At 44.9% G+C, this 65,223-nt stretch overlaps 3 protein-coding genes and 1 non-coding gene across 6 annotated transcripts in view; 1 reads left to right on the top strand and 3 right to left on the bottom strand.

Moving 5' to 3' along the window:
- The window catches only part of CLEC18C (C-type lectin domain family 18 member C), a 15,181-nt gene extending 12,124 nt beyond the window's left edge, over positions 1-3,057 (top strand). For all 3 annotated transcript variants that reach the window (XM_060185196.1, XM_016189806.2, XM_060185197.1), the window contains exons 9-12: positions 364-493; positions 744-840; positions 2,150-2,241; positions 2,501-3,057. In XM_060185196.1, the coding sequence (XP_060041179.1) occupies positions 364-493; positions 744-840; positions 2,150-2,241; positions 2,501-2,538 (357 nt within the window). In that variant the 3' untranslated portion in view covers positions 2,539-3,057. The remainder of the gene's footprint in view (positions 1-363; positions 494-743; positions 841-2,149; positions 2,242-2,500) is intronic.
- Positions 3,058-27,667: 24,610 nt separating this feature from the next.
- On the bottom strand, positions 27,668-27,738 carry TRNAG-GCC (transfer RNA glycine (anticodon GCC)). The gene has a single exon. It is a non-coding gene; the product is annotated as a tRNA-Gly (tRNA).
- A 5,094-nt stretch (positions 27,739-32,832) lies between these two features.
- EXOSC6 (exosome component 6) lies at positions 32,833-34,531 on the bottom strand. Its single transcript, XM_007526673.3, has one exon. It carries the CDS (start codon positions 34,471-34,473, stop codon positions 33,655-33,657), a length of 819 nt encoding a protein of 272 aa, XP_007526735.1. The 5' UTR covers positions 34,474-34,531; the 3' UTR covers positions 32,833-33,654.
- A 935-nt stretch (positions 34,532-35,466) lies between these two features.
- Positions 35,467-60,612, bottom strand: AARS1 (alanyl-tRNA synthetase 1). Its single transcript, XM_060185183.1, has 19 exons — positions 60,422-60,612; positions 58,690-58,835; positions 55,245-55,436; positions 53,462-53,606; positions 52,962-53,107; positions 52,243-52,351; positions 50,673-50,823; positions 48,210-48,334; positions 47,207-47,351; positions 46,116-46,294; positions 43,849-43,962; positions 42,476-42,682; positions 41,785-41,969; positions 39,784-39,892; positions 38,155-38,268; positions 37,472-37,591; positions 37,250-37,336; positions 36,763-36,876; positions 35,467-36,366 (listed from the first exon to the last, which is right to left on the bottom strand). The coding sequence occupies exons 1-19, from the start codon at positions 60,566-60,568 to the stop codon at positions 36,181-36,183; spliced, it is 2,721 nt and encodes a 906-aa protein (XP_060041166.1). The 5' UTR covers positions 60,569-60,612; the 3' UTR covers positions 35,467-36,180.
- Between the last annotated feature and the right edge of the window lie 4,611 nt (positions 60,613-65,223).

Here is a 65,223-nt window from a genome sequence, read left to right on the forward strand (position 1 = left end):
TTTCATGTCTGAGGCTCCAAGGTTCTAGGTTCAGTCCCCAGCACCACCATAAGCCAGAGCTGAACAGTGTTCTGGTGAAAAGGTAAATAAATAAAAGAATGTATTTGTGACATTGTGCAGGTAAAATACAGCCTGGCCAAGGGCAGGACCTGCCAGTCTGGGCCCTGTACATGGAAAGAGGAGATGTGGGCAGGAGAGGGTAAGGGGATCCCTACTCTGAGAGGTAGAAGGCTCAGTGAGGGACAACAGGTACCCAGTATACACAGCTGGCATTGGTAGCCACAGCAATAACCCAGAATGGCCAGGAAAGGTTGCTCTGAGCTTGGAGGGTCTGCCAAGTGACCTGGAGTGGGGGGGTTACAGGAAAAAGGAGGAGTGCTGGTCCAGATCGAGAGCCAGAAAGTGCAGGACATCTTGGCCTTCTACCTGGACCACCTGGAGACCACCAATGAGGTGACCAACAGTGACTTTGAGACTAGGAACTTCTGGATCGGTGAGTGCCTGGCTGGTTGGGGGGTGCCCCATTCTAGTCCCTAGAATCTGGGATGTGGAAACCCAGAGGCTTCCATAGCAGACAGTAAAGGCACGATGAGGTCTGGGATCCCCTTTCCTGGGGAGAAAACTGAAGGCCAAAAGGGCTAGCAGCCCTGGGGCTGGGCAGGCAACAGGCTCTGGGGACCCTGGACCCTGAGTGAGGATCAGGGGTCTGAGGTAATAGGACCAACCGTGGCTGCTATGGCCAGGACTCACCTACAAGACTGCTAAGGACTCCTTCCGTTGGACCACCGGAGAGCATCAGTCCTTCACCAGTTTTGCCTTTGGGCAGCCTGACAACCAGGGGTGAGTCTAGGATCTACTTCCTCTATGTTCCTTTTCTCACCCATACCTGCTGGCTGAGCTTTCACATGCCATTGAAGAAGCCCCAATCCAGAGCCTGCTGACGGTCTGGGCCTTACTAGGTGCCCAGAGAAGTCTAGGGTGGCAGATGCTAGCACAGAGACAAGATGAGCTGCAAAGGAGAAAGTACATCCTGGCTTCCAGGGGTTCATTTAGCATAGCCAATCTGGCCAGAGAAAGAGCTAGTGGTAGGATGTGTGCTTCAGATAGATAAGGTCCAGTGTTCTGTCTCCAGCACCAAAAAAACAAAAAACATAGAATCCAAGAAGGCTTCATCCACCCTCCCTTCCCATATTCCCATCCTTCCATCCATTAATTTAATCTTTCCCCTCCCCCACTGTATGACCTCCCTCCCTGCATGCCTGAATCAATATACTGATCCCTGAAATACATACACACACACACCCCTGCCTGTGTGCACACACACACATGCATGTATTCCAGAGCACTGCTCAGTTCTGGTTTATGGCAGTGCTGGGCACTAAACCTGAGACCTCAGACCCTCAGGCATGAAGTCTTTTGCATAACCATTATGCTATCTCTCTGACCCCTAAATTCTTTAGCCTTCCACTCACCCGCATCCTGCATCTAGTCACACAGATGCATACCGGCCAGCAGTCAACCTATCCCAAGGGTATTCTGCTGAGCCTTTCAAAATCCAGGAGTGCCCAAGGCAGGGGTGGCAGGAGTGGGGGAGGATATGTGAGCACCATAACTCCAAATATATATTTTTAATTTACTTATTATTAGATAGAGACAGCCAGAAATCGAGAGGGGAGAGGGAGATAGAGAGGGAGAGATACAGAGAGACACCTGTAGCCCTGCTTCACCACTTGTGAAGCTTTCCCCCTGCAGATGAGGACCAGGGGCTTGAACCTGCATCCTTGCACACTGTAATGTGAGCCCTTAACCAGGTGCACTACCACCTGGTGCCGATTTCAAATATCTTGTACCTAGAACACATCAACCTGGTTGGGCTCCCAGGGCCACCTTCTCTTCCACTTGGAGGAACAATGTGGGCCTGTCAGTTTGGGGTCCCCTGCCCACAGCCCCACTGACTGCTGTAATTAAGCACTGGCAGTATAATTGTCATTCCAGGTCCATGGGGTGTTTCCCTGATAGGGGCAAAGATGGAAGGAAAGCCTGGATGTAGATCTGGCCACCATCTGACCCCTGTGGTGGAGGGCTTCAGCCTCTCCCAGATTCTTATCTTTATTCCTTCATCTGAGCACACATCACCTTGGCTTGGCAGGTTTGGTAACTGCGTGGAGTTGCAGGCATCTGCTGCCTTTAACTGGAATGACCAACGCTGTAAAACCCGAAATCGTTACATCTGCCAGTTTGGTAAGGCCCTTTGAAGGCTCCCCCACCTTTGTCCTCTGGACCCTGGGTTACCAGCTGACCCACTCCAGGTGGCTGGGATTTTTAGGTCACAGTCCAGAGTGTGTGTGAGAACACACAGCCCTGACCAGGGCTTTGCTGTAACTGTGGGCATGTGAGACCTGGAGGCAGGGAGAAGGGTTCTGATCAAGTACAGCAAGGCTTCCCTCCCAGCACCACCTGGGTTGCCACTGACCCTGGCTCTCTTCTGCTTCTTTTCCAGCTCAGGAGCACATTTTGAGGTGGAACTCTGGGCCCTGAAACACGGGCCAGGCCAGGACCACAAACCTGACATCTGAAGAGGTCTCTGACTGCAGGGAGTGGGGCAGGGAGTAAAAGTTAGACTAATGGGGAGCCTGGCACAGGGGGAGAGGAGCTGCACATCTCTCAACCTGCTCTGGATTGAAAAGATAAGCTCAAGGAGGTTTCAAAACAGGAGCTAAGTCAGTGGTCAAAAGAGATTGCCCTCCTTACTCTGGGCTGGACCCTCTGGGGCAGATGAAGGTTCCTGATATCCTGGGATGCAAACCATAGAGGATTAAATTAAGTTTTGAATTACCTGAACTTATGAAAGCTCATTTTGAAGGTGTATTCAGACAACTAGAATCATCCTAGGGAAACCAGAGTGTGTCTGATGCTTTGCCACTTGCTGGCTGCCTCCTGCATACCCTCTTGACACCCCCTGGAAGTTCTTTCTCTTTTGTTTTCTAAAAAAGATGTATTTGTACAAATTATTGTATTTACTGTTGAATGTAAAACATTAATTCCCCAATAAATAAATTTTAAAAAAAAAGATGTATTTGGTGGCCCAGGAGGTGTCGCAGTGGATAAAGTGTTGAATTCTCAAGCAATGAGTCCCTAGTTCAATCCCCGGTAGCACATGTACCTGAGGGATGTCTGATTCTTTCTCTCTCTCCTCCTATTCCTCTCATTAATTAATTAATTAATTAATTATTTAAAAAGATGTATTTGTTTGTTTATGAGAGAATCAGAGAATTACTCTGGCATACTCCCCTTAATTTCTCTCTGTCCTATCTAATAAAATAGAGGGGAAAAAAGAAAAGAAAAGAAAAACTGGGCATCTGTTAATTCCTTTTTTTTTTTTTTTTCTTTCACCAGAGCACTGCTCAGCTCTGGCTTATGATGGTGTGGGGGATTTAACCTGAAGCTTTGGAGCCTCAAGCATGAGAGTCTCTTTGAATAACCATTATGCTATCTACTCCCACCCATAGGCAAGGGATCTCATACTTTCAAGTCTGTTGCTCTGCCTGTTCTTTTGGCTACAATGCTACAGTTCATTCCCCTTCCAGTCCTGAAGCCATTTGGGGCCCCTAATTAGTTCTTTGGGGTACTTGTCAAAGTTTCCCGGAATCCCAATGTTGTCATATTCTCTGAACATGGCCCTCTTCTCATTTCACCCATCAACCACTTTGAGGGGTAGGAGGGTGATCCTCACACAGGATAGTCCAGGGACACCCAGAGATAAACTTCTACAGGCTACAGGCACCCAGCCCCACAAGCCTCTGTCTGTTCCCTCTCCCTAAAGAGGTTCTCTGTCATGGCTCTTGTCTTTCTCTACAGTCAAACACCACTAGAGCACAAGAGTATGGATGGCCTTCAATAAGAAGACAAGAGGGGGCAGGATAATGGTTAAGCAAACAGACTCATTTCCTGAGGTTCCTAATTCCCAGGTTCAATCCCCCATACCACCATAAGCCAGAGTTGAGCAGTACTTGTGTTTCCCTGTGTGTGTATGTGTGTCTCTCTCTGTATCTCTCTCAAAAATAAAAAAATATAAAATTTTTAAAAAAGTTTAAAAGGGGGGTTGGTCGGTAGCGCGGCGTGTTAAGTGCAGGTGGCACAAAGTTCAAGGACAGGTGTAAGGATTCCAGTTTGAGTCCAACACTTTATCCACTGTGTCACCTACTGGACCACTTTATTTACGTATTTATGAAAGCGAGAGATAACCAGAGAGAGCATCACTCTGGCATATGTGCTGCCAGGAAGTGAACTCAGGATCTCATACTTGAGAATCCAACACCCTACTCACTGCACCACCTCCTGGGCCACAAGTCAGAAAGCATTCTTTTTAAAACACATATTTTTTTATTGGAGTAGGTTGGTGGTGCATCTGGTTAAGTGCACATATTACCAAGCGCAAGGACCTGCAGGGGGTCCACTTCATGAGTGGTGAAACAAGTCTACAAGTGTCTATCTTTCTCTCTCTCTCTCTCTCTTTTTTACCAGCACATTGTTGATCTCTGGCTTATGGTGGTGCAGGGGATTGAACCTGGGACTTTGGAGTGTGAGGTATGAGAGTCTGTTTGCGTAACTATTATGCTATCAGGGGAGCTGGGCAGTAGTGCAGTGGGTTAAGCCCATGTGGTGCAAAACGTTAATGGACCTGTGTAAGGATCCTGGTTCGAGGCCTGGCTCCCCACCTACAGCGGAGTCACTTCACAGGCGGTGAAGCAGGTCTGCAGGTGTCTATCTTTCTCTTCACCTCTCTGTCTTCCCCTCCTCTCTCCATTTCTCTCTGTCCTATCCAACAACGACGACAACAACAATAATAACTACAATAATAAAACAACAAGGGCAACAAAAGGGAATAAATGAATAAAATAAATATTTAAAAAAAAAAAAAAAAAAAAACCTCTAGCCTTGGGAGTCGAGTCGGGCGGTAGCACAGCAGGTTAAGCGCACGTGGCGCAAAGTGCAAGGACCGGCATAAGGATCCGGGTTTGAGCCCCCAGCTCCCCACCTGCAGGGGAGTCACTTCACAAGTGGTGAAGCAGGTCTACAGGTGTCTATCTTTCTCTCCCCTTCTCTGTCTTCCCTTCCTCTCTCCGTTTCTCTCTGTCCTATCCAACAACGATGACATCAATAACAACAATAATAATAACTACAACAATAGGACAACAAAAAAGGTAATAAATAAATATTTTTTAAAAAAATCTCTAGCCTTGAGGGGAGTCGGGCAGTAGCACAGTGGGTTAAACACACATGGCGCAAAGCCCAAGGACCGGCTTAAGGATTCCGGTTGGAGCCCTGGCTCCCCACCTGCAGGGGAGCCGCTTTACAAGCAGTGAAACAGGTCTGAAGGTGTCTATCAATAACTACAACAATAAAACAACAATGGCAACAAAAGGGAATAGAATAAAATAAAACCTGTGGTCTGGGAGGTGTTGCAGTGGATAAAGCATCGGACTCTCAAGCATGAGATCCTGAGTTCAATCCCCGGCAGCACATGTACCAGAGTGATGTCTGGCTCTTTCTCTCTCCTCCTTTGTTTCTCATTAAAAAGTAAATTAAAAAAAAAAAAAGGACATTCCCCCAGGTAGCTGGGGAGGCAGTATAATGGTTATGCAAAAGAAAAGGATTAAAAACAAAAACACAACTTCTAGCCTTGGGAGTTAGGTGGTAGGTAGCACAGCAAGTTAGGAGCAGATGGCACAAAGTGCAAGGACTGGCATAAGGATTTCGGTTTGAACCCCCAGCTCCCCACCTGCAGGGGAGTCACTTCACAAGCAGTGAAGCAGGTCTGCAGGTGTCTGCCTTTCTCTCCCCCTCTCTGTCTTCCTCTTCTCACTCAATTTCTCTCTGTCCTATCCAACAATGACAACAATAATAACTGTTCTCCTCTCCTCTCCTGGATCAACTAGGAATACCAAAGGAGACCACCCGGACCGAAACAAGACAGGACTAGAATGACCACAGAAACCCAGTAAATCACCCGTGAGTACAAACACGCGTGGCTGGAGACAGAGAGGAGAGAGGGGCCTAAGGAGAGATTAAGTGATTGCTAACAGTTTGACAGTTTGTCAGTGGAGACACCACCTCCAGTCTGCTCCACCAACAAGGGGACAGCTGAAGGGAGGAAAGGACTCCCCAGAGACTCACCAAGTGCAACTCTGAGTCTCCATTGCTACTACCCTCAGAATCTGGAGCAGCAACAGGGAGGGACACCAGGGTACAGAGATCTAACCGGGAAACTCAGGAGAAGACCTATACCTCGGTGGCATAGCTGAGGGGCTGTGAAAGTCTCTTTGCATAACCACTGGATTATCTCTGCCACACCCTGCTTTATCTCTTGGTCAGGAGTCAGTGATTAAGCCAAGAAGCCTATTGATAGTTTAAAAGCCCTCAGGCTACCATAGCCTACAGGGGAAAAAAAAAAAGGCTTTTACACCACTGAACTCCAACTCAGGGATTGAAAAAACTGTTAACTTATATAAAATGGTTAAAACAACAAGAAAAAATAATGGAGACTCGAACCAGGACAAGAGTCCAGCTAAAAGTCCTCCAGAGGGCGAAGCACAAAACAACGAGTTCAACATCCAAACATTAGCTAAGGAAATAATAACAGGAGTGAGTAAAGAATTTGAAAAAATTGTAATCAGAACTGCAGGAACAACAAATGAGAATATGGAAGAAAATTCTAATAATCTCATGGTTATTAGAGAGCTGAAAGCTGAAATTGCTGAGCTAAGAAGGCAACTAGCTGAACAAGCTAAAACAGTATCAGAGCAGGGCAACAAAATAGATGAACTCCAGAAAGCAGTAGAGGGCAGAGAGAATAGAATCTATGAGGCTGAAGACAGAATTAGCAAGATTGAGGATGAATTAGAGACAACTAAAAAAGAAGTAAGAGATCTCAAAAAGAGATTAAGAGATGCTGAAAACAACAACAGAGTCCTATGGGATGACTTCAAAAGAAACAATATACGCATTATTGGCTTACCAGAGAAAGAAAGAGAAGGGGAGGAAGAAAGCGTTCTCCAGGCCATAATAGCTGAAAATTTCTCTAGTCTAGACAACACCAAAGACATAAAGATTCAAGAAGCCCAGAGGGTCCCAAACAGAATTAACCCAGACCTAAAGACACCAAGACATGTCATACTTAGATTGGAAAGGAATAAGGATAAAGAAAGGATCCTCAAGGCTGCAAGAGAAAAACAAAGAGTCACCTACAAAGGAAAACCCATAAGATTAGCAGCAGACTTCTCCATACAAACACTACAGGCCAGAAGAGAATGGCAAGATATCTATAGAGTGCTCAATGAGAAAGGCTTTCAGCCAAGAATACTATATCCTGCTAGACTGTCATTCAGACTAGATGGAAGCATCAAAACCTTCTCAGACAAGCAACAGTTGAAGGAAGCAACCATCACCAAGCCTGCCTTGAAAGAAGTTCTGAAAGGTTTCCTATAAACAACCAGACCACCACAAATAAAACATATATCAAAACACTCTAAAACTCTACAAGAATGGCGTTAAAATATCTTCAATCTTTGATATCAATAAATGTGAATGGCCTGAATTCACCTATTAAAAGACACAGAGTAGGAAGATGGATCAGAAAACACAACCCAACAATATGTTGTCTACAGGAAACTCACCTAACGCAACAAGACAAACACAGACTTAAAGTGAAAGGATGGAAAACTATCATTCAAGCCAATGGCCCACAAAAAAGGGCAGGAACAGCTATTCTCATATCTGACATGATAGACTTTAAAATAGATAAGATTAAAAAAGATAGGAATGGACACTACTTAATGCTCAGAGGATCAGTCAATCAAGAGGACTTAACAATTATTAATATCTATGCACCCAATGAGAAGCCATCTAAATACATCAAACTTCTACTGAAAGAGCTACAGCAATATATTAACAGTAACACAATCATAGTAGGGGACTTCAACACCCCACTCTCTCAACTTGACAGATCATCCAGGAAGAAAATCAGTAAAGACATAAGGGAGCTAAATGAAGAGATAGATAAACTAGAACTATTGGACATTTTCAGAGTCATTCATCCCAAGAAACTGGAATACACATTTTACTCAAATCCACATGGATCATTCTCAAGAATAGACCATATGTTAGGCCACAAAGACAGCATCAGCCTATTCAAGAGCACTGAAATCATCCCAAGCAACTTCTCAGACCACAGTGGAATTAACTAACACTTAACAATCAACAAAAGAATAGTAACAGTACCAAAATGTGGAAGCTCAACAGTACACTTCTTAACAACTTCTGGGTCAAAGAGGAAATCAAGGAAGAAATCAAAATGTTTCGAGAATTCAATGAAAATGAAGACACAAGCTATCAAAATATTTGGGACACAGCTAAAGCAGTCCTAAGAGGGAAGTTCATAGCTATACAAGCACACATTAGGAAATAAGAAAAGGCACAAATAAACAGCCTGATTGCACATCTTAAAGACCTAGAAGAAGAACAACAAAGGAACCCTAAAGCACCCAGAAGGACAGAAATTACTAAAGTTAGGGCAGAAATAAATAACATTGAGAATAGGAAAACCATACAAAAGATCAATGAAAGTAAATGTTAGTTCTTCGAAAGAGTAAACAAAATCGACAAACCTTTAGCCAGACTCACAAAACAAAAAAGGGAGAAGACCCAAATAAATCGGATAGTAAATGAAAGAGGAGATATCACAACAGACACCGCAGAAATTCAACATATCATGCGAGGCTTCTATGAACAACTATATGCCACCAAGTTAGAGAACCTGGAAGAAATGAATGATTTCCTAGATACCTACCAACTTCCAAAACTAAGTAAAGAGGAAGTGGATAACATGAACAGGCCCATCACAGCTAATGAAATTGAAACAGTTATCAAAAATCTTCCCAAAAATAAAAGTCCTGGACCAGATGGTTTTACAAATGAATTCTACAAAACTTTCAAAGAAGAACTAATACCTCTACTTTTCAAAGTCTTCCAGAAGATTGAAGACACTGGAATACTCCCTGCCAGCTTCTATGAAGCCAACATCACCCTGATACCAAAAGCAGACAGGGACACAACCAAAAAAGAAAACTACAGACCAATATCTCTGATGAACATAGATGCGAAAATATTGAACAAAATTCTAGCCAACCGGATACAGCAGTATATCAAAAAAATTGTTCATCATGACCAAGTGGGGTTTATCCCAGGCATGCAAGGTTGGTTTAATATACGTAAGTCAATCAATGTGATCCACCACATCAACAAAAGCAAGACCAAAAACCACATGGTCATATCAATAGATGCAGAGAAAGCCTTTGACAAAATACAACATCCCTTTATGATCAAAACACTACAAAAAATAGGAATAGATGGAAAATTCCTGAAGATAGTGGAGTCTATATATAGCAAACCTACAGCCAACATCATACTCAATGGTGAAAAACTGGAAGCATTTCCCCTCAGATCAGGTACTAGACAGGGCTGCCCACTATCACCATTACTATTCAACATAGTGTTGGAAGTTCTTGCCATAGCAATCAGGCAGGAGCAAGGAATTAAAGGAATACAGATTGGAAGAGAAGAAGTCAAACTGTCCTTATTTGCAGATGACATGATAGTATACATGGAAAAACCTAAGGAATCTAGCAAGAAGCTTTTGGAAATCATCAGGCAATACAGTAATGTGTCAGGCTATAAAATTAACATTCAAAAGTCAGTGGCATTCCTCTATGCAAACACTAAGTTAGAAGAAATTGAAATCCAGAAATCAGTTCCTTTTTCTATAGCAACAAAAACAATAAAATATCTAGGAATAAACCTAACCAAAGAAGTGAAAGACTTGTATACTGAAAATTATGAGTCACTACTCAAAGAAATTGAAAAAGACACAAAGAAGTGGAAAGATATTCCATGTTCATGGGTTAGAAGAATTAACATCATCAAAATGAATATATTACCCAGAGCCATCTACAAATTTAATGCTATCCCCATCAAGATCCCAAGCACATTTTTTAGGAGAATAGAACAAATGCTACAAATGTTTATCTGGAACCAGAAAAGACCTAGAATTGCCAAAACAATCTTGAGAAAAAAGAACAGAACTGGAGGCATCGCACTGCCAGATCTCAAACTATATTATAGGGCCATTGTCATCAAAACTGCTTGGTACTGGAACAAGAACAGACACACTGACCAGTGGAATAGAACTGAGAGCCCAGAAATGAGGCCCCACACCTATGGACATCTAATCTTTGACAAAGGGGCCCAGACTATTATATGGGAGAAGCAGAGTCTCTTCAACAAATGGTGTTGGAAACAATGGGTTGAAACATGCAGAAGAATGAAACTGAATCACTGTATTTCACCAAATACAAAAGTAAATTCCAAGTGGATCAAGGACTTGGATGTTAGACCAGAAACTATCAGATACTTAGAGGAAAATATTGGAAGAACTTTTTTCCGCATAAATTTTAAAGACATTTTCAATGAAACGAATCCAATCACAAGGAAGACTAAGGCAAGTATAAACCTATGGGACTACATCAAATTAAAAAGCTTCTTCACAGCAAAAGAAACCACTACCCAAATCAAGAGACCCCTCACAGAATGGGAGAAGATCTTTACATGCCATACATCAGATAAGAGTTTAATAACCAACATATATAAAGAGCTTACCAGACTCAACAACAAGACAACAAATAACCCCATCCAAAAGTGGGGGGAGGAATTGGACAGAATATTCACCACAGAAGAGATCCAAAAGGCCGAGAAACACATGAAAAAATGCTCCGAGTCTCTGATTGTCAGAGAAATGCAAATCAAGACAACAATGAGATATCACTTCACTCCTGTGAGAATGTCACACATCAGAAAAGGTAACAGCAGCAAATGCTGGAGAGGGTGTGGGGTCAAAGGAACCCTCCTGCACTGCTGGTGGGAATGTCAATTGGTCCAACCTCTGTGGAGAACAGTCTGGAGAACTCTCCGAAGGCTAGAAATGGACCTACCCTATGACCCTGCAATTCCCCTCCTGGGGATATATCCTAAGGAACCCAACACATCCATCCAAAAAGATCTGTGTACACATATGTTCTTGGCAGCACAATTTGTAATAGCCAAAACCTGGAAGCAACCCAGGTGTCCAACAGCAGATGAGTGGCTGAGCAAGTTGTGGTATATATACACAATGGAATACTACTCAGCTGTAAAAAATGGTGACTTCACCGTTTTCAGCCGATCTTGGATGGACCTTGAAAAAATCATGTTGAGTGAAATAAGTCAGAAACAGAAGGATGAATATGGGATGATCTCACTCTCAGGCCGAAGTTGAAAAACAAGATTAGAAAAGAAAACACAAGTCGAACCTGAAATGGAATTGGAGTATTACACCAAAGTAAAAGACTCTGGGGTGGGTGGGTGGGTGGAGAGAATACAGGTCCATGAAAAATGATGAATGAAATAGTGGGGGTTGTATTGCTAAATGGGAATCTGGGGAATGTTATGCATGTAAAAAAAAAAAAAAAAAGAAGTAGAAACGCAAAGCAGAAATTGACTGAGTTTGGAGTATGGCACCAAAGTAAGAAAGCAGAAGTATACTAGAGTTTGCAGTGAGTACCTCCCTAATACTTCCTCTCCACTTTTCCAAGCTTTGGGACCAGGATTGCTCAACAATTTTTTTGGCTTTGTATGTTAACTCTCTTTTCAGTCACCAGGTTCCAGGTGTCATCAGGATGCCGACCAGACTTCCCTGGATTGAAGACCCCACCAATGTGTCCTGGAGCTCAGCTTCCCCAGAGACCCATCCTACTAGGGAAAGAGAGAGGCAGACTGGGAGTATGGACCGACCAGTCAACGCCCATGTTCAGCGAGGAAGCAATTACAGAAGCCAGACCTTCTACCTTCTGCAACCCACAATGACCCTGGGTCCATGCTCCCAGAGGGATAGAGAATGGGAAAGCTATCGGGGGAGGGGGTGGGATATGGAGATTGGGCGGTGGGAATTGTGTGGAGTTGTACCCCTCCTACCCTATGGTTTTGTTAATTAATCCTTTCTTTAATAAAAAAAAAAAAAAGAAAAAAAACAATAATAACTGTAACAATAAAACAACAAGGGCAACAAAAGGGAATAAATAAATATTAAAAATAAAGAGGGAGTGAGAAAGAGAAACACCTGCAGCCCTGCTTCACCACTCAAAAAGCTTTCCCCCTACAGGTGGGGACTGGGGGCTCTAACCAGGGTCCTTGTACATTGTAACATGTGCACTCAATCAAGGGCACCACCACCTAGCTCTTACACCATTCTTTTTATAGAGGGTAAGAGGCAGAGAGATAGAGAATGAGAGATAAAAAGTAGACAGTAAAGACACTTGTGGCATGGCTCCACTGTTCATGAACTTCTTCCTTTCAGGTGGGATCTGGTGACTTGAACCCAGGTCCTCATATATGGTAATGTGTTGTTCTACCAAGCGAACCACCACTCAGCCCCCTGACAGTGTTATTTTCTTTAAGATTTTAAAAAAATATTTATTTATTCCCTTTTGTTGCCCTTGTTTTATTGTTGTGGTTATTATTATTGTTGTTATTGATGTCATCGTTGTTGGATAGGAGAGAAATGGAGAGAGGAGGGGAAGACATAGAGGGGAAGAGAAAGATAGACACCTGCAGACCTGCTTCACCGCTTGTGAAGTGACTCCCCTGCAGGTGGGGAGCCGGGGGCTCGAACTGGGTTTCGTATACTGGCCCTTGCACTTTGCGCCACGTGCACTTAACCCGCTCAAAGGAACTTTTTAAATATTTCTATTTATTGTATTGTTGGATAGAAACGGAGAGAAATTGAGAGGGGAGGGGAGGGGAGGGGAGGTAGTGAGGGGAAGAGACAGAGAGAAACCTGCAGCTGCTTCACTACTTATGAAGCTTACCTATCCTTTCAGGTGGGGATCAGTGACTTGAACCTGGGTCCTTGTGCATTGTAATGTGAGCACTTAACCAGAAGTGCCACCACCTGGTCTCCTGTTCAAAAAAATTTTTTAATGGGGCTGGGGTAGATAGCATAATGGTTATGTAAACAGACTGTTATGCCTGAGGCTTCGAAGTCCCAGGTTCAATCCACTGCATTCATAAACCAGAGCTGATCTGTGCTCTGGATATATATATGATTAAAAAAATGACACTCATAAACTTTGGGCAGGGAAAGAATTCACTATAGATTGTCAGACTTAGGACCAGGTAGTGGTGTACCTATTTGAGCGGATATGTTACAAAACGTAAGGACCTAGATTAAAGCCCTCAGTCCCCACCTACAGAGGGGAAGTTTTGCGAGTAGTGAAGCAGTGTTCTAGATGACTCTCTGTTTTTCTCCCTCTCCATCACCCCCTTCCCTCTCGATTTCTCTATCCAATAAATATGGATAATACAAAAAAGAAATAGTCAGAATTGCATTCCTTAGGTTCCCAGCTCAAGCCCTGGTGTCACATATATCAGAGTGGTTCTCTGGCTTCTGTCTTTCTCTCTCAGATTAAAATTTCACACACACTCTCTCTCTCTCATATGCAATAAATAAAATAAATCTTTAAATTTATTATTTTATTTGACTGGGCAGAGAGAAGTTGAGAAAGAAGATATGGAGAGAGAGAGAGAAAGAGAGGGAGACAGGGAGAATATAGAGAGAAAAAGGGAGACCCGCAGCCCTGCTTCACTGCTCTTGAAGCTTACCTCCTGAGGCTTGAACCTCAGTTCTTGTGCTAAGATAAATAATTTTCTCTCTTTTATTTGATAGGATAGAGAGAAGTTGAAAGGGGAGGGAGATGTAGAAAGGGGGGGGCTGAGTGACACAGCATAATGGTTATGCAAAAAGACTTTCATACCTGAAGCACCAAAGGTCCCAGGTTCAATCCCCAGCACCACTATGAGCCAGTGCTGAGCAGTGCTCTGGTAAAAAGGAAAAAAAAAAAAAGGGGGGGGACAAAGAGAGACACACCTGCCAACCTGCTTCACTATTTGTGAACCCCTCCCCTGCAGGTGGAGGTCAGGGGGTTTGAACTAAAACAAATCTTTGTTTATTTATTTATTTTCCCTTTTGTTGCCCTCTAAAATAAATCTTTAAAGTGGTTTAGGAGGTAGTGCAGTAGATAAAGCATGAGATTTGCAAGCATGGGGTACTGAGTTTGATCCATACATCTCTTATGCCAGAGTAATTTTCTGGTTCTCTCTCTCCTCATTAACAAGAAAATAAACCATTTAAAAAAAATAAAAGAACATCTGCTGGGAGTAGCAGAATTGCATAGGCATAAAGTCCTAGCACCGATAGTAACAACAAAATTTCTGGCTGGCAAGAAAGTTCAACTGGGAGGACACCTACTTTCCTACTTTGCACAGAAGCCAGGTTAGAGCACAAGTTACACCATGTGGGATAACTACCACACTGAAGGAAGCTTTGAAGCTATAGTGTTATTCCCTCTCCCTCTTTCTTTTTATCAGAGCACTGCTCAGCTCTGGCTTATGGTGGTGCAGGGGATTGAACCTGAGACTTTGAAGCCTTAGGCATGAGAGTCTGTTTGCATAACTGTTATGCTAACTACCCCTGCCCCCCTCCCTCTTTCTATCTGAAAAAAATCAGCCTGGGTCAATAAAACTCAGAGATTTGGTGCATTTAGGACCCAGGGCTTGAACCAAGTAGATGAATCTAGAGTTTATCTTTCTTTCCTTTTTTTTATATTTATTTATTTTCCCTTTTGTTGCCCTTGGTTTTTTTTATTGTTGTAGTTATTATTGTTGTTTTTGATGTCATCGTTGTTGGATAGGACAGAGAGAAATGGAGAGAGGAGGGAAAGACAGAGGGGGAGAGAAAGATAGACACCTGCAGACCTGCTTCACCGCCTGTGAAGCGACTCCCCTGCAGGTGGGGAAGCGGGGGCTTGAACCGGGATCCTTACGCCAGTCCTTGTACTTTGCACCACATGCACTTAACCCACTGCGCCACTGCCCGACTCCCATCTTTCTTTCCTTTACACTGTGTGGTACCCTTAGCATAACACCTTGCCCCGAAGTCCTTGACTTCAGGGTTATCTTTACATTTTTCCATGACAGGAGCTAGCAAGTCCCCAAAGCCTTGCCTTTTATACAAATTTTGTTCTGGGAAAGCACAGGATTAACTGTCTCAGGATGACCTACTAAGGGCTATTGGTGTTCTGGGCCTTAGTATTAGCTGGATTTCCACTGTCCTCTGATCTCTTTATTAGCCAGAGATTGTCCCCATTCTCCTTGGGATTGCCTGCTCCATCTACCTTTTGTCCTACTTAAAAAAAAAACAAAAAAACAAACCTTTTCATCCAGGGTTATCGCTGGGGCTCAGTACCTGCACTATAATCCACTGCTCCTGGAGGCTATATTTTCCTTTTTGTGCCCTTGTTTATTGTTGTTGTTATTATAATTGTTGTTATTGCTGTCATTGTTGTTGGATAAGACAGAGAAAATGAGAGAGGAGGGGAAGACAGAGAGGAGAGAAAGACCACTTGTGAAGTGACCCTCTGCAGGTGAGAACCCAGATCCTTACTCAGGTCCTTGTGCTTCAAGGTATGGACTGGTCGGCCCCTAAAACTTTTTTTTTCCTTTTTTGCCTCCAGGGTTATTGTTGGGGCTTGGTACCTACATTATGAATCCACTGCTCCTGGAGACCAGTTTTTCCATTTTGTTGCTCTTTTTATTGTTACTGGATAGAACAGAAAGAAATCGAGAGAGGAGGGGAAGACAAAGATAGATACCTGCAAACCAGCTTCGTCGCCTGTGAAGCAACCCCCTTGCAGGTGGGGAGCCAGGGGCTCAAACCCGGATCCTAAGGCCGGTCCTTGCGCTTCGTGCCATGTGCACTTAAGCCGCTGTGCTACTACCCACCCCCTAAACCCTTTTTTTTTTATTGATATTACATTGCTTTACAAAATTGTAAGATTTCAGGGGCATAGTTTTATGCTTACAGATGTATATGTAAACTCACTGCATCTGACTCTAGTCCTATTTTTGTATTAATTATGGATGCATTGCCTCTTGATATATAATTTTGTTGCTCCAAAGTCACTTTTTCATTGAGACAGAGACAGAGAGGGGAGGGATTCCTTTGGTGCCATGGCACCTCCCATGTAGTGCTAAAGTTTGAACCTGGACCTTACACATGGCAAGACATGTACTTGTATTCTACCCAGTGAGCTTCATCCATGGCTCCTAGTTTTTGTCCGTTTGTTTGTTTTTTGTAAACAGAGCACTACTTCGCTCTGGTTTATGGTAGAGCTGGGGATTGAATCTGGGATCTTTACTGTCTCAAGCATAGAAGTCTTTTGTACACCCATTATGCTATCTCCCCAGGCCCCTATTTATTTGTTTAGATTTATTTATTTATTTACCCTGCTTTCTGTTTTGTTTTGTCAATCAAGATTATTAGCTTTAAACAACAAAAACCAATTCTAGCAACTGAGCAGACAAGGGATTTGTCACAGGCACTGGTTAGTTCCTGGGAAATTTGGAAGATCAAAGAATCAGATCTGGAAGGGACCCCATGGTGTCTGTTGGGCAGATTCCACAATGGCACCACTAATGCAGGAAGTACTTCTTTTGAAAACAGGGCATCTCTGTTGCTTCTGCCCCCATCAACTGCTGAGATATGCTTCTTCACAATGGCTTTAATTCAAAGTTGTGGGGCTGAGTGGAGCAGCAAGTCAGGTGCCTAGCCCCCCCCCCCCCCAAGGGGGGACTGGGGAAGTGAGAAAGAAACCAGTCTTTCAACTTCTTTTAATGGAAAAAAGGCTTTGTCTCAAAGTCAGTTGGGAATTAACTTTACACAATGAGGGGTTCACTCATGTGCGTGGTGCAGTCAAAAGAATGACCTGTCTCTGGGCTGAGTTAACTTGCCTGGTAGAGCACAAGTCTTGCTGCACATGAGGTGCTGGGTTGAACCCTAGCACCACATGGGAGCACTGTGAACAGCACCAGGAGAGAGCTCCCCTGAATGATAAGACTAGCCCTCTCCTCTGTCGAGAAGAAGGAGAAGGAGAAGGAGGAGGAGGAGGAGGAGGAGGAGGAGGAGAAGGAGAAGGAGAAGGAGAAGGAGAAGGAGGAGAAGGGGGGTCGGGCGAGTGTGTGGGACTATGTGATAGCTTGGTAGAGCATAGGGGAGCTCTCCCATCCTTGGATGGAGGTCAGGATAGACACCCAGCTTGTAAGTCTCTCTCATCATAGAGGTGAGCCAAGAGGGAAAAAGTCTCCCAGACTAAGCTTGCCATGTTAGTCTCTCAAGCTCACAGAGACCTCAATATTTCTCTCCATTAACTGTAGGCCACATGGCCGCCTACTTTAAGATTCACTTATTCAAAGTTCACAGAGGAGAACACACCTTATCACACACTCCTGGCAGTGCCCTTTGATGTCCTTAATTTGCTTATCTTCTCTCTATCTTGCCTTAACTGGTTCAACTCCTCCCCTCCCCTCAAACGCCTTTGGGTAATTAAATGCCTGCATCAGGAGACTAATTATCTTGACCTTTATGTATCTGCATCAATTCTTGTCATACCAGCCCCCTACCATAAGGGCAAGCTGACCTTTAAGAAACCTGTAATTTCTGACATATTTGAATAATGTTCCTTGTTTGCTTTTCTATTTAAACCTTTGCCCACCTGCTAATTAATGAGACCTGAGATCTGAGATCTGAGCACGCTGCAGATCTCCCCGGTGTCTTTACTTCGTGTCTCTTGGGCGAGCAAGAAAGAACCGGTCCGTTACCTTTCTCCTGGAGATCACCCCGCCAGAAAGCCAACAGTAGTTCAGCGGGTTAAGCGCATGTGGCTCAAAGCACAAGGACTGGCTCAAGAATCCAGGTTCGAGCTCCTGGCTCCCCACCTGCAGGGGAGTCGCTTCACAGGCGGTGAAGCAGGTCTGCAGGTGTCTGCCTTTCTCTCCCCCTCTCTGTCTTCCCTCCTCTCTCTGTCCTATCCGACAACGAAAGACATCAACAATAACAATAATAACCACAAGGAGACTACAACAACAAGGGCAACAAAAGGGGGGGAAGGCCTTTAGGAGCAGTGGATTCGTGGTGCAGGCACTGAGCCCCTGCAATAACCCTGGAGTCAAAAAAAAAAAAAAAAGGAGGAGGAGTAAAAGAAGAATTAAACTAGAGTCTGATACAATAGCTTGCTTGGATAGTATGCTGCTTTGCCATGTGCACAATCCAGGTCTGAGGCCAGCACTCACCATATTAAAGGAGGTTTTGGTGCTGTGTTCTCATTGACTTTCTGCCTCTATCTAAAAATAAATAAATAAGTAAAAGTGGGTTGGGAAATCCCCTCAGAAGTATCATGCATACATACTCAGTCCCCAGTCCTGCATTAAAAATAAACAAATAAAACACAGTAACAATGCATCTGGGACCTGGTGAGGTGCTGTGGCAGCCACTGGGTATGTGCTGTAGGAAACCTGTGACTGGTGTCCTTGTGAGAGATGAAGATGGAGCAAAGATCTCCACCCCACTTCCTGATACTTGGCCCTGTGATGGTCAATTTATTTCATTTGTAACATTTTTAATTTTATTTATTTGTTATTGAATAGAGACAGAGAAATTGAGAGGTGAGAGGGAGATAGGGAAAGAAACAGAAAGATACCTGCAGCTTTACTTTCACCACCTGTGAAGCTTTTCCCCTGTAGGGGGAGGGCCAGGGGCTTGAACGTGGGTCTTTGTGCACTGTAGTGTGTGTACTTAACCAGGTGCACCACCACCTGGTCCCATCATTTGTCAAATTAAGTAGGTCATGAGGTGCCCAGAAATTTTCCAAACACTCTGGGTGAGTCTTATTTATTTGTTTATTTATTGAGAGAGAAGGAGGAAATAGAAAGGCAAAGAGACAAAGAGACACCTGCATCCCTGCTTCACAACTAATGAAGCTTTCCCCCTGCAGGTAGGAACCCAGGTCTTGAACCCAGATCTTTGTGCACTATAACGTGTGTACTTAGCCAGGTGCACCACCACCCAGTCCCCTGGGTGAGTCTTTAAGGATGTTTTTGGAGGAGGTTAATACATGAATCAGAAGACTGAGTAAAGTAGACTGTTCTCCCCAGTGTAGGTGGGTTTCATCTAATTGCATGAAGATCTAAAGGGAAGGGAAAGGCTGGCCCTCTCAAAGCTATATGGAACTCTTCCTGTCTGACAGCTGGGACATGGATTCCTTTCTGAGTTCATACTCAAACTGAAATTTGAGGTTTTTTTTCTAGGATTTGAGCCTGCAGGTCCTAGTTTGGACTACACACAAGTTTTCTTAGAACTCTACCTTGTGAACAGCAAATCTTGGAACTTGTCAGTTTACAAAACTACAGGAGTCAATTGCTTACAATAGATTCCCTTATTTCCTTCCTATTTCCTTTTTCTTTTCTTTTATTTCTTTTCTTTTCTTTCCTCTTCTTTTCTTTTCCTTCAGGGTTATCACTGGAGCTCAGTGACTGCACTATGAATCCACCTCTTCCGGAGTGGGAGAGAGAGAGGGGAGAGAAAAACACCTACACACGTGCTTCACCTCTCATGAAGGGTCCCTGCCGCAGGTGGGGAGTGGGGGATCAAACTTGAGTCTTTGCACATGGTACCAGGTGAGTCATCATCTGACCCCTTTCCTTCTTTTTGCTGCTATTATCACTAGGGCTTGGTACCTATATGACTCCACTGTCGTATGCTTTACATTGGTTTGTTCTAGCCCCCCCCCCCCCCCGCCAAGAGAATTGGATCAGTCCTGTTAATTTCGCGGGCCTGCTTGGCCCCGCCCCAAGGAACCCCGAGAGAGGGTTCCTGAGTCCGAGAGTTTCAGAGTTACAGAGTAAGAGAGAGTTCCACAGTGGAAGAGTTTCAGAGGGTTCCCCAGTACGAGAGTTCCAGAGTTCCAGAGTTGGAGAGTTCCCGAGTTACAGAAAAGGAAAGAGTGCTTGCGCCGCTGCAAAGAGACAGCAGAGTTCTGTTTAGTGATTAGTTTGTCTTAGTTTGTGAATCGTTGTTCCTGAATAAAGAAATACAGCTTCCCTGCCCAGCCGTTGTCTCCACGTCTCTGTTACCTGCCCGTGAAGCAAGCCAGCCTGGCAAGAGCCTCCGAAATTTTAACAACAAATGGCGCCCACGTGGACCTGACCTGCACATCTCTCGGATAAGTAAAGACAATTTGGCTACCTATGCACTATGGCCTTCTCTTCTGCTTGTGAAGAGATCTCCAAAGGCCTCTGCTCTTTCTTCACGAGACTGTTTTGCTGTTTCTGGAACATTTATCTCTGGACCACTCTGTGGTTCCCACTCGCTCGGGCGAACTCAGAACAGCCAGCAGGAATAGCCAGCGGGCGGGAGGCAAGGAGCGGAGCTGCTGTTTCCACCTGGTTAAACAGCCAGCCAGCCGGCTGCGCCCAGACAACCCCGCGCACCGCGCCCGCAGCCCCACAGCCCGCAGGAGGCTGACGCCAGCCCGCAGGAGCCCGATGCCACCATGCAAGAGCCCGATGCCAGTACGCTAGAGCCCGATGCCAACACACTAGAGCCCAATGCCAACACGCTAGAGCCCGATGCCACCACGCAAGAGCCCGAGGCCAGCCCACAGGAGCCGGCTCTCCACTGGACGTGTGATCCCTCCACGCTGCTCGGCCACTGGGAGCAGGGCAGCAGACATGACAGGGCCATGGGGCAGGGCCGCGGCAGCCTATCATGGCCGCCACCCCTGGGCACCTAGGCCCACGCCTTCTACAAAGATGGCCTGCCTGCCCTCTTTCTATGAATTCTGGAACCATCCCGGGCCTCCCGGACCCCCGGGCTCCCTGCCGAAACTGGACACGCGAGATCTCCAGCCGCTGGTCTGGTCTGAAGACAGACAAGCTGGAGTACGCAGAGATTTGTGCAGAGATCGCAACCTGCAATTCCTAAAAGTGAAGCTGCGTGGGAAGCCACCTCCGAATGGTGACCCCCCCAACCACTAAGACAGAACAGATTTAAATTCGTGTTTAAAATGACATGTCTTCATAACAAAGGTTTCTCTCCTTGTGTATTAATGACCATGTTTATGTGTATGTTTAAAGTTTGATAAACAGTAGCTTTAAGGCTAAATTCTTACTAGTCAAAGTTAAATGAAAAAGGTTTTCAATGTAATTCTCATAAAGATAAAATTAACTTACATTTAAAGTCTAAGGTAAAAATTAGTTAACAATCAATATATTTTAACTAAGTTAGTCTAAACAAAAGGTTAAATAGACTTGTTGATATGTAAAACTCTCCATTACCTTCTCTATTAGAAATGGTAGATCGCACAATGGCTATGCTAATTATTCTCATGCCTGAGGTTTCCTCTCCGGCCCACACCTAGGGTGTGTCTCCATCTTGAATGGGTGTAACAAAAGGTTAAAAGACGTTGTTGATATGTAAAAGTCTCAAATTCCTTCTCTATTAGAAACGTTGGATCATGCATTAGATATGCTAATAACAAGTTTTGTTTCATAGTAAGTAAGTTGCAGCCAGCTGCCTGTGGGACTCTAGGCCGTTCCCGCCCCCATGCAATTGCCCGTCGAGGCAAGTAGCCCCCCAGAGGCAAGAAATGTTTTTTTTTTTCAGATATGGCCCCCTCAGGCCTTCCCTTGGCAACATGCTGGTTTTTGTTATATATGTTTCTGTTCACCCCACACCCTTGATACTATAGTCATTTAGTTAAAAAGAAAAGGGGGAATTGTCGTATGCTTTACATTGGTTTGTTCTAGCCCTCCCCCGCCAAGAGAATTGGATCAGTCCTGTTAATTTCGCGGGCCTGCTTGGCCCCGCCCCAAGGAACCCCGAGAGAGGGTTCCTGAGTTCCTGAGTTCGAGAGTTTCAGAGTTACAGAGTAAGAGAGAGTTCCACAGTGGAAGAATTTCAGAGGGTTCCCCAGTACGAGAGTTCCAGAGTTGGAGAGTTCCTGGGTTCCTGAGTTCCAGAGTAAGAGTAAGAGGGAGTGCTTGTGCCGCCGCAAAGAGACAGCAGAGTTCTGTTTGGTGATTAGTTTGTCTTAGTTTATGAATCGTTGTTCCTGAATAAAGAAATACAGCTTCCCTGCCCAGCCGTTGTCTCCACGTCTCTGTTACCCGCCCGTGAAGCAAGACCAGCCAGCAAGAGCCTCCAAATTTTAACAACACTCCACCACACCTAGTGGCCATTTATTCCTCTTTCCTCTAGACAGAGTGAGAGACATATGGGGTAGAAAGGTGTTGTATGCTTCATTGTGTTATGGCCCTTGCTAGTTTCGCGGGAGCCCTTCTCCCCACCCCCGGGGAACCCCTACAGACTTCGAGAGTTCTGGCCCCAGCCTCTGGAGGAGAAGGATGCAGGACAGATCTGTGTGGTGGTTGGTTTGGGTTAGTTTTTGAATCATTGTTCGTGAATAAAGAAATACAACTTTTCTGCCCAGCCATGTGTGTCCTCGAGTCTCTGTCTGCCGCCGCCGCGAAGCTAGCCCGGCCTGCTGGAGCCCCAAATTTTAACGGCAGAAAGGAAGAGGGAAAGAGGGAAAAGGAAAGACAACACAGCACTGCTCCACCACTTCGGGAAACTTTTCCACTGCAGGCATCTTATATGATGACTAAGGGCTCAAACTCAAGGTTTTGCATATGGTATTGTGCGCACTCTACCAGGTTGGCCACCTCCTGGCTCCTGGCAGGCCACAGATCTTTACGCCCATCCTTGCGCTTTGCGCCACATGTGCTTAACCCGCTGTGCCACCGCCCAACTCCACCATTTATAAAATTTATAGATGACATCAATAACAACAACAATCATAACTACAACAATAAAACAACAAAGGCAACAAAAGGGAATAAATAAATATTTTTTTAATTATAAAAGCCCAATGTAGGGAGTTGGGTAGTGCAGTGGGTTAAGCACACGTGGCACAAAATGCAAGGACTGGCATAAGAATCCCGGTTGGAGCCCAGGCTCCCCACCTACAGGGGAGTCGCTTTACAGGCGGTGAAGCAGGGCTGCAGGTGTCTTTCTCTCCCCCTCTTTGTCTTCCCCTCCTCTCTCCACTTCTCTCTGTTCCTATTCAATAACAGCGACATCAATAACTACAACAATAAAAACAAGAGCAACAAAAGGGGGTAAATATCTAAAAAAAAAAAACAAACTTAAAAAAGCCCAATGTAGCCTTTACCTCAGGGTTAAGACTTCGTCTCTTGTTGCTGCCCCTCTTCTTCCTTTGAAGAGTATAAGCCTTTTTTTTTTTCTTAGAGAAAGAGAGAGAGCCACAGCACCGAAACTTCCTCCAGTGTGGTGGGGTTGGGTTTGAAACTGGGTTGCACACATGGCAAATAAACTTTTTATCTACCATTAGCCTCCTGTTTCTCTTTCTTGTGCTGCCCAACTCATCAATATCTACCAACCCCTATCATTTACCTTGGAGCACAAATCTTTGTTTACTGTATACTTGAGTGGATGAATCAGGATCACAAATGGAAGAGGAGGACTGAGAGCAGCGATGCAGAATCATCAAATTTCCTCCCAATTAAACACTTGATTTAGAATGTCATGGAGCACTTCAAGGACATTGTCCTTGTCCCTCAATACCAGCTGCAACCAGGTACTGGATTAATGGCTTTTAGTGGTTGTGTTGCAGAAAGTCTTGAGGATAGAAAAAAGAAGACTGAGGGAGTCAGGCAGTAGCACAGCGGATTAAGCGCACGTGGCGCAAAGCACAAGGATCCGCGTAAGGATCCCAGTTCGAGCCCCCAGCTCCCCACCTGCAGGGGAGCCCCTTGACAGGGGGTGAAGCAGGTGTGTAGGTGTCTATCTTTCTCTCCCCCTCTCTGTCTTCCCCTCCTCTCTCCATTTCTCTCTGTCCTATCCAACAATGACAACATCAATAATAACTACAACAATAAAACAATAAGGACAGCAAAAGGGAATAAGTAAATAAATATTAAAATATTTTTTTAAAAAGAAGACTGAGATGGGGGTAGAGAGCATAATGGTTATGCAAAGAGATTCTCATGTCTGAGGCTTCAAAGTCCTAGGTTCAATCCCTCACCACCATAAAACAGAGCTGAACAGTGATCTGGTTGGTAAACAAAAAGAAAGAAAGAAGGAAAGAAAAAAAAGGAAGGAAGAGAGAAAGGAAGAAAGTAAGAACCCACATTAATTACTTGTTTTGGCCATGGATGTTAATCATGGATTCATAAACTCAGAAGTGGGCTCCAAGAGGGACCCAGAAGTCTCCAGTGAGACTCTGGGCTCTCAGTAAAACCTATAAACAAAAACTAGAATCAAACTGATCAGGAGGTGGCACAAAGCTTACAGGGCAGTACTTCCATGTGTGAGGTCCTAAGTGAGTACTTGAGCTCTCTCTCAATAAATAAATCTTTTTTAAAAATTGGAACTGATAGGGAGTCGGGGGGTAGCACAGCGGGTAAAGCGCAGGTGGCACAAAGCGCAAGGACCAGTGTAAGGATCCCAGTTCAAGCCCCTGGCTCCCCACCTGCAGGGAAGTTGCTTCACAAGCGGTGAAGCAGGTCTGTAAGTGTCTATCTTTCTCTCCTCCTCTCTGTCTTCCCCTCCTCTCTCCATTTCTCTCTGTCCTATCCAACAATGACGACAACAATAATAACTACAACAATAAAACAACAAGGGCAACAAAAGGAAATAAATAAATATCTTTAAAAAAAATGGAACTGATTTGGGACCAGTTGGTGGCGCATCTGGTGGCGCATCTGGTTGAGCACACATGTTACAATGCACAAGGACCCAGGTTCAAGCCCCTGGTTTCCATCTGTAGGAGGAAAGCTTCATAAGTGGTGAAGCTGTGCTGCCGGTGTCTCTCTGTCTTTCTCCCTCTCTATCTCCCCCATCCTCTTAATTTCCAGCTATCTCTATCCAATAAATAAAGATAATTTTAAAAAATTGGAACTTATTTAAAGGAGTTCCATTCCTTTAGCAGGCATCAGCTGAGTGAGGGCTGGGGACATAGCAGTGCCCAATAGGTATAGAGCTATTCTCCTGAGTGGTGGACATTGAAGGAGACAGTGTAACAAACTCAGAAATGTGACAAACTGTGGCTGGAGAACAAAGAGTTGTGCTGCTTAACTATTTAACCCTCCCCTGAATTGGGTCCAGCTGACTCTTGAGTTCTCCTTCCTCTGCAGGGAGAGAGGGCAGCAGGGTGATTATGCCTCTGGCCATTCCAGACACAGTCAGCCTAGAGGCAGCTGTGGGGTGTGCAGCCAAGTCAGTGGGCATAGCAATGGCAGCATAACACCCCAGAATGAACCCCAACCAGAAACGAGTGTCTCCTCAGAGGACACAAGGATCCCAGACATTGCCTCTCCTGCCTCTTAATGGTACCAACCCCAATGTCCAGGGCCATAGATAATGGGGTTGACTCCTAGGATCCCTCTAGGGATTGTCCTTCTGTGCTTTCAGGTTTATTTATGCTTTTTTAGAAACATTTTGTTTATCTATGTGGGATAGAGACAGAAATTGAAAGGGGAGGGAGGGAGATTAACACCTGCAGCACTGCTTCACCTCTTGTGAAGCGTCCCCCTGCAGGTGGGGGCAGGAGGCTTGAACCCGACTCCTACTGCATTGTAATATGCTGCTCTACTGGGTGTGCCACTACCCAGCTCCTATTTATTTATGTTTTGAAGTGAGTTGAGGGACATTGTATGTCAGAGATGGGGCTCAGGTGGCTGATGCTGCACTGTTTCCAGGGGACTCCCGTCCACTTCTCGACACTGAGGGACAGGGCAGGGCAGGGCAGGGCCAATACGCAGGTGCCCCCTTCCTTCTAGAGTCCTCAGTCTCCTGTCTTGCCTCTGCCTTGCTCTTTTGCTCCTAAGGTTTTGGACATGACCAGGGGGACCAGGTCAGGCCAGAAGAGGCCACAGAACACTGCCCTCTTCTGGTGAGTCGGCCTGAGGGGAGGCCACTGTACCCAGCAAGCTGCTGGCTTGTTTGGAGTCTGACTTTCCTTGAGATGGGACAAGGAGACCAGAAGGTTCAAACACCCTTCAAGCTCAGTGGTCGTGGGATGTCCCTTCTCCCTGGCAGCAGGTCTGCCTGCAAACTTAGGGAGCCCACCCAGCGTGGGCCCCTCTTCAAGCTCCCTTCGAGGTCTCTTCCAGCTCAAGCTACTCAGTCACCACCCTGTCAGCAGAGGAGAGGTTCCCCCCACCGCCCTCCAAGCTTTCTGGAGCTTCCCAGAGGACCCTCACCTGTGGGGTGCTTGAAGGCTTTTCCTGTGTGTAGATTCGGGGGTAGAAGCAAATGAGAAACTTTCTGAGTGAAGCCAAAGAAAGTTTCAAGAAGGTCGGGAGAGACAGAATAATATTTATGAAAACAGACTCTCATGCTTGAGGCTCCAAGGTCCCAGGTTCAATCCTCCACACCACCACCAGCCAAAGTTGAGCAGTGCTCTGGTTAAAAAAAAAAAAAAAAAGTTTTAAGAAACCTTTCAACATTCTGGGGAATGTTATGCATGTAAAAAAAAAAAAAAGTAGAAACGCAAAGCAGAAATTGACTGAGTTTGGAGTATGGCACCAAAGTAAGAAAGCAGAAGTACACTAGAGTTTGCAGTGAGTACCCTCCCTAACACTTCCTCTCCACTATTCCAAGCTTTGGGTCCATGATTGCTCGACAACTTGTTTGGCTTTGTATGTTAACTCTCTTTTCAGCCACCAGGTTCCAGGTGTCATCAGGATGCCGGCCAGGCTTCCCTGGATTGAAGACCCCACCAATGTGTCCTGGAGCTCAGCTTCCCCAGAGACACACCTTACTAGGGAGAGAGAGAGGCAGACTGGGAGTATGGACCGACCAGTCAACGCCCATGTTCAGCGGGGAAGCAATTACAGAAGCCAGACCTTCTACCTTCTGCAACCCTCAACGACCCTGGGTCCATGCTCCCAGAGGGATGGAGAATGGGAAAGCTACTGGGGAGGGGGTGGGATATGGAGATTGGGTGGTGGGAATTGTGTGGAATTGTACCCCTCCTACCCTATGGTTTTGTTAATTAATCCTTTCTTAAATAAAAAAAAAAAATTAGAAAAAAAAAAGTTTTAAGAAACCTTTCAACATTTTCAGACAGGAGCTCGCTAAGCTCCACCAGACAACGTGCCATTTCCACAGGTCTAAGGTGGAGGGAGCCTCAGGAATCTCTTGGTCCCTTGGACCCGGCACTCGCGGTGACCGTGCTCTGCTCCCCGCTTTCTCTGGCGGCTGCAGGTTTTTGGCGGTGTTCGGTCTCACCCGGGAGTACCAACCCCAGCCTCGGCCGGAGGGCACCCTTGGCTGCAGCCAGTGGAGGCGGCGCATGCGCATTGACATCACGGGCTCAAGTCTCAGTCCAGCTCTGTGCCGACCCGGTCATTAAAATCCCATTTCTTAACCACAACGAGGCTACAACAACAAGGGCAACAAAAAGGGGGTTGGGGGGGGAATGGCCTCCAGGAGCGGTGGATTCATGGTGCAGTCACCGAGCCCAGCAATAACCCTGGAGGAAAGGAAAAAAATCCCATTTCTTTACACAGCTCATTTCTGACTAAAAAAAAAAAAAAAAAAACAGATGAATTCTGACTGAAAAGATGATTTTTTTAAGGAAAGGGAGAAAAGAAAAGTCATCAATGCATTGGCCGGGAATCGAACCCGGGCCTCCCGCGTGGCAGGCGAGAATTCTACCACTGAACCACCAATGCCTTGACGGAAGAAGCTCCTCCTCAGCTCCTTAGATGGTTATTAACAAGTCCTGGCGCGGGGACCAATCTCTTCCCAGACCCCAGTGTAGTTGGCGGACAGGAACTGAGTGGAGGCGTAGGGGGAAAGGGGACCGCCTAGCCCGAGGGACCCAATAACGGAGAAATTCACTTGCGCGGCCATGCTCATCTGAGACTAAGACTTGCGTTCTGTCCCGCCCTCCAGGCCTGTTCCCGGGACCCCGGCGGAGCTGGGGGTCGGGTCCCACCTTCCCTGCGCTCCCTTTCTCCCAGCGTCCGCCTCCCACTAGCCGAACTAGCATCGCTGCGGTTCCCACCGACCACCCAGACCTCCGACGCCAGAAAGCGGAGACCTTTGCCTTAGGGACAACCGGCCGCCCCCCATGTCCTCCATCCGGGCCCAGATCGCCATCGGCCTCGCCCCCTCATTTAGAGCCAAGGAACCGTGGTGGAGGCGTGTGCGCCTAGACAAGAAAAAAAAAATTTTTTTTCTTTTTTAAGAAAGTTGTTTTGAAACTTGACTTTCCATTGTCTCCCTGATTCCTCAATTCACTATGGGTCTTCTTTTTAAATTTTTTAATATTTGTCTTTTTTTCCTTTTGTTGCCCTTGTCTTTTTATTTATTTATTGTTGTAGTTATTATTGTTGTCATCATTGGATAGGACAGAGAGAACTGAAGAGAGGAGGGGAAGACAGAGTCGACTGTGAAGTGACTCCCTTGCAGGTCGGGAGCCCCCGGGGGCTCGAACCGGGACTCTTACCCCGATCCTTGCGCTTGGCGACACGTGCGCTTAACCCGCTGCGCTACCGCCCGACTGTTTTTTTTTGTTTGTTTGTTTGTTTTTAAGACAAAGAAAAACTGAGAGGGGGACGGGGAAGTAGAGAGGGCGTAAAAAGGAGGCATTCACAACACTGCTTCACCACTTGTGGCGCTTTCCCCTTGCAAGTGGAGACCAGAAGCTCTGTCCCAAGTAATGTGTGCGCTTAAGCAAGTGCGCCACCACCTGTCCTCCACTATGCGCCTTCATGTCTGCACATGAGGCTTCAGCCAGCTGGGTCCCCACAATGACTTACTGCCCAGTCACCGCTCTGAAACAGTCCCCATCCCACGGGGACACCAGTTCCATATATGGTGCAAGAGAAGATGCGTGAAGTTTGGGCAATGAGAACGGGTGACTTTGCAGGATATTCTTTCCCTGGCTGGAGCAAAGGGGAAGAGGCCTGGCCACCATACTGTCCTAACCCTGGCTGGCTGGCTGGCCTTGCCAGTACCAAGCCTTGCATCCTGGCGATTTTCCACAAGGATTAAAGGCTCTCACACCCCCACCGTGGCTTTGGGTGTTGACTTAACTTCCTTTTCACCCTTTGCCAAACTACGATCCAGAACATTAACAGTGGCTAGGCCAGGGAGAGTAGTAGCATTTGGAAGGCATTGTTGTGACTGACCAGAAAGTTTCCTGACACCTGGAGCCCTAGGGATGATGCCCCTTATCAGAGGCCAGCTGGGGGAAGCTGGCTCGCTATGGTCTCCAAAAGTGACTTTGGCAAGTTCTTAAAGTGGAGAATCCAGGATTCTACAAACATCTGCAACCTCAGTTCACCCAAGTTAAAAAAAAAAGGGGGGGGGAGTGGGGGCTGGAAAGGAATTCTGGCACTGGATACTGCCCCTTCAGTTTTCTCTTCAGCAGCAAACTATGAGCTGCTCAAACTATGAGCAGCAAACTATGAGCAGGTCCTATTCCCTCTGTCCTCTGGGCAAATTGATAGGGATGGCTGGGCTGATTAACTCTGTCCTATCCTTAAAGGTGTATGAAGACCAAAGGATCCCCCCATTCATCTACAGAGTGTCTGTCAAGATCTGAAGGAACCACATGTGCATGGGGGTCAAGAGCAGTCTAACTCCACACAAGATTCCCAAGAATAGCCGCCTGCCTCCAGGGCAGCTAAAACCTGAGTGAGAAGGCACAGCCTTTACCTGCAGCTTAGAAGCCCTGAGTCCAGCTGGACACCCATTCTGTCCCATCTCAACTGTTCATACTCGGGAGCTGGACTCCATGATGGCAGAGTTGAACCAGATCAAAATCCAGGTGAACAGCCTGATGCAGAGACTGGAGCACATGGGCCAAAAGAGGGCTGGGCTTCCAGGTCAGGCCACACAACACAGATCCCTGCAAGTTCTCTTGGTCCACACACACAGGAAGGTTCTGGGGTACCCAGGGCCCTTCCTTAAATTTCCTTACCTATCCCACTCCTTCCAGTTGTTTCTGACTTAAGCATCTTTGTGGCTGCCTCTAGGTTTAATGCTTTTTAATTTAAAAAAGATATTTTATGGGAGCCGGGCAGTAGCGCAGTGGGTTAAGCACAGGTGGCGCAAAGCACAAGGCATAAGGATGGAGCCCCCCCCCCCCCAACCTGCAGGGGAGTCGCTTCACAAGTGGTCAAACAGGTCAGCAGGTGTCTCTCTCTCCCTCTCTGTCTTCCTCTCCTCTCTCCATTTCTGTCATATCCAACAACAACATCAATAATAAAACAAGGGCAACATAAAGGAGTATTTAAAAATAAATTTTATTTCTTGGATAAAGAGAAATCGAGAGAAGGGAAAGGTGGAGTGGGGGAAGAGACACCTGCAGCCCTGCTTTACCACTCGTGAAGCTTCCCCCCCCTACAGGGGCTTGAACCCAGATCCTTGCATGTGTGCATTTAAAAGGGTATACCACCACCTGGCCCGTTTTATTTTTATCAGAGCACTGCTCAGCTCTAGCTCATGGTAGTGTGAGAAACTGAACCTGGTTTTATTTTTATGATCCCCATGCACATGTGGTTCCCCCAGATCTTGACAGATATTCTGTAGATGAATGGGGGGGGTCCTTTGGTCTTCATACACCTTTAAGGACAGGACAGTTAATCAGCCCAGCTATCCCTATCAATTTGCCCAGAGGACAGAGAGAATAGGACCTGTGGTTTTTGTGAGCAAGGGAGGAACTCAGGTTTGTGTAGCAGCTAGCCCAGTGCGTTGGAGGCAGGCATGGTTCCCATTACAGGAAATGCCCAGATGACCAACTTGGAATTCTAGGCTAAAATATCTTTAGGAGGGAGTGGGATTCTGAGTACTGTAGAATGTCACTGATATGGCACGACTCCACACCCTGTGTCTGAGAACCAGCTGGTAAACTTATTAAACCCCAAATTTTCTGCCCTTTTCCTGACCCTGGCTGCAGGGGCTGCCTGCATTGTACCATGTGACACAGGAAAACCATGGCACATTGATCTCCCTAGATAAATATTCATACCTAGCTAATACCCTCTGGGTAGGAACTGGAAGGATTTCTACCCTAGCAAACAAAACTCTCCTGCCCCAACTGGTAGTATCTAAAGACCAACCAAGCACCCACTACTCTTTCAGTTATCTCAACAAGAGCAGGACTGCTGGAGGTTGGCAGTGATGAGTCCCCCCCCCCCCCAACTCTCAGCTCTGCTCCTAAGTAAGCTGGGTCCTCACTACTGCAGTAACACCTGCAGTGGGAAGACTAAGTCAGACGGAGAAATAACATTATTTTGCCTAGTTCTGGGGTCTCAGGAAAAATCTAGACTAGCACTGAGCTGTTTGCTTTGAAAGGCTGCTGTCAAAGCTGCCTGAAGACATCAACAGATTTTACCATATATTTTCTACAGGTAAAAAATGACATGCTGAGAAAAATAATCAGTAGGAAGCTGATACTTCCGAGTACATTAGCTACAGTACCTTCCTAGGAGGCTCACTCCCTTGCCTTATGTGGTTGTTAGGTCTCCTGGAAGCACCTTTCCAGGGCAGGAGCAGAAGTCTCCCTGTGGTGTCTAAAGCTTTTGGAGGCTGTTCCCAAATAGTTGGGGGCTAGTAGGAGACTGCTGACTACCCAGCATCAATTTATCATCTTCATAACCTTAAGGCCATCTTGCAAGGTGTAGCTAGACAACTACTTTTCCTGGGAACATCATATGCCAATGCAGACTGGAGTTAAGTGCCAGCTGTTACCCCCTCCTGAGGAGGCAGCAGTCATGTCTTGATATATTAAATGTGGCTCTTTCTACAGTTGTGGTGGAAGCACAGGAAAACACCCATGTACCTACAGTCCCTTTCCATTCCAAAACTGAATCATAAAGTTCTTGGTATGTGCTCCTTATAACCTCTTTTGTTTCTAGGCTCCCCGCCCAGACTACAAAAGCATCTATCAAAATAGGCGTTTTGGGAGACAGGCGGTAGCTCAGCAGGTTGAGCGCACGCGGCACGAAGCGCAAGGACCGGCATAAGGATCCAGGTTCAAGCCCCCAGCTCCCCACCTGCAGAGGAGTCACTTCACAGGTGGTGAAGCAGGTCTGCAGGTGTCTTTCTCTCCCCGTCTTCCCCTCCTCTCTCCATTTCTTTCTGTCCTATCCAACAATGACGACATCAATAACAGCAACAATAAAACAAGGGCAATAAAAGGGAATAAATAAGTATATAAAAAAGGTTCAAAATAGGCATTTTAGGAGTCGGGCGATGGTACAGCAGGTTAAGCACACATGGAGCATAGCGCAAGGACAGGCTTAAGGATCCTGGTTCCAGGCCCTGGCTCCCCACCTGTAGTGGTGAAGCAGGTCTGCAGGTGTCTGTCTTTCTCTCTCCCTCTGTCTTCCCCTCCTCTCTCCATTTCTCTCTGTCCTATCCAACAACAACATCAATAACCACAACAATGTTAAACAAGGGCAACAAAAGGGAAAATAAATAATAGGCATTTCATTTTGTCTTGTTCTCATCTTGTGATTGATGTGATGTTATGTATTTCAATACCTGTTCTGGGGAAAACACACACACATACCTACAAATCTCCAAGTCTCATTCTGATCCTTGGGCTGCTCAAGGTCAGCTCTTCCTAGCTGGGCAGGCCCATGAAACACAGGTTTGAGGGCAGAGAGGGTGCCAGGTCATCATCCTACCTTCTTTTAATCCAGACCAGAGCACAACCTGCAGGGCTCAGGAGCCACAGGAAGGGGAGATACCCTTGTGGCTAAATATGTCAAATATGCTGGCTGTTCTCTACAGAATTGTCAGGCTGTGTCTACTTTCCCAACATGCAAAGTTTTCACTTTTATTAGTTCACCTGCCTCTCTCCGAGAGTCAAATCTAAGCAAGGAACATCAGCTATTAAGCCAGCAGTAGACTCTGGCTTCCACTAAGAACATGACCCTTTCCAGCTACTCAACTCTGAGCTGTGATCTTGCCTGACACTAAACAAGGGGCCAGGGGTGCTCAGAATGGTCCTGGGTTCATGCAACCCTTCTCCACTCTTGTCACGACTCAGCAGTGGCCCTGACTCTGGTACTTATGGGGCAGCTTTTCCATCCAAGCACATTTTCCTCCATCAACTCTGCCTAAGCACCGGGCAGCTAGTTCGGAAGAGTTTTGCTCTTTTAAACCCTGTACAAAAACAGAAGACACAGAAGGTTCTCAGAGATATAAAAGGGCTGTTGTTTTAACTCAGATATAAGTGAGAAGGCGCAGCCCTCTTCATTCTCTCAAAAGTAGTCCAGTTATCTAGAACTGAGTCCGACTGGCCTGCAGAGTCCATCCCTTACAAAGTCCTAACTCCAGGCTCCATTTTCCAGCTAAGTCCAACTGAAGTCCTTTCCAACTTCACTGGGAGGCAGCTCAAGTAGAAAATATCCTTGGATTGCACAACGGGGGATGGGGGGGAAGTGTGGAGACAAGAGTTCCAGTACTGCTGTCCGAGCGCCAGTTCTGCGCGCACCTCCCCACATCTCCCGAGCTGGCTTCTCAGCTTGGGGGGGGGGGGGGGGCGGGGGGCCTGGAAGTTGACTGTGAGGATCCTTCCGGGGGGTGAGGTGCGGGTGGGGCAGCCGGTTGTTCCTCAAGCCCGCGGTTCAGGGCGGCGCGGCGGCGGCCCTCTGGCGAGCGGCGCGCACCAGGCACTGCTGCAGGACCGGGTAGATGCGCTGGCAGCCCTCAAGGCCCAGGCGCACGGCCTCGGCCCAGCTCTCGGTCGGGCCTCCCTCCCCGCTGCCCAGCAGCCCGGCCACCTGGTTAAGCACTGGCATGAGCGCCACGGTCAGGCCGGCGGCGGCGCGCTCCTCCTCCAGCCGCGTGGGGTCCAGCAGCCAGGCGGGCGCGGGTCCCGGCGCGCGGCTCAGGCCGCAACCCACCACCAGGTCGTACATCTCCACGCCCGCGTCGGCCAGAGCGAGCGAGGCGGCCGTGAGCGCGGCGGCCAGGGCCGAGCCGCCGTCCTCCAGCAGCAGCGCCGACACTTCGAGCTGCGCGCGCGGGTAGCGGCCCAGGCGCACGGCCGGCTCGAGCGCCTCCTGCAGCGCCAGCGCCAGCTCGCGCTCCTCGCAGCCGCCCTGCGGGGCGCGGCGTCGGCGGCCGGAGAAGGGCGCGCGGCGGAACTCGCAGAGCAGCCGGCCGCGCAGCGCCGCTGGGGCTTCGCCGCCCGCTCCGGCCGGGCCGCTGCCGCGATCACTGCCCTCGGCCTGGCGCGGGCCCGATACCGCGCACAGCACCTTGGTGCCGCCCGCCTCCAGGTAGGCCGAGCCCTTAGCCTGGCTCAGCAGCCCCGCGCGCGCGAACACGGGTCGCAGTCGCGTGGGGTCGCGATCAGCCGGCCCCTCCTCCTCTTCGGTCGCGTACAGTTGCGGCGGCTGCGACTCTTCCGGCCCGCGGATGCGGCGGTGGTCCCCCGGCATGGCGGCCCGGCGTGAGAGACGCTTCCGCCCGTCCGCCTGGCCCGCTCTTCCGCCCGCTTAAAGCCGCGCGCCCGCGCGAGGGCTGTCGGGATAGCGGCGGGCGGCACTGGCCCGCCCCCTGCCGCTCTGGAGGAAGAACGGCAAGCTGCAACTAGGAATCCCGAGACCAAGATGGACTCATTCATGCATGGAGCTGGCAGCCCGAAGTAAAAACTGGCCCTGTTGATCTCTAGCATCCCAGGACAGGGCAAACCAGGGCGTAGGTCTTCCTTTCATTTGTGATTGTGTTTTTTTGTATCCCCGGCATTCATTTGTTAAAGTTAAGAGCCCTGCTGTGCTCAGGATAAATGACCCTGGTACCAGGACCAGTCTGCCGTGCTGAAGAGGATATGAAGTCTGGCAGATTCTGCACAGGCAAGTACACATCAAACCTCCCCACGGATTTTTCCAAACCTAGCTGTCTGTCAACGTAGGTGATTAGATCTGGGGCCAGGACAAGATTTCAATGCTCAAAGCCCACCTATGGGCCAAGAAAGCAAGAATGATAAGAGATACGGCAGCCACTGGAGTCAGTGTTGGCAACTGCCACAAACACCTCCTCTACCAGAAAATACCTCAGATACCACCCCATGACCTCAACACTGGAAGGGAAGGGTGGAGATGATAGCATAATTGTTATGGAAAAAGATTCTCAGGGTGGTCCCGGAGGTGGCATGGTGGATAAAGCATTGGACTCTCAAGCATGAGGTCCTGAGTTTAATCCCCGGCAGCACATGTACCAGAATGTCTGGCTCTTTCTTTCTCTCCTCCTTTCTCATTATAAATAAATAAATAAATAAATAAATAAATAAATAAATAAATAAAACAACAAGGGCAGCAAAAGGGAATAAATAAAATATTTTTTAAAAATTAAAAAAAAAATTAAAAAAAATCAGACCCTCAACCACCCCCACCCTGAGTTAAATACTATAACCAAAAAAAAAAAAAAAAAAAAAGAGGAGGAAGAGGAAAGGACATAAACATAAGGACTGAAAAGATTCACCTACAAAAGACTCCATGAGAGCCTTTCTGCTTCCAATAACTCCTTGAATCATCTTCTATTGAATGACTAATAAGTAACTGTCCCTATCTCACTTCACTTCCACAAATGTCTTGAGACCATCCCAGAAGCCATTTCCAACATTCAGGCGCTTAAGACTGGATAGCAAGGACTACAACCAGAAACCAGCAGAAGCTACACCATTTGTTTGACCAACATCCAGGGAGTCATAGGTATCAAACAAGGGAGCACCAAGTGGAGGGGTGGGAGGAAATGCTTGAAATCACATGGCATCAAATATTGCACATGGTCCTTTTATTCTCTGCAGCTCCCCCATTCCCCCGCCCCAAATCCCTTTGCAGACCAGAGGCTCAGGTCCGCAGGGAACTTTTATCTACAGTCTTGAGACTGACAGTGATAAATAGCAACAGCCGGGGTAGTAGTTCTAGACAGATGATGCTGATGTGAAAGACTCAGGATAGAAATGTAATGTGGGTGTTGAGTCATAAGCCAGCTATCAGGTTGACTTCCAGTTACTGCTGGGTTAGGAGGACATATGTGATGATTTAAAGGTCCCGCGATGTCCTTGTGGCTGATGGAGAGCTTCTGGCTGGACGGATATATCTGGGTAAAGGGCAGAAACTTCCTAGAGGAAGCTGTCACTTCCTTCAGTTCTGCACATCTCCCAGGTGGAGCTGGGCAAAAGAAGTGGCCAGCTGCAGCGCCTCCTGTAGACAGCCCACATTTTTGCCTGTGGCCTGAGCGGACACATCTTTGCCACCACCTTTGCCATCCATCAGGCCTGATACTTGCTGTACCCACTCGCTGGCTTTCAGGCCCCGATTGGCTGCATTCTGAAACACAAGAAGGGGAAATGGGAGTCAGGATAGAAGACAGGATTGAGGGAGGCAAGAAGATAGGTAGGAAAAAGATATGGGAACCAGAGATACCCATTTCTGACAGAGACTGACCCAGACCTTACAGCTGGCATTATGGCCAAGATGAAGCATACCAGGTAGCAAGCCATGTATCAGCCAGGACAGTCAAAAATATTCATCAAGGAGGGAAAGGGACATTGGAAGATGTGACCACCAGGTAGGTGGAAGAACAGCCATTTCTAATAGCAGTTGCACAAAAAGATATTAATCTTGACAAACAATCCTATAAACTGAACTCCCTCAGAAAAGCTACACATCATCACTTCTTGATGGCACATTGTTGTAAGGTTTGGGAGATTACTGCAGTCTCACCTGGGGGACTTGACATAAGCAGGTGATCTTGCCAGCCTCATTATCCACTGTGAAAAGCATGGCAGATGTCTGGGGGGAATGTGTCTTGAAGAGCTTCAAGGCTTCATTCAGAGCCTGTAAAGAGAACTGGATGTTAGGGCATGGGCATAAGTGCAGGCAAGTTTGCAAGCTCATTTCTCAGAGTATCCCTCATCCCCACACCCTAATAAAAGTAAGCATAAGTCTGAAGAGCCTAAATGCAAAAGATCTAAGCACAGGGCCTTGTACAAATTCCAGCTCTGGGATTTGCTTTCCACTGCTAGGATCTTAGATCTCTAGCTATGTGATCAGCTTGATTGCAATCTTAAGAGTAGACCCTAAGGCAACCACAATACTTAGAGCAACCAAGCTCACACTTTAGCCACTGGAGGGCTGATAAGGTCCCAAGGGAGGATGCAGGCAGTAAACAGGCTCAGAGCAGTGTCTAACAACCCAAACCCTAAATTGCCTTGGCTGAAGCACCACTCTCCATCTCCAGGATGACAAGGGGTTGGTTGGGATTGCTGTCAATGAGCTGCTTTGTCTTCTCCAACACCTGCAAAGAAGGAATTCCAGTAAAGAAGCTTCAGATCAAAGTTCTAGTCTCCCACAATCAGATAGTAAGTAGTCTACACAGTTTTTCCCAGCAAATCTTATTGGCTCCTTTCTAGCCACTACTACCAGAACTCACTCGCTTCTGGACATCCGCTTTGCTAGCACGGTCTAGGTCATCCATGATCTTCTTCAGAGATTTGAGGTTCTCTCGGAACTCATCCTTCTGCCACTGAGGGATGACTGCAGTAGCCAGGGCCTGTAACCAGAACCAGAAGACCATTTGGGTCTGGACCCCAAAGTGCTAAGATTTTAGCTTTGAATTCTAAACTCCTTCTCTGACTAGTGTCTAGAAAAGAGGAAGGGAAGAAAAAAGGAGTGAAAGAGGAAGGAGAAAACAAAAAGCTGCTTGCTAGCCTTGATAACATGCACTTTAAGAGCAAGTACAGTAGTTGTAACAAGTAGGACTGGAGACAAAGGGTCAATGAACACAGCCAGTGATAGCCTTACAGGACATCCCTGGATACTAACAAATACCAAGAAGCATGGACATACATAGTGGGCACCCAAAGCACTTCTTCCCAAACCACACCAGTGTCCACTTGTGCTTGGAATAGGCACTCCTGCCATTGGCAGAGGTTCCAGGTATCCACAGGCCAGGATCTACAGAGTTCCCTTTGTAAAGCTAGAGGTCAAAGGAAGTAGCCCAAAGGCCTACTTCAATGAGAACCAGGATGCTAGAATTTCTTAAAAACAAAGAGTGTCTTATTTATGATGCCTAGGAAACAGCAGCTAGGAGGAAGAAAGGGAGGCTGCCCCTACCTCACCAAGGTCAGCAATTTCTTTCTGTACATCCTTGTTTGGTGCAGTCTGAGCCTTCACTTTGGCCTCCATGACAGAGAGAGACTTCTTCAAGCTCTCTGCTTTCCTGAGGGCCTGGCGGAGGGGGGTGGAGGGCAAGGAAGGAAAGTGAGGGTTAGAGACTCCAGGTCAAGGAAACTTCACATTCACTATTCTGTCTATAAATAACCATGGCAAATGCTGACGGCAGGCTATGAAATAACAAACACTTCACCAAGACTGGAAGTTTCCTACAGGGTGTAAATGCTTATAATCTTGTGCCCAAGAAAGGAGCACCTTTCTCACAACCCTGGCCAACAAAACAGCTACACCAACTCAGATTCAAGGGATAACAACAGAATTTCAGTCCAGAGTCTTGCTTATCTCATGAAATGGTCACCTCTCAAACTTAGCACCAAGTAAACTGCCCCAGAGCAACTGTTCCCATTCTCCATAGTCAGGCACCTCTGGGGAGATGTGGGTGAGAATGCTGAGGCCAATGGAAGTAACAGCCAAATTATGATTTACCATGCCAGACACAACGGCTATATCATGGAGTGGAAAGCAGAATTTACATTTATTTTTTAAATTTTAGTGGTCTGGGAAGTGGTGCAGTGTACAATGCACTGGACTCTCAAGCTTGAGGTCCTGAGTTTAGTCCCCAGCAGCACATGTACCAGAGTGATGCCTGGCTCTTTCTCATTCTAATGAAATCTTGTTAAAAATTAAAAAATAATAAACCTATTAAAAATATAATTATTTAATTTTATAGGCCTGTAAGAAAATAAGAGGGGAAGTAGAGATAATGAAGGAGAAAGAGACACCTGTAGCAATACTTCAGTGCTCATAAAGCTTCTCCCTGAGGTGGGGAGTGGGGGCTTGAACCTGGGTCCTTGTGTGTGTTAACATGTATGTTCAATTGGATGCACTATTGCCTAGCCCCTACACAGACATATATATTTTCTTTGTCTCTCTTTCTACAGAGTACTGCTCAGCTCTGGTTTATGGTGGTTTGGGGGATTTAACCTGAGACCTTGGCATCACAGGCATGAGAATCTGTTTGAATAACCATTATGCTATCCCCTCCAACCTCATATATATATATATATCTTGTAAAGAATAAACCTCAAATGGCAAGAAGTTTTGCATGGTGATGGCTTATTTAAGCCAGGTAAGAGTAAATGGAAGACATCCTGGGAGCAGCACTGTCTATACTTCCAATTCTGACTTTAAAAAAATTTTTTTAAAATATTTATTTATTTTCCCTTTTGTTGCCCTTGTTTTTGTTGTGGTTATTGATGTCATTGTTGTTGGATAGGACAGAGAAAAATGGAGAAGGGGAAGACAGAGAGGGGAAGAGGAAGACAGACACTTGCATACCAGCGTCACCACTTGTGAAGCGACCCCCCTGCAGGTGGGGAGCCGAGGGCTAAAACAGGGATCCTTATGCCGGTCCTTGCGTTTTGCGCCACGTGCGCTTAACCCGCTGCGTCACCACCCAACTCCCCACTTCTGACTTCTATGGCCACATGTCTGTCTGCACTATAGCTTCAAGACCCAAGTTTCTCCTATCAGATTCAAGTTAGCCACCAATCTACACAAACTGCTCACCTTCTGAGCTTCTGCCCCTGTGACAGCTACAATCCTCCGGATGCCTTTGGCAATAGCTTCTTCACTCACAATCACAAATGCTGCTGCATGACTGGAATTCTGCAGGTGTCTGATGGCAGAACACAAAAGTATTTTGTAACAAAGCAGTCTAGGGGTCCTGGTTTTTACTGCCCACCGTGCCCACCCACAGTAGTCCTTAGCTGGTAGATACAATTCTTATGAGGTATCTGCTTTCAATAGGAACCTTCAGGGAAAGTGGGGGAAAAAAAACCCTTAATGTTTAAGGGAATTTCAGTTGTGTTTTTTTTGTTGTTTTTTTTTTTTTTTTTGGCTCTAGAGTTATTGCTGGGGCTTGGTGCCTGCAAATCCACTGCTCCTGGAGGCTACTTTTTCCCTTTTGTTGTCCTTGTTGTTTATCTGTTATTATTATTGTTGTTATTGGTGTCATTGTTGTTGGACAGGACAGAGAGAAATGAAGAGAGGAGGGGAAGACAGATAGGGGAGAGAAAGATAAGACACCTGCAGACTTACTGCATCGCACATGAAGCAATCCCCGTTGCAGGTGGAGCCAGGGGCTCTAACCAGGATCCTTACACGGTTTGTGCACTTTGTCGCCATGTATGCTGAACCCACTGTGCTACTGCCCAGCTCCCCATGAATACCAGATTTTTTTTTAAAGAAATCTTTTTTTTAACGTTTTTTAAAATTTATTCATTTATTCCCTTTTGTTATCCTTGTTGTTTTATTGTTGTAGTCATTGTTGGATAGGACAGAGAGAAATAGAGAGGAGGGGAAGACAGAAAGGGGGAGAGAAAGTTAGACACCTGCAGACCTGCTTCACCGCCTGTGAAGCGACTCCCCTGTAGGTGGGGAGCCGGGGGCTCAAACCAGGATCCTTGTGCAGGTCCTTCTGCTTTGCGCCATGTGCACTTAACCCGCTGTGCTACTGCCCGATTCCCTAAATTTATTTATTAATGAAAAAGATAAGAGGAGAGAGAGAAAGAACCAGATATCACAGATAGCACTCTGGTACATGTGCTGCTGGGGACTGAACTCGTGAACTCATGCTTGAGAATCCATTGCTTTATCCACTGCACCACTTCTCGGACCACTTAATTTCAGATTTTTTGTATGAACAAATTTAACCCTAGCCCATCTAAGCCTACATCTCTGTTTTTGAAAGGTGGTTCCTATGCTCTAAAGACCATCAGTCAAAGGCTGAGGAGATCACAATGGTTATGCAAGAGATTTTCATGCCAAAGTTTTTTTTTTTTAATATTTATTTATTTATTCCCTTTATGTTGCCCTTGTTTTATTGTTGTAGTTATTAGTATTGTTGTTGTTGTTGTCTTCGTTGTTGGATAGAACAGAGAGAAATGGAGAGAGGAGACAGAGAGGGGGAGAGAAAGACAGATACCTACAAACCTGCCTCACCGCTTGTGAAGTGACCCCCCTGTAGGTGGGGAGCCAGGGGCTCAAACTGGGATCCTTACGCCAGTCCTTGGGCTTTGCGCCATGTGCACTTAACCCACTGTGCTGCCACCTGACCCCCAATAATATATATTTAAAGACTTTATTTATTTATTAATGAGAAACATTGGAGGAGAGAGAAAGAACCAGGCATCATCCTGGTACATGTGCTGCCGGGGACTGAACTCAGGACCTCATGCTTGAGAGTCCGATGCTTTATCCACTGTGCCACCTCCCAGACCACCCAATTATATATATATATTTAAATTTTTTAATTTTTTTTATTTACTAGAGCACTGCTCAGCTCTGACTTATAGTGGTGCAGGGGATTGAACCTGGGACTCTGGAGCCTCAGGCATGAGAGTCTCTTTGCATAACCATTATGCTGTCTATCCCTGCCCCAATAATATATATATATATTTTTCCAATAATATATTTTTTAAAGCAGTTACTCGAGCTTATTACCCACATCCTTAAAGTAACACCAAATTAACAGGGGAGCCCATCTACTCCTCCCCTAGTAGTACTCACGTTCCCCCACAGAACTCAACAGAAGTGAGGGAGCCAGCAGGACTGGAGGGGTCATCCAAGAGCTTGGACACAGGGACCCCAATGGAGACAACTCGTACAGGGTCAGGATAGGTTTCATCAAACACTGCCCGCAGGCCCTGGATGGCTTTAGCAGCTGCCAGAGGGCAATCCTGAGTATAGACAGGCTGCCAAGGAAAGAATATAGAAAACAAACTGTGAAAAGTTCTCTGGAGTATAGCAGGCTGCCACAGGACATCTGTAGTCTTGCAAGCAGGCCTTTGCATTTGTAATTCTGGTTCTGCCTATAATGTATTGAGTCTTTTGAAATAAAGCAGCACATGTAAAGCCCATGGGGATCAAAAGAGGAGTCTTCACTATTAATCTACAAATAAAACCTTAGAGGAATGTGCTATGTACAAAACAGACATAACTAGAGGAGCCCTGCTTGTCATAAGGAATGAATGAAGTAAAAATCTGTCTGTTCACTCACCAGGACCTAGGGCCTCCACTGACCGCCATCACTGTCTGTTATCCAGCACAACTGAGAATCCCTGTCTTAAGTAAAGCTCTGTGCAGGCCAGAATATGGTACAACTGGTGAGAGCATACAGATTGGTGAGGCCCAATGGATAGAAAATAATGGTGTAGGAAGGAAGTATATGACCCAAGGGTTTATAAATAATCCAAACTACCTTGGCAGCCTCAATCATTCCATTAGCAATCTCTTCAGCCTTCTTGATCTGCTGGCTGGACATAGCTCCCTTTGCAGTGAAGTCAAACCGAAGGCGGTCAGGAGCAACAAGGGAACCTCTCTGGTCAGCTTCTCCAAGGACAGAGCGCAGGGCAAAGTTCAGAATGTGGGTAGCTGTGTGGTTGCTCATGACAGGTCTCCGTCGGGGCTGTCAACAGCAGAGTTAGCTAGTAGACTGTGACAGACGGCTAAGTATGCTCCAATACCTTGCTCCCCTTCTTGCCAAATACAAACAGTCCCCAACATAGATGGTTTGACTTACTGTTTTTTTGTATGATGGTATTTGAATTTACATCTCTTCTTAGGCAAGTGAAATACCACAATACTTTATTATTATTTTTAAATATTTTATTTATTTTCCTTTTTTGTTGCCCTTGGTTTTTTCTTTCTTGTGGTTTTTATTATTGTTGTCATTGATGTTGTTGCTTGATAGGACAGAGAGACATGGAGAGAGGAGGGGAAGACAGAGATGGGGAGAGAAAGACAGACACCTGCCGACCTGCTTCACTGCCTGTGAAGCGACTCCCAGAGTGGGGAGCCGGGGGCTCAAACTGGGATCCTTATGCTTACGCCAGTCCTTGTGCCCTGCTTCACTTGTGAAGCTTTTCCCCTGCAGGCAGGGTCCAAGGGCTTGAACCCGGGTCCTCGAGCATTGTAATGTGAGCGCTTAACTAGGGACACCACCACCTGGCCCATTTCTTATATAGATTCCTGTGCTCCTAAAGCAGTATTTTGGATTAACTTGGAGAAAGACAACTATCAGTCAAAATAAGCCCAGAGGATCTCAACTGAAACCACTGTGGTGTAAGAATAAAGACTTATATCCCCTATGAAATATTTTCCTGCAATGTTTATATATAGTAATCTTATGATTTCACTTATGAGTGGCAATAACGGTAGATCAAATTAAAGCTAAATAAGGTAAGTCTCTTTCACAATGTACAATTTGTATATCAAACCACCATGATGCTCCCACTATCTTAAAGCTTAAAAAAAATTTTTTTTTAAGTTATCTTTATTGTACAGAGACAGCCAGAAACCAAGAGGGTAGGGGGAGACAGAGAAGAAGAGAGAAAGAGACAGACACCTGCAGCCCTGCTTCACCAGTTGCAAAGCTTTTCCCCTGCAGGTAGGGACCAGGGGCTCGAACCTGGGTCCTTGTGCATTGTAACATGTGCGCTTACTAGGTGTGCCACCACCTGGCTCCTCTTAAAAGCTTTATGCCAATTACACTTACTAAAGGTACATTTGTCTTGCTTTGTTGTAAAGAAGAAAGTGACTCCTAACCAGAACCAATGCTGACCAGCAACTCACCTCATCTATGAACAGCCGGACCTGATCCCCCACTTTCAGGTTGCCATAGATTGTTCCTATGTGCAGCACATACCCTCCTCGCACCTGAACATTCTTCACTGTAAACTCCGTTTTCTAAGGCAGCCAAGGAAGATACAAAAAAGTTTAAAAATTAATTTCAAGTGTTTATGTGTTTAGGTATAAACATAAATATATATGTGTTTAGGTATAAAAATAAATATATATATATATTCATATATATATATATATATATATATATATATGATAAGGAACCTGGAGCCCAGGAGACTAGGTAACTCATCAAATGCCACAGAAAGCAGCAACAGAGATAGAGGCTCAGCTTTCTTTTCTTTCTTTGTTTTAGCCACCCATTATTACTGGGGCTCAGTTAGGGCAAACGCTAGAAGAAGAACTGGGGCTCAGTGACTACACATGAATCCACTGCTCCCAGTGGCCATTTTTTCCCCTTATTTGATAAGGCAGATAGAGAGTGAGAGAGATAGAAAGACACCTGCAGGAAGTCGGGCGGTAGCGCAGCAAGTTAAGCCCACTTGGCGCCAAGCGCAAGGACTGGCATAAGGGTCCCGGTTCAAGCCCCGGCTCCCCACTTGCAGGGAAGTCGTTTCACAGGCGGTGAAACCAGTCTGCAGGTGTCTATCTTTCTCTCCCTATCTCTGCCTTTCCCTCCTCTCTCTATTTCTCTCCATCCTATCCAACAACAATGACATCAATAAGAACAATAATAACTGTAACAATAAAAATTAAAAAAAAAACAACAAGGGCAACAAAAGGGAAACTAAATTAAAAAAAAATTTTTTTAAAAGACACCTGTGTTGTTTTCGTGGGGCTGGCTTCACGGGCGGGTAACAGACGACCCGAGACTCATGGCTGGGTTGTACGCAGTATCTCTTTATTCATGCAAGACGCAGCGCAATCTATATACCAAGCTAAGCTAAACTAAAAACTACAAACAATTTTGTCCTTATAAATATACTAGCCCAGTAGGGTGGGAACAGGATGCGATGCAGAGAGGTTGGAGAGAAAAGTGACTGGTGAAAATCAGGGTATGACAAGGAGAGGGGGCGGAGCAGGCAAGAATTCTACCACTGAACCACCAATGCCCTGGAGGGAGGGTGGTGCTTGTTAACAGAGGTTATGTAAATAGAATGCAGGGGGGATTAAACCAAATGAAACAGAAGGGGTTTTTAAAAGCAGAATTAGAAGCATACCAACACACCTGCAGTACTTGCTTTACTGCTTATAAAACTTCCTCCCTGCAGGTGGGAGAGCAGGGGGGGGGTTTGAGCCCAGGTCCTTGGCACTTGGTAATGTGTGTGCTCAAATAAATGGGTGTGCCACCACCCAACCCTGAGGCTCAGTCTTCTGTAAGTACATCTGTCCTTTTAAGAGAGCTGATTCTCCTTACTGCTATAATTATTTTTATTTAAGATTTTTAAAATATTTATTTATTCCCTTGTGTTGCCCTTGTTTTATTGTTGTAGTTATTATTAATGTCGTTGTCGTTGGATAGGACAGACAGAATTGGAGAGAGGAGGGGAAGCGACTACCCTGCAGGTGGGGAGCAGGGGACTCGAACCAGGATTCTTGCGCTGGTCCTTGCACCACGTGCACTTAACCTGCTGCACTACCACCCGACCCCCTATTATAATAATTTTAATTGCCACCAGGGTTATCGCTAGGGCTAAGTGATAACCAGCATCCACTGTTCCAAGCAGTCCTTTCTTTTCTTTTTTGCTGTCTCTCTCTCTTTTCTATTTTTTGAGAAGACAGAAATTGAGAGGGGAGGGAGATGTAGAAAAAAGAAATAGAGTAATATAAAAATAAATAAATAAATAAAATTCAATCATGTATTTTTAAAAAAGAAGAAGAAAGGGAAAGATAGGAACCTGCAGACCTGCTTCACTGCTCATAAAGTTTCTCCCCCCTGTAGGTGAGGAACAGGGGCTTGAATGGAAATAATGTGTGAGCTCAACTGGGTGTGCCACTGCCAGACCCAGAAAGCTGAGAGATGATACTATTTACTTAAAAAGGATGCCTAGAGGCAACCAGGATGAACCCATATAGTGGAACTACAAGGAAACTGCTAAAAGGGAACCTAGTGGCTGTGGAAGCAACCTGGTATAAGAAGCAAGTCCCCCAGTTGTACATACACTGACCATGGAATCCAACCCAAACGTGTCTGGTCCCCAGGCCCAGCCTTTTGTCAGATCTCTCTCCCCAGCTAAAAAGGAGAACTGTAGACTCACATCTTCACTGCTGTCATCCACCTTCACCAGGTAGCCTTCATCATAGGTCTGACCTCCTTGCTCAGCATAGAAACAGGTCTTGTCCAGCACGACCCCACACTCTTGGCCTGTGGACACCTCTTCCACAAACATCTTATCCCTGCGCAAAGCCATCACTGTAGCCAATGTGCTCTCAAACACTATATAGAAGAAGGGAAATAAGACTAGTGCCTCATTCCATACACTATTGACTTTTTATTATTATTCTATTTCTCATGTTCTCCTTAGGTCTTAACTGTGTAATTTAATTTTGGAAGTCAGCTCATGAGAAGCTGACTTCATGAAAAGACTTTGCACACTGGTTTTCCAGCAGAAAATACACTACTCGGTAAGATGACCAATGGTCCCAGTTTGCTTAGGAATGAGAGAGTTCTCAGCACAGGAGAATTTGACATTAAAACTGAAAAATTTAGTAAAACTGGGATAGCTGATGACCCTAACTCTGAGCAACTAATATGTACTTCCTAGTACAAAACTGAGCAGTAATAAGGATTGTATCAAAGTTAATTTCCTCAGTTTTTTAAAATATTTATTTATTACCTTTTGTTGCTTTTGTTATTTTATTGTAGATATTGATGTCATTGTTGGATAGGACAGAGAGAAATGGAGAGAGGAGAAGACAGAAAGGGGGAGAGAAAGATAGACACCTGCAGAGCTGCTTCACCACTTATGAAGCGACTCCCCAGCAGGTGGGGAGCCGGGGGCTCGAACCGGCATCCTTATGCCGGTCCTTGTGCTTTGCGCCACCGGCACTTAACCCGCTGCGCTACCTACCACCCGACTCCCAGCTTCCTTAGTTTTGCCAGGTATTACAATTATGGGGAATTAGGTGAAGGAAATAGGAATTTCCTTTTTTGTTTGTGTACAATTTCCTATGACTATATAATTACTCAAAAAAAAGTTAAAGCAATCAATGGACAAAAAATATGAGTATAAAATTACACATCATCAGTACAGAGAGGCTGCCATAAGCACACTGGGTTTTAATCTTCAGTTCTGTCTCAAACACACCTACCCCCAACCCCCCCCCCCCCAAGAATACAGTAACATACCATAGCTACCACTGGAATCTGAATGGTAATTATATTTTGGGGAATCATCTGTTGCTTCCAGATCCTTTTCCCGGAGCTCCTCAATAGCATAAATGTCCAGCATGATGTGGTCTTCCCCACCAGCTCCCTTCCCTTGCGACTTCAACTGCCAGTAAGAAAATTAAGCATAAGTTATCTAAACTAATGAGAAAAAGATGTCTCAAGAACCCAAAATTCCTAAAATATGCCCAGTATAAAGCTCTAGACCAGGCTTTGTAAAAAACATTTATTCACTTATTTATTTCCTTTTTGTTGCCCTTGTTTTTATTATTGTTGTATTTATTATTGTTACTTTTGATGTTGTAGTTGTTGGATAGGAAAGAGAGAAATGGAGAGAGGAGGAGAAGACAGAAAGGGGGAGAGAAAGAGAGACACCTGCAGACCTGCTTTACCAACTGTGAAGCAACTCCCCTGCAGGTGGGGAGACAGGGGCTGAAACCAGGATCCTTATTCCGGTCCTTGCGCTTTGCAGCATGTGCGCTTAACTTGCTGCACTACCGCCCAATTCTCCGGTTTTGTTTTTATTTATTTATTTTATTTCAACATTAGCAATTATCTCATGAGGTGATTCTTTGTTATGAGAGGGCTGTCCTGTTCACTGCAGAATTCGAAGTAGTATCCTTGGCCTCTCTGTTCGATGCTGGCAGCATCTAATTGAGCATACCAAAAATTATCAGACATCACTGCCGAATGTCCCCTAGAGGGAATAACCACCAGAGTTGAGGCCTATGGATGAAAATCAGGATTCTAGGCTTAGGAGACGGTGCATAGCATTTGCACACTAGAAGTCTCAGGTTTGATCCCTGGCACCACCAAAAATCAGAATTGAGTGGTGCTCTGATAAACAAATACTCAGAAATGTACATGTCAAAGATTTTAGTGGTAGGAAGCTCTTAATTCCTTTGCAGTCAAAGTCCTAAGTCACTTGATGTTGGATTTCCTGTTCACTCCCCAAATTTCTCACCTGGGCCAACTTTCTCTCCTCTTCAAAGCCATCCATATCAACCACCATGCCCTTCTCTTCAGCAATTAGTCCAGTAAGATCCACTGGAAACCCATAGGTGTCATAAAGAAGCCAAGCAGTGTCCCCTACATAGCACAACAAAATTGCATCAGAATAACATGCATGGTCCCCCACTGTTCCACTCTAAGCCCTTCCCAAGAGGGTGTTGGCAATGTCAGACGGGGTTGAAAACAAGGTGAGACAGCATTGTTTCTGTGTGTTTGCCAGAAAATTTACCAAGCAGTTGGAGGAAAAACTCAACTAGTACAGGGGAGAATGTACACACTTGGACTCCCAGCTCAACCCCCGGAGCCATGTACCAAAGTGGTATTCTGGCTTCTCTCTCATCCTTCAAATACGAAATTTTATCTCATCTGAAATAAACCTTTTAATTTATGGTTATTATTTTTAAAAAATAGATCTTAGTATGGACTGGGAGGTGATGCACTGGATAAAGCACTAGATTTTCAAACACGAGGGCCCAAGTTTGATCCTCCACAGCACATGTGCCAATGCTCTGACTTTCTGCTTCTGACACTAATAGACATTTAAAATAAAACAAAAAACACATCACTTACTAAAGATAATAATAAACCTTAAAAAAAAAAATCCCAGGGCTGGGCAGTGGCGTACATGTCACTCAGTGCCAGTGCTGTGGTTCGAGCCCTTAGTCCCCACCTGCAGCGGGGAAGCTTCATGAGCAGTGAAGCAGTTGTCTCTGTGTCTCCCCATTCCCTCTGAATTTCTCTCTGTCCTAGCAAATAAAATAAATAAATCTTTTTAAAAAATATCTGGGTTTAAAATATTTTTAATATTTATTTATTCCCTTTTGTTGCCCTTGTTCTTTTATTACTATTGTTGCTGTTATTGCTGTCGTCGTCGTTGGATAGGACAGAGAAATGGAGAGAGGAGGTAAAGACAGAGGGGGAGAGAAAGAGAGACACCTACAGACATGCTTCACCACTTGTGAAGTGACCCTCCTGCAGGTGGGGAGCCCAGGGCTCGAAACAGGATCCTTACCCCGGCCCTTGTGCTTTGCACCACGTGTGCTTAACACGCTGCGCTACCACCCAACTCCCTAAATATCTGCTTTTTAAGATTTTATTTATTTATTAATGAGAAAGACAGGAGGAGAGAAAGAACCAGATATTCTGCTAGTACATGTGCTGCAGGGGATCAAACTCAGGACCTAATGCTTGAGAGTCCAATGCTTTATCCACTGTGCCACCTCCCAGACCACATAATTTTTTTTTTGCTAATTAATTTATTTTCCCTTTTGTTGCCCTTGTTTTTTTAATTATTGTTGTTGTAGTCATTATTGTTGTTGCAATTGATATCGTCAGATAAATCTTTTTTTTTTTTTTCCTCCAGGGTTATTGCTGGGCTCGATGACTGCACCATGAATCAACCGCTCCTGGAGGCCATTTTTCCCCCTTTTGTTGCCCTTGTTGTTGTAGCCTCGTTGTAGTTATTATTATTATTTCCATTGTTGATGTTGTTCGTTGTTGGATAGGACAGAGAGAAATAGAGAGAGGAGGGGAAGACAGAGAGGGGGAGAGAAAGACAGACACCTGCAGACCTGCTTCACCACCTGTGAAGCGACTCCCCTGCAGGCGGGGAGCCTGGGGCTTGAACCAGGGTCCTTACACCGGTCCTTGCGCTTTGAGCCACATGCAGTTAACCCACTGGGCCACCGCCCGACCCCCAAATAAATCTTTTTTAAAAAGCCTGTGTTCTGGGTTTGAAGTGTTACAGTAAGTGGAGGACCCAACTTGTTTTTGTTTTTAATTATCTTTTTATTCATTTGTTGGATAGAGATAGCCAGAGAGGAGAGAGGGAGATAGAGAGGGAGAGAGACAGAAAGACACCTCCAATATTGCTTCACCACTGGCAAAGCTTTCCCCCTGTAGTAGGGGCCAGGCTTGAACTTGAGTGGCACAGATGGCAAAGCAGCACACTAAGTGAGCTATTTTACCAACCCCCAATTATTATTCTTTTAATGCAGTGTCAGGGATTAAGCCTGCGTCTCTAACATGTGGTCCACCTCTGAGTCATCTCTCTAAATCCAGAGAATTTTTACCTTTTACTTCTGTATTGTTGGGACAGTTTTCCACAGCCCAGGTAATGTAATAGCTACAGTGCTAGACTTGAATAATATACCACAATAACTTTTTTATAATAACCTTAATTTTAAAACATTATTCATTTACAGGGTGGGTGGGGGAACCAGAGAACTATATAGCTCTGGTTTATAGTGATGCTGGGGATTGAGCCTTGGACCTCAGAGCCTCAGGCATGAAAGTCTTTTGCATAACCATTATGCTGTCACCCTAGCCCTAATAAACATTTTACACTGAAAGCTATGCTCAGCCTTTGATAATGATGAGTCAATCTAGAAGGAGAAAGGAACAAATTGGTCCTTACCAGGAATAGTCTTGCTGTCTCCCAGGCTCTGAATTTTTCTGTCTAGGATGCGACGCCCTCTACTGAGAGTCTTAAGAAACTGCACTTCTTCTTCATTAATGATGTCCTTCACCATATCTGGGTCCTTCTTTAGCTCAGGAAATGCATCTCCCTGACAAATGAGAAACAGAAATAAAGGCTCGTGGGGGGTGGGAGTGGGCGGGAGGGATGGGTCACAGTCCTTTGGTGGTGGGAATGGTGTTTATGTACACTCCTAGCAAAATGTAGACATATAAATCAGTAGTTAATTAATGTGAGAGGGGGAAAATCAATTGTATGTCTCAAAGTTTTTCAAAACACAAACTGAATCTTTTTAATATATAGGCTGTGTATTTGATATGCGGGCTCTCTCAAAAGCCTAGACCAAGTAGATTAGAAGCATCCAATAGCACAGATATATACAAGATACTGGATACTGTACAGCAAACCATAACAAAAGGACTTTTCAAAGTTAACCCAATTACCAAATAATGTGATGATAACATTAACGATCGATTGTCCTTTTGAACCCTAAGACAGCAGGAACCTCACATCTCCACTATAGAGCCCCTACTTCCCCCAGTCCTGGAACCCTTGGATAGGGCCCACTTTCCCGTATGCCTCTCCCAATCCATACCAGGTAATATTGCATCCGCCGATCACAACCTAACCAACGCAACGATTGCCACCTCAACATGCTTCACCTCAGACTGTGTCCAGAGACTTCACGTGTGGAATGACAACCCTTCAGCTTCATTACTCGGGTGAGACCTTTCCTTTTATAGTACACTCTAATTTCATCTCAGGTGGTTCACTTTCTAACAAAGTCCCATAACCTAGATATACACCAGTTTCTGTGAGAGAGAGCTTATGTTCACACGTATCCATAAACTACTGCAAAATATATACCTGAAAGCAGAATTACACTAGAGTTTGCAGTGAGTACCTCCCTAACACTTCCTCTCCACTATTCCAAGCTTTGGGTCCATGATTGCTCAACAATTTGTTTGGCTTCGTATGTTAACTCTCTTTTCAATCACCAGGTTCCAGATGCCACCAGGATGCTGGCCAGGCTTCCCTGGATTGAAGACCCCACCAATATGGCCTGGAGCTCAGCTTCCCCAGAGACACACCCTACTAGGGAAAGAGAGAGGCAGACTGGGAATATGGACTGACCAGTCAATGCCCATGTTCAGCGGGGAAGCAATTACAGAAGCCAGACCTTCTACCTTCTGCAACCCTCAATGACCCTGGGTCCATGCTCCCAGAGAGATAGAGAATGGGAAAGCTATCAGGGGAGGGGGTGGGTTATGGAGATTGGGCGGTGGGAATTGTGTGGAGTTGTACCCCTCCTACCCTATGGTTTTGTTAATTAATCCTTTCTTAAATAAAAAAAAAAAAGAAAGAAAGAAAGAAAAAAAAAAAGAAATAAAGGCTCAATGAAGCCAGAAACTCCTCTAAAAATTCTCATTAATGGTAACCTATCTCTCACCCAAATTGTTGTAAGGCATGTGCTTTACTACAGAAGAAGTAAGCAGGGAAATATACCTACCAGAGACTGGACAACAACATCTACTAATGTAGCAAAGAAACCTCTGTTGGCATTGAGTTTCTCATGAGAGTATCGAACAGCCCGGCGAAGAATCCGTCTCAACACGTACCTGTAAGAGGCAGAATCAGTTCCCTGCTAGACAACATTCCAGTCAGTCGATTATTTTCCAATGGGTCTTTGGATTCTACCCAAAGCACCATAACCAACTTTTTTTGTTTTTCTCTTTCAGAAACTTTCCTTCTTTCTCCTCATTATCACTGGGGCTTCACTGTCCAAGGCCAACTTTTTTAGATAGAGAGAGATTACAGTATGGAAATTTCCTCCAGTGCCATGGGGACCAGGGACCTGAACTTGAGTCCTGTGTTCCTAGGAAAGCTGTATCATTAGTCCAAGACCGACCAACCCTGGTTTGTTTTCCTACCTCTGTCCTGACCCTAAGATAGAGACAATAAGTATAAACAAGATGCTCAGGATCCCAGGCCCTGTCAGTTGCCTATCCTACCCAGCAATATCCTATCAGACAACCTTAAATAGAGTTACTTTGTACTTAGCAGCTAGGAGTTAATATAGTGACAATTCTTTAATATAACTGAAACTCTCTTCCTAAAAAAAGGCTACTCTCCAAAGAAAGACAAAGCAAATAACAAGGCATGACATAAAGTTCATGCATAAAGTTCATGGCAACAGTCCTGAGACAGCCCCACATCTAAGAGACTTACCCTCGTCCTGTATTATCAGGCCGACCACCATCGGCCAGCGCCACCGTGATAGTGCGAGCATGGTCTGCCAGTACTCGGTAGGCCATATCGATCCCATCAGTATCTTCAGCACCAACCTTCCCAGTGTATGGCCGGGCACCTGTGCCCTACAGATTAAAAAAACAAAAAACAGAAAGCAGATTATTAGGAAGCATCCTTTTTGGTGATGCCCTATTTGAACAGCTTCTGAGAGAAGGAGAATTACAATAAATGATAAGCCCCTTGCCAGAATATTTAACCCCAAAAAAGGTGACAGTGGTGGGAGTAAAGTCTCCAGTCAGTTCCTTGCGATAAACAAATTACAGTGCTTTGTGTCTGGAGTCTCATGTTATTAATAAGTTAGCAGATGGTTACTGGGGTCTTAGCTGTCAAGGCAGCTAGTTATTTTATCTCTGACAGTACTGCTAAGAGTCCTGCCTGGAAACATCCAATATTTGCAACAATAACAAAAGCACCAGTACCTTCTGAATGGCTTCAAAATAAGGAACAAAAAGGTCAGTGTCATAGTTCGACATCTTATTCTGCAGCACAGAAACCAGTCGCTCCAGGCCCATCCCTGTGTCAATGCTTTTCTTGGGAAGAGGCTTCAAAATGCCATCAGTTTCCCTGTATGATCCAGAGAAAAAAGCTGAAATAAGGACTAGGGTTGCCACCTCTCCCTGCTGGTTAAAACTCACAAAGCATAGTTTTCAGGTATTAACTATTTGCCATTTGTCTCTGCCTGGCTGGTGAGAGGACAGGAATGTAGGGAAATAGGGAAGAAGTAATTGAGGGTTCATTTAAGAGGAAAGCTCCAACAAAATGAGCTTTACAATAGCAGTGCGAAATATAGCAAAAAAGACAATACAGGAATGAACTTTCAACAGTTGTTATATGGGCTAAAAGTAAAGAACAGACACTACCCAGTCCCAGAGGAAGTATGAAAAACAAGAAAGATATGCCACAAGATTCTTTGATACTTTTAGTGCCTAGATCAGTACTGCTTTTCTGCCCTCAGAGACAAGACCGAGAAGACAGTTATATACTCTGAGTTTATTTTTCTCTACACTACTGAAGGAAAGTTGTTGCTCTTTTACTTATTTTTAAAATTTATTTTTTAATTTTTCATTTTTTCCCTTTTGTTGCCCTTGTTTTATTGTTGTTGTAGTTATTATTGTTGTTATTGATGTCATTGTTGGATAGGACAGAGAGAAATGGAGAGAAGAGGGGAAGACAGAGGGGAAAGAAAGACAGACACTTGCAGACCTGCTTCACCGCCTGTGAAGCCACTCCCCTGCAGGTGGGGAGCCAGTGGCTCGAACCAGGATCCTCACACAGGTCCTTGCACTTCGCGCCACGTGCACTTAACCTGCTGTGCTACCGCCCAACTCCCTAAAATTTATTTTTAAAAACAATTTTAAAAAAATAAATTAACAGGGAGTTGGGTGGTAGCGCAGCGGGTTAAGCACACATGGCGCAAAGCATAAGGATCCCAGTTCGAGCCCCCAGCTCCCCACCTGCAGGGGAGTCGCTTCACAAGTGGTGAAGCAAGTCTGCAGGTGTCTGTCTTTCTCTCCCCCTCTCTGTCTCCCCCTCCTCTCTCCATTTCTCTCTGTCCTATCCAACAATGACAACAGCAATAAAACAACAAGGGCAAAAAAAGGGAATAAATAAAATAAATATTTAAAAAATAATAATAAATTGGGAGTCAGGCTGTAGCGCAGCAGGTTAAGCGCAGGTGGCGCAAAGCACAAGGACCGGTATAAGGATCTCGGTTCGAACCCCAGCTCCCCACCTGCAGGGGAGTCGCTTCACGAGCGGTGAAGCAGGTCTGCAGGTGTCTATCTTTCTCTCCTCCTCTCTGTCTTCTCCTCCTCTCTGTCTTCCCCTCCTCTCTCCATTTCTTTCTGTCCTATCCTACAACGACGACAACAATAACTACAACAATAAAACAACAAGGGCAACAAAAGGAAATAAATAAAAATAATAATAATAATAAATTAACATAAAAATTAAATTATAAAATATATTTTAAACTTTTTTTTTACTTCATAGGACAGAGAGAAATTGAGAGGGGAGAGGGAGACAGAGAGGGCAAGAGAAAGAGAGAGATACCTGCAGCACTATTTCCTTATAAGTGAAGCTTGCCCCTAGAGTTTTAACCCAAGTCCTTGTGCACAGTAGTATCTGTGCTCAACCAAGTACATCACCAGCTATCCCCAAGTTGTTGCTCCTAATCGGCACAGAGCAGGGTCCCCAAGGCACCTGTTATACTGGATGAACACAAGGTTCCAGATCTCCAACACATTAGGGTCATCCTGGTTGACAAGGTGTGCAGCGTCCCGACCACCAATTCGGTCATAATGGATCTCACTGCAGGGACCACATGGGCCTGTGTCACCCATCTCCCAGAAGTTATCTTTCATGTTGCCAGGGAGGATTTTGCTGTCATCCAATCTGTATAGAGCAGGGAAGAGAAGTCCAGTTATAGACACTGACCAGATTTATATCCACCATAAAAGGAGAATTTTTTTTTCATAAAGACAGCCAGAAATGAGAGGCAAGGGGATGATACAGAGGGAGAGAGACAGAGAGAGCGGTACCCCTGCTTCCCCACTCATGAAGCTTTCCCCCTGCAGGTGGGGAGTGGGAACTGAGGACTCGAGCCCAATGGTCCTTACACATTGTAACATGTGCACTCAGCCAGGTGCACCACCACCCAACCCCCTAAAAAGAAAATGATTTTATTTTTTAAAGGAGAGCCCTGTTCAGCTCTGGCTTATGGTAGTGCTAGGTATTGAGCCTGGATTTCCAAGCCTCAGGCATGAAAGTCTATTGTGCACAACATTGTTATCTCATAAAAGGAGATTTAAAAAAAAAAATTATTTTGGATAGAAACAGAAAAATTGAGAGGGAGAGGAGAGATAAAGGGAGAAAGATTGACACTTGAAGGAAACACTGCTTCACCACTCATGAAGCTTCCCCCCACAAGAAGCCTGAGCCTGGGTCCTTATACACTGTAACATGTATATTTAACAGGGTGCACCACCACCCAGCCTCAACTACTTTTTTTAATAGCTCATTTTTTTCTTTTCTTTTTTCCCCCCCTTTATTGGTGGGTTAATGTTTTATATTTGACAGTGAATACAATAGTTTGTACATGCATAACATTTCTCAGTTTTCCACATAAAAATACAACCCCCACTAAGTCATCCTTTTCCAGGACCTGTATTCTCTCTCCCCCCACCACCCACCCACCCCAGAGACTTTTACTTTGGTGCAATACACCAAACTGACTTTTTTCATGTCATCAGTGTTTTGCTGGGATTTGGTGTCTGCACAATAATTTCAGCATTCCCAGCAATCTCTTTTTTCCCTCCCTTTTCTTCTTTTCTAATAGAAACAAGAAGAGAGGAGAGAGAAAGAAATCTGCAGCATTTCTCTTCTATTTGTAAAGCTTACCCTCAAAGGTATGGACTGGGGACTTGAACCTGGGTCCTCAAGTATGGTGGTAACATGTGCACTCTACTGGTGAGCCACCACCTGGCCCCCGCAGATGGAGACAAATCTCTAAAAAATTCTATTCATTAATTACTAATGCTCTGCCTACATACAAGAGGCAGAATATGATTTTTTTAAATATTTATTTATTCCATTTTGTTGTTTTATTGTTGTAGTTATTATTGTTATTGATGGCATTATTGCTGGATAGGATAGAGAGAAATGGAGAGAGATGGGGAAGACAGAGAGAGGGAGAGAAAGATAGACACCTGTAGATCTGCTTCACTGGTTGTGAAGTGACTCTCCTGCAGGTGGGGAGCCAGGGGCTAGAACCAGGATCCTTATAATAAAGACTAGTCCTTGTGCTTTGCCCCACCTGTGCTTAACTCGCTGCACTATCACCCAACTCCCAGAATATGATTTTTTTATGAATGTCTGCAATACTTTTCTTTTTAATATTTTATTTATTAATGAGAAAGGAGGACAGAAAGAACCAGACATCACTCTGGTACATGTGCTGCCGGGGATTGAACTCAGGACCTTATGCTTGAGAGTCCAATGCTTTATCCCCAGTGCCACCTCCTGGAACACAGAATATGATTTTTTTAAGAGTGTACAATACAAAATGTACATATGCTATGATCACAATTAAATAAGAATATACAAATGTAAGGATAAATCCTAGGGAGTCAGGTGGTGGTGCACTGGGTTAAGCACACATAGTATGAAAGCAAAAATGCTGGTTTGAGCCTCTGGCTCCCCACCTGCAAAGGGGTCACTTCACAAGTGGTGAAGTAAGTCTGCAGGTGTCTCTCCTTTCTATCTTCCCCATCCCTCTCAATTTCTGTCTATTTTGTCCAATATAAAGGAAAAAATGGTCTCCAGGAGCATAAAAAATTTTTGGTCCTTACTCCCAGAGAGGCAAATGTTAGGAGAAGATGACCAGAGGGCTCTGAACTCCAATTCCATCAGGACCCAGAGAAAGAAAGGGGGAGGGGCAAATAAAAATATTTTTTTAAATGTGCTTGTTTAACAGAGTATAGCTATATATGAAACCAAGAGAAACAGGATTCAAAAAGTCAGGGACAGAGATTAGGGCAGTAACGCAGGTGGCGCAAAGTGCAAGGATTGGCTTAAATAAATAAACTAGTGGTCCAGGAGGTGGCACAGTGGATAAAGTATTGGACTCTGAAGCATAAGGTCCTGAGTTCAATCCCCGGCAGCACATGTACCAGAGTGATATCTGGTTCTTTCTCTCCTATCTTTCACATTAATAAATGAATAAATAGGGAGTTGGGCAGTAGTGCAGTGAGTCAAGCACATGTGGCATGAAGCGCAAAGACTAGCATAAGGATCTCGGTTTGAGGCCCTCACTCCCCACCTGCAGAGGTGTCGCTTCACAGGCAGTGAAGCAGGTCTGCAGGTGTCTATCTTTCTCTCTGTCTTCCTCTCCTCTCTCCATTTCTCTCTGTCCTATCTAACAATGACGACATTAATAACAACAATAATAAATTAAAAAAAAAACAATGATGACATCAATAACAACAACAGTAAAAAAAAAACAACAATAAAAAACAAGGGCAACAAAGGAGAAAATAAATAATTATATAAAAAAAAAATTTAAGGGGCCGGTTGGTGGTGCACCTGGTTGAGCGCAAGGACCCAGGTTCAAGTCCCCCGTCCCCACCTGCAGGGGGAAAGCTTTATGAGTGGTGAAGCAGGGCTGCAGGTGTCTCTCTGTCTCTCTCCCTATCACCCCCTTCCCTCTTGATTTCTGGCTGTCTCTATCCAATAAATAAAAATAAAAATAATAAAAAAGACAAAGTAAAAAAAAAATTTTAATAAAATAAATGAATAAATCTTTTAAAAAATTAAACTAAGTAGCAATGAATTTTTTATTTTATTTTATTTATTTATTATTAGATATAGACAGAGAAATTGAGAGGGGAGGAGAGATAGACACCTACAACTCAACTTCACCACTTGTGAAGCTTTCCCCCCTGCAGGTGGGGACCAGAGGATTGAACCTGGGTCCTTGGACACTGAGAAGCAATGAGTTTATCAAAGCATTATTATTCCCACCTCCATCTCAAAATGTGTAATCCCAAATAGAAAATGGCAATAGACTCAAAGTCATAACAACTCATCCTGGCACTATGTTTAGGAGTAACTCTGTTCTATATTATCAATATATGAACTGTATTCTTACCCCAGATTTTGCCAGATTTGTTTGCACTCCAGGTCTGGCTCTAAGCCAGCTGCTTCATCCCCACCAAAGTAAGTAACATAGAGTCTTTCGACTGGAATGCCAAATTCTTGGGTGAGAAGTTCCAGAGCCATCTTACAAGCCAATTCCTACCCAAAAAGAACAAAAAGAAAGATACAGAGCATGACAAAATCACGTGGCCAGAGAAAAGTTACTCAAGGGGTAGAACACAAGACTTTCATGTGTAAGATCCAGGATTTGATTACATTTGTTGGAGCAGAGCTGATCTCTCTGGCTTCTTTCTCAAGATGATTAAATCAATAAATTTAGAGCATGATCAAACCAGTGTCTATTTTAGTAGAAAATGCCCAGAAGCTCAGAATATAAATATAAAATCTAATATCCACATCATCCACTCAGCAAAACTCAAAATCAGCTTAAATAAGAAATTCAAGGGACCAGATGGTGACACAATTGGTTAAGCATACACATTACAGTCCACAAGGACCCAGGTCCAATCCCCTGGTCCCCACCTGCAGGCAGAAAGCTTCATGAGTGGTATCTCTCTGTCTCTTTCCCTCTCTATATTCCCCTCCCCTCTCAATCTCTTTGTCTCTATCCAATAATAATGAAAAATTTAAAAAATTCAAATGCACACAGAAATTATCAAATCAGATACTGCTACCAGAAAGTCTTAGAATTAATAAATGTTCTTCATTCCTGAATTTCCTATATTAAAATATTTCATAATTTAAAACAAGCAAAATTAGAACTCATTTTCTTTGGTGAAAAAAACTATTTTGCGGGAGTTGGGCGGTAGCGCAGCAGGTTAAGCACAGGTAGTGCAAGGACCAGCGTAAGGATCCTGGTTTGAGGCCCAGGTTAGAGCCCCCAGCTCCCCACCTGCAGGGGAATTGCTTCACAAGTGGTGAAGCAGGTCTGCAGGTGCCTATCTTTCTCTACCCCTCTCTGGCTTCCCCTGCTCTCTCCATTTCCTATCCAACAACAACAATATCAATAATAACTACAACAATAAAACAACAAGGGCAACAAAAGGAAATAAATAAATAAATATTAAAAAAAAAAAATTTGGAGGGTGAGGGTATAGCATAATGGTTATGCAAAGAGACTTCCATGCCTGAGGCTCTCAAGTCCCAGGTTCAATCCCCCACACCGCCTTAAGCCAAAGCTGAGCAGTGCTCTGGTAAAAAAAAAAAAAAAAAAAAGCAAAAAAAAAAAATTTGGTGTGGTCTGGGAGGTGGCGCAGTGATAAAGCTTTGGACTCTCAAGCGTGAGGTCCTGAGTTCGATCCCCGGCAGCATATGTACCAGAGTGATGTCTGGTTCTTTCTCTCTCCTCCTATCTTTCTCATAAATAAATAAAGTGTTTAAAAAAAAATTTTGTTTAATATCCCCAACAGGCAGCCCATGAAGATGCATAAAACTTGCATGCATGAACTCCTGACTTATATACTGTTATCACATTTGTCAAAGTAATGCTCTGGTTCTCTCATCCTGCATCTCTCATAAATAAACAAATATATATATATATATATATATATATATATTTTTTTTTTTTTTAAACCAGAGCACTGCTCAGCATTGGCTTATTGTGGTGTGGGGGACTGAACCTGTGACTTCAGAGCTTCAGGCATGACAGTCTGTTTGCATTATGTTATCTACCCCACAATATATCTTTCAAAAAGAAAAACCTACAAAATCTACTTTGAGTTTACCTTGAAGTAATCTCCAAAAGACCAGGAGCCCAACATCTCAAAAAATGTGTGATGGTAGACATCTTTGCCCACGTCATCCAGGTCATTGTGTTTTCCCCCAGCTCGGATGCATTTCTGGGTATTCGCAGCTCTGTTCAGCTTTGCCATAGGATGAGATGGGTCGATAGTATTCAGGAAGATGGGTTTGAACTAATTGGGAAAAACAGAAACTTGTTAGAGATAGCTGGCCCTATGGGGGTTCAGGAGAAAGAAACCACAGAGGAGCAGCTTGTTCCCGGTCTGAACAGTGCCATCACTGCCAGCTGGCACCACCTATGCCAGTCAAAGGTCTGCCAGATTTGAGGAAATAGCTAAAGGTTGATGCAGTAAAACTGGCTCTTTCCAGGTCTCCAGTGATCTGGTCAGGGCTTTTACCATCTTTCTGAGGATTTATCCTAAAATTCAACATGCTCATACAGTAGTAAAGGTGATGAGGAAGAAAAAAATAAAAATAAAAGAAGGGAGCAAAATCAGCAAAACCTGGTGAGTGACTGGTATCAGTAGTTAGTATTAACTCAGACTGAGGATTTATAAACTTATTTGGTAACTACTAACCACTTATGATTGTAAATTTTAAAAATTTAATTACTGGGAGCCAACAGACAGCTCACCTGGCAGAGCACAAAAGTTACCATGTTTGAGGGCCTGGGTTCAAGCTCCAGTTAACCTTTACCACATGAGACTACCTCGGGAAACGTCATGAATGGTGAAGTAGTATTACTATAGCCCTCCCTCCTTCTCACTCCCTGTCTCTCACTTTCAATTTGAAAAAAAAAAAAAGTCTACTAGGAAAGACGGAATTGTGTAGGCATAAAGCTAAATAAAGCCATCAAGAAAAAGTAAATAATTAAAATTTCTGGGATGGGGAGATAACACCACTGGTAGCACAACAAACTAGTATTTTCTTTATTTACTGTTTGTTTGTTTTTTCCTTTTTTGCCACCAGGGTTGTTGCTGAGACTCCCACCTCTGCTCCTACCTAGTTCTTCCTTCTACCCCTATTCCCTGCCCTTTTATAGCCAGAAGGTGAAAGACAGGGGAAGAGAGAGAGAGAACCAAAGAGAAGAGAGACACCACAGCACTGCTCCACCACTTGTAAAGCTTCTCTGTGAAGTGTAGTGAGTAGGGGCTTGTAGTGACTAGGGGCTTTAACTTGGGTTCTTGAGAGCAGTAAAGTGTACATTCTACCAGGTGAGCCATCTTGGGGATGGCTGAATGCACATATAACAAGTGAGCTACCTCTCTTTCCCACACAAGACTTTTATGCCTACACACAATGGGTGTGTCAGCATTTACTAGCTGTATGAGATTAGCATTTTTTTAATATTTACTTTCCCTTTTGTTGCCCTTGTTTTATTGTTGTTGATGTCGTCGTCGTTGTTGGATAGGACAGAGAAATGAAGAGAAGAGGGGAAGACAGAGATGAGGAAAGAAAGGTAGACACCTGGCGACCTGCTGCACCGCCAGTAAAGCGACTCCCCTGCTGGTGGGGAGCTGGGGACTCGAACCAGGATCCTTATGCCAGTCCTTGAGCTTTGCGCCATGTGTGTTTAACCCACTGCGCTACCGCCTGACTCCATAGATTGAGCTTTCAATGCCTCAGTGGAGTGATATAGAATGAAGATTAAATATTAGTGGTCTGGGGGAGTCAGGCGGCAGCGCAGTGGGTTAAGCGCAAGTGGCAAAGCACAAGGACCTGCAGCGTAAGGATCCCAGTTTGAGCCCCCGGCTCCCCACCTGCTGGGGAGTCGCTTCACAGGCGGTGAAGCAGGTCTGCAGGTGTCTATCTTTCTCTCCCCCTCTGTCTTCCCCTCCTCTCTCCATTTCTCTCTGTCCTAACAAAAAAACATCAATAACAACAACAATAATAACTACAACAACAATAGAAAACAACAAGGGCAACAAAAGCGAAAATGAAATAAAAACACACTAGTGGTTTGGGAGGTGGTGCAGTGGATAAAGTATTGAATTGTCATGAAGTCATAAGTTTGGTGCCTGGCAGCACACAGATCAGGGTGATGGTCTGATTCTCTCTCCCATAAATAAATTATATATATATATATATATATATATATATATATATATATATGTAAGAGGTATATAGTAAGTTATACATGCAGAATAATAAGATACTACTACTAAAACAATGTTTATGAACACTGGACTCCCATGGCTCTTATACCAAATAGAATCAGAACATATGGGAGAAGACAATGGTTGCACTTTAGAATGTCAGAATAGAATGAAGCAGCCCTTCGGGAGCCAGGCGGTGACACGGCGGGTTAAGCACACGTGGTGCAAAGCCAAGGACCGGTGTAAGGATCCTGGTTCGGCCTCGGCTCCCCACCTGCAGGGGAGTCGCTTCACAGGTGGTGAAGCAGGTCTGCAGGTGTCTATCTTTCTCTCCCTCTCTCTGTCTTCCCCTCCTCTCTCCATTTCTCTCTGTCCTATCCAACAACAACGACATTAACAACAATAATAACTACAACAACAATAAAAACTAGGGCAAAAAGGAAATAAATTAAAAAAAAAAAAAGAATGAAGCCCTTCAAGTTTTCCAGAAAATCTATCACCTTCAGTGCACTAAAACTAAAACTGGTGCCAGGATAGAACTCACACATATAACTAATATCATTTTTATAATTTCATAGTTAATGTTATATAAGCTGTAAGATGTTCCCAATACCTAACTTTCCATGACAGAAAAGAAACCTGATATAATAAAATATAAACTTCTAAGACTCAAACACCCCAGAAGCAAATTTTTCATAGCTCATGCCTTGCTCTTAACAATTCTGCTTCAGGGAGTTGGGCAATAGCGCAGCGGGTTAAGCGCACGTGGTGCGAAGCACAAGGACCGGCTTAAGGATCCCGGTTCCAGCCTCTGGCTCCCCACCTTCAGGGAATTCGCTTCACAGGCGGTGAGGCAGGTCTGCAGGTGTCTATCTTTCCCTCCCCTTCTCTTTATTTCTGTCCTATCTAACAACGACATCAATAACAACAACAACAAAAAAAAGGGCAACAAAAGGGAAAATAAATATAATTTAAAAAATGTTATTTGCTTAAAAAAAAAAAGAATTCTGCTTCATAAACAAGGGCAACAAAAAGGGAAAAAATGGCCTCCAAAAGCAGTGGATTCGTAGTGTAGGCAAAAAAAAAGAATTCTACTTCAGGTGGTCAGGTAGGTGGCAAAATGAATAAAAACCTGGACTCTTAAGCTCGAGGTCCTGAGTTCAATCCCCAGCAGCACATATACCAGAGGGATATCTGGTTCTTTCTCTCTCTCCTATCTTTGGTGCAAAGTGCAAGAACCGGCATAAGGATCCTGGTTTGAGCCCCTGGCTCCCCACCTGCAGGGGAGTCGCTTCATAAGCAGTGAAGCAGGTCTGCAAGTGTCTATCTTTCTCTCCCCCTCTTTGTCTTCCCCTCCTCTCTCCATTTCTCTCTGTCCTATTCAACAACGATGACATCAATAACAATGACGACAAGAATAATTACAATAGAACAACAAGAGCAACAGAAGGAAATAAATAAATAAATAAATAAATAAAAGAATCATGAAGAATTGAGATAGAGAGGGAGAGGGAAGGAGCCATGTGGTGTCCCTCTCTAGCTCCCACTTCCCTCTCAATTTCTGGCAGTCTCTATCCAAGATAGTAAATAAAAGAGAGAGGCAGAGACAGAGGGAGACAGACAGACACCTGCAGCCCTGTTCTACCACTTGAAAAGCTGTCCACCTATAAGTGGGGACCAAGGACTTGAACCCAAGCCCTTGCACATGGTAACATGTATGCTCAACCAGGTGCACCACTACCCAGCACCTAAATTGATATCTTTTCTAAAGAATAAAAAGGCAATAGAGGAAATTTATAACAAGTAACTGGACTAGACAAGTCCCTTCAGGGCAGAGCAAGATTAATAGTCTCTGATTCTATTAAAACAGTTTTTTTTCCAGGGGCCAGGTGGTGGTGTACCTAGTTAAGTGCACACATACTATGTGCGAGGACTAGGGTTCAAAGAACTCATTCCCTTTCTGCCAGATGTGTTGGGGGGAACTGTATAAGTGTTGAAGCAGGCCTGCAGGTATCTCTCTCTTTCTCTCCCTCTCTATCTCAGCCTGTACTCTCAGTTTGTCTCTATCCAATAAATAAATAAAATTTTTATAAAAAAGGAAAAAAGTTTTTTTTCTATGGTCGAAAAAAAAAGAAGAAAGGGGGAGTCGGGTGGTAGCGCAGCGGGTTAAGTGCGCGTGGCACAAAGCTCAAGGACTGGCGAAAGGATCCGGGTTTGAGCCCCCGGCTCCCCACCTGCAGGGGAGTCGCTTCACAGGCAGTGAAGCAGGTCTGCAGGTGTCTATCTTTCTCTCCCCCTCTGTCTTCCCCTCCTGTCTCCATTTCTCTCTGTCCTATCCAACAATAATGACAACAATAATAACTACAGCAATAAAACAACAAGGGCAACAAAAGGGAATAAATAAGTAAATAAATATTAAAAAAAAAAAAAAAGAAGAAAGGAAAACCTTATAAATTAGATATAGGCTGTAGTTTTCTTAAGTGTCTACTCAAATACTGTGCTTATTTAAAAAAAAAATTATTCCCTTTTGCTGCTCCTGTTGTTTTATCATTGCAGTTATTACTGTTGTTGATGTTGTCATTGTTGGATAGGACAGAGAGAAATGGAGAGGAGAGAAAAACATAGAGGGGGAAAGATAGATTGTGAAGTGACTCCCCTGCAGGTGGGGAGCTGGGGGCTCAAACCGGGAT

The sequence above is a fragment of the Erinaceus europaeus genome, chromosome 2 (assembly GCF_950295315.1).
Source record: "Erinaceus europaeus chromosome 2, mEriEur2.1, whole genome shotgun sequence".
Classification (NCBI taxonomy): Eukaryota; Metazoa; Chordata; class Mammalia; order Eulipotyphla; family Erinaceidae; genus Erinaceus; species Erinaceus europaeus.

Coding starts and splice junctions, on each gene's coding strand:
- EXOSC6 (XM_007526673.3), bottom strand. CDS start 34,473: ATGCCGGGGGACCACCGCCGCATCCGCGGGCCGGAAGAGTCGCAGCCG.
- AARS1 (XM_060185183.1), bottom strand. CDS start 60,568: ATGGCAAAGCTGAACAGAGCTGCGAATACCCAGAAATGCATCCGAGCT. Junction 53,108..53,461: donor ATTTTGAAGCCATTCAGAAG/GTACTGGTGCTT, acceptor TTTAATCTGTAG/GGCACAGGTGCCCGGCCATA. Junction 43,963..46,115: donor TGGATGACAGCAGTGAAGAT/GTGAGTCTACAG, acceptor TGGCTGCCTTAG/AAAACGGAGTTTACAGTGAA.